Genomic DNA, 72,089 nt, shown 5'->3' with positions numbered 1-72,089 from the left:
ACACTTAAGATAATGTTTGGACAAAGTTTCAAATTTAAATTTCCATGAATTTAAAATAAAACCAATATAGTTTTATACTATGTTTTATCCAAATTCATAGAAATTTGAATCCAAGATCCTAATTCCATGCTCCAAAATGGCTCGTAAGGGAAGAGATGGGGGCAGAGGGCATGGAGACATAACCACCACTTGTCTACATTATTGCAACACTTGAAACAAGCTAATTTTACCACCTAAGCATGCCAAACACACAAGGGCAGTAAGAGGGAGAGTACAAAAACTAACAAGCTTTAAATAGAACCAAACTTGTCCCAAAGAGATTAAAATGGCTATGAAACATGGAAAAAAAAAACAAACTGCAGGCAAATAGTACCATTTTTTATTAGCAGCATGCAAAAACACATGAGAGAACATGAGATCCACCAATGGCGACCATTTTTCCTGGCTCTCAAAATCAAAACAATAAACTTCAAGCAACCTAAACTTTTAAATTTTGAATCAAATATTCAAAATCAAACAAGAAGCTTTTGATTCCCTAAGCGACAAACCTTCACACTTTTGAAAAAGCAAACCGCAGAATGGCAGAAGGTTACTTACTTGCTTGACCCATTGCCGGTGTAGCAACTTTGTCCCTAGAGGGTGGAGGCCACTAGTTTTTGGAAGATGCGGCCTTGCATGTGGTTGGTGGTGGTGGGTGTGGGCAGCGGGTGGCTTGATGAAGGCGAAGTGGCGATTGGAGAACAAATCATGCGAAGCTTGCGACTTGTGACAGTGAAACCCTACAAATCTAATGCTATTTTTGGTACACAAGAATGAATGAGATAATAATGGATTGAAGAATGGAATGAACATTCATATTCTACTATCCAGTGAAAAATATAGAATCACACTAGAATGTAATGGACATTCTGATTCTCTATGGGTCATATGTTTGGTATAAGTAATTAATAATGAAATTGAATACTCATCAATTTTTAAAAATACATTAAAATGTATAATAATTTTTCTAAAGAAATTAGCTTTTTAAATATGACTTTTAACTAAAGAAAAAAAAATAAAGCATTCATTTATAATGCACATGTAGAATCCCAACAGTTATTTTCTATCAATATCACATGTTTTAATTGTAAACTAAAATTAAAAAAAATATATAATAATAGTAATGTTAAAAAAATAATATTCCTTGAACTGCATTATTTATAAAAATAAATTTATAAATATGAATCAAATAACAAAGCACAAAGCATTATTCACATTCACATGGCAAGTCAGACAACTAGAAGCTTAATCATGCAACCCAAATGCAGAATAGTCCAAACAATATTGATACAGATTTGCCACTTGCACTACTATGTTAAAAATCAATTTCAAGATAATGTTAGCTTCCCCAATTGCCATGAAGGTTGAAACCCCTTCCTCACTGCTATTCATTATCTACTCTTTCATAAAAATATGGATACAAATATTCCCTAGAAAAATAAGAATCCCAAGTGATAGAAGAAATCTGTTGGGTTTGTGACTCATATTTTGAGTGGAACGCGTGCACCGAGAAAACATCGTGAAGCGAGGAACAAGAGAGAAGTTTGCAAGATGAAAACCAGCGATGGTTTGCTCGATGATTTCAAAATTGAGGGATAACTATCGACGATTTGAGTGTAACCATCGACGGTTTCAGGAAGAATGCAAGGATTCTTCTCGGCTTCAAATCGTCGATAGTTTGGCCTAAACCGTCGATGTTTTCATTCAGCGCAAGTTATGATTTTTGAATTTGGAGATCAGTAGATTAGGGGGATTGGAGGATTTTCCTCTCAGAATTGCTATAGGGATGATTTAGATAGATTCTAAAGTTCATGTACACTTAGGGTTCGTATTTAATCACTATTTGTAACCCTAGTTGTAAGCTTGATATTATTGTGATAGTGAAAATTCAGTTGCTGCTCCCGTGGACTTAGGCACATCGCTAAACCACGTAAAACTTGTGTCTTTGATTATTACTTTCATTGATTCTATTTGTGAGTGATTGCTTAGTCCATATTGTTCATAATTGAGTGATTGCATTGCTTGCTTCAGATTCAATTGTGTGGCTTCCATTGTGCACTCACACCGATAATTGGTATCAGAGCTATTGGTTGTAATGGCCGGGATCTCTTTGATGAAGTTCGATGTTAATAAGTTCGATGAAAAGGGGAACTTCAGACCTTGGTAGAGGATGTTTAAGGACTTGATGGTTTAGCAAGGTAAGGTGAAGGCACTATACAGAAAGAAGTCGGAAGGCATGGACAACACTAGTTAGAAGGAGTTGGAAGCGAAAGTTGTGTCCACTATCCGACATTATTTGGATGATGACGCGATGTATCACATCATGGATGAGGAATCACCAATAGCGGTTTGGCTAAAACTGGAAAGTCGATACATGTCCAAGTCATTGACAAACAAGCTGTATTTTAAGCAAAAACTATATTGGCTTAAGATGGTATAGGGTTCGGACCTAAATCAGCATATAAACAAATTAAATCAGATCATTAATGATCTAAAGTGAGTTGATGTGAAGTTTGAGGAAGAGGTAAAAACCTTGATGCTGCTTAATTCCCTATCGACGTCTCCTACATACAAGAATATGGTTACGACTCTGACTTGGGGAAAAGAAACCCTTGAGTTGGAGGACATCACGAGTGCATTGTTGGGGTTCCATCAGAGGAAGAAGGCCAACGATGAGGGATCACATGGTGAAGGGCTCATGGAAAAAGGGAATCAAAATCATGGGAGGAGCAACTTCCGGGGTGGATCAAGCAACCATAAGGCTCGGTCCAAATTCAGGAAGAGAAAGGACGTGCAGTATTTTAAGTGCGAGAAAAAAAAAAACACATAAAACCTGAGTGTCCAGAAAGGAACAAGGGGGTTACTGAAACCAAATAAGGTTTTTCAAACAGGAGAATGTAGTAGAATAAGGGAACTTTGGGAGTAGTTACGGTGATATACTCTCGGTTTCATCTCGATCAGATAAGTTCACAGATTCTTGGATCCTAGACTCAACGTGTTCTTAACATATGATGCCCAATAAGGGCTGGTTCACTACTTACAAATTGGTGAGTTTTGGTTCGAATATGATAACGATGTTGCGTGCAAATTTATCAGGATGGGGAATATTAGAATCAAAATGTACGATGGTGTGGTGAGGATGTTATGTGATGTGAGGCACATACCGGAGTTGAGGAAGAATCTGGTTTCGTTAGGCACCATGGATTGTAACGAGTTTTGTTACAAATATGAAGGTAGAGTAATGAAGGTGAGCAAGGGCATTCTGACCGTGATGAATGGAAAAAGAGTGTTAGGGAATATATACACATTGTTGGGTACTACAGTTATAGGTGGAGCTGCAGTTGTAGAGTTTGAGTTTGATAGTACTATTTTTTGGCATATGCATTTAGGGCATATGGGTGAGTGTGTGTTGTGAAAATTTTCAAGTGCATGAAATCGTTACAAGTAATATAGTGATAAAAAAGGATGTCGAACCCACTAGGACTATTTACCTATTAACTATTGAAATTGTTCTAATTCTAAATTATTTGAAAATCAAGAAAAGTGGTGGATTTTGAATCTGAAAAAAATATATAAATAAATCAACTAAATACTTAAGAAGAAGAAGATTTCACCCAAGAAGAAAACACTAAGGCATCTGATTCACTTAACCAATCCAATATGAAATCTGAATCATGCAATCAACTAATTATCATCCTAATTAATGGCAAAATATTCGAACTTATCTAAGACCCACTCTCAAGTATAATTAGAATTACCCAATACACGATAACTTGCGATATGTCTATGTGAATTTAAAAACAATTGAGTACATTTAAGATTAATAATATTTCACATAAAAGTTGCACAAATCACATTGGTACATTCTTGTTATTAGAGTTGAACACGCAGTGGAAGCATACACAACTCAGACCAATCCACACTCAATCCGAAACCAATACAGAACCTTTAGATTAATTCAAAACAATTGATGCAAACACACAATAATGAATATACGAATCAAGCAAGCACGAATTACAATCACACACACAGTAATTGAAGAACAAAAGACAAGAGACACAAGATTTACGTTGTACATAGGGATTATTTATTGTTTCTTTGTAAGTGAATTAACGATTTTAGGTTGTTGGATCGTTGGACCAAGAGTGGGGTATTGCTTGGAGAGGGGGCTCTACCCTTAAGGAGGGATTTGTAAAGGTTTACTCCACCCGGAAAGGAGTGCTCTAGGGGAATCCTTAGGTGCTATTGGCCTAAGGTGAGGACGTAGGCTAGGGATAAGACGAACCTTATAAAAATCTCGGTGGCACTCTTTCCCTTCTTTTTATTTTCAGCCTATATATACATTGTGTTGTGTGTATGCAAAGTGCAGGTTGCTGAAATCAAAATCTGAGATTAAGTAAGACTCTTAATTTAAGAAAGTACGTTTTAATTAAACTTTTGCGGAAACCCAAAAGGGAGTATGTTGCTTAATCGTTTGTCAAAATCTTAGTTAAGAGAGTGCAAACAAATTTCATTAACCACAGGGCTACAAACTTAAGTTCTTACAAAAGCTGAAACTTGCCAAGAAGCTGCATATCATATCTTGGTTGGGTATTTTGTGGCTGTTTACTTTAGTTGTTGATTGGTTGTTTGATTGTTTGAATTTTGTTTTACTTATGTTGTGTTGGTTTGTGGATTGATTAAAAAGCTTTGCTGTGTGTTTGTTAAAGTAACAAGTGGTTAAGAATTCTTGAAAAGAATTAAAAGAAAATTTTAAATAACCCAATTCACCCCCCTCTTGGGACTACACCTTAACTTTCAATTGGTATCAGAGTCGTGTTATAAAAAATCTTAAAAAGTAGTTATATAAAGATCTACATGGCACATGTTGGAGTAGCTCCCTTTGGAGAGGGTCAACTCTCAACTAGACCACCTATCTTTTGTGGACTCAATTAAATCTTTTGGAAACAACAAATAAGATTTTACCTTCAAACTATGGATTGAAAAGCATGAAAGGTTGTCACACATGGTGACTTAATCCCTACCAAACTAGTAGATGGAAAAGAGGTTCCTAAGGAATAAAAAGAGATGACCGAAATAGATCATAAAATGCTGTAAGTTAACTTTAGTGCTATAAACGCCCTATATTGGGCACTTGAAATTAATGAATTGAATAGAGTTATGGCTTGTAAAACAGCAAAGGAAATTTGGGATAAACTTGAAGTAACCTATGAAGGTACCATAGATGTTAGAGACAATAGGATCGATGTGTTGATTAGTGAATACGAAGCCTTTAGGATGAATCCTAATGAAACCATCACAAACATGTACACTAGGTTTACACATATCATAAACTCACTAAATGCTTTGGGGAAAACATATTCCACCTATGAGATGATACGCAAATTCCTTAAAGGACTTCCACACGTTTGGGAACCAAAAGCCACAACCATAATAGAAGGTAGAAATCTCAGGATTACCTCACTAGATGAACTTATAAGATCACTTCTCACTTATGAAATGGCTATGAAAGAAATGAACAATGAAAACAAAAATAAGAAATCAATAGCTCTTAAAGCATCTAAAGAAAGCTCATGTGAAGAAGATGATGAAACAAGTGAATTAGATGATGAAGAACTAGCATTTATCACTAAAAGACTTGGAAAATTCTTTAAATGGAACAAGAAGTTCACTAGAAAATTCAGAGGAACAAAAACTGAAAAAGGTGAAACAAATAAGAAGGAAAACAAAAATAAGAATGACGCACCTACTTGTTCTCATTGTAAATAGGTCAGACACATCAAGTTAGACTGCCCACAGCTCAAGAAAGAAAAGAAGACGAAGAAGAAAATAGCAATGAAAGCAACATGAGACAACACAAACTCAAGTGAGTCGGAGAACGAATCCAGCGAACAAGAGATGATAAACATGTTCTTTATGGCACACAACGCTGAGGTAAAGCTTTGTTGTGTTGGTTTGTGGATTGATTAAAAAGCTTTGTTGTGTGTTGGTTAAAGTAACAAGTGGTCAATAATTCTTGAAAAGAATTAAAATAAAATTTTAAATAACCAAATTCACCCTCCCCCTCTTGGGACTACACCTTAACTTTCATCTTCTTCATCACCTTCCTCACTGCCTTCTCTAATTCTTCATGATCACTCTGATGAGTAGAACTAGTGTCCATAGGATCAACACCATGGGATGAACTAGCCTGATATTTTTCAATACTAGTGAGGCATTGATCAAGTGAGGAACAAGTAGAGTGAAGTGAAGATACATCCTCCTGAAGGGAATGAAGTCCTGATCTCATGTCTCTATTGAAGGTGGAGAATTCATTATGAAAGGGAATGAACCACGAAGGCGTATTAGCAGGAGCTCCTTGGTCTTGAGCTGGAGGAGGAGGAGGAGGAGGAGGAGGAGGTACAACTGCTAGTGCTCTTCGAGGTCTTCATCCTTTCAAGAGCCAACCCTGATTGTGCTTTTCATAGCCCATTTGCTTAAGGGTTATGGAGGTGAAGAGATCATATCGGGTACGTTTTATAAACGGCTCAGAAGGTGTGGTAATGTCAAGATGAGAAAAAAAAAGATTCAATGCACCACCATATGGAAGGGTTACACGAAAGGCTTCCAACTTGGCCCACATCCATTTCAAAATAAGGCTAGAGAAATCAAGCTTCTTTCTCTTCAATAAACACCATAAAACAAAGTAGTCGACATAGGAAAGATGATCAAAAGAACCGGCCTTAGGTAGGATGTTATTGGAGATGATTTTGTGAAGTATTTGGCCTTTAGGTTCAATTGCTTATACATGGATGGATGGCCAAAATATATGGGTTTGTTGACCATAATGAGAGGCAGAAACTCTTCAGGTGTGAAGCCTTGCTTAAGAATCCAAGATTGAGCAAAGGTGGGACATTCGAATTCTCCCGAAGTAATATGAAAAATGGGAGCTAGAATTTGAGGAGTCAAGGCAATTTTCTTTCCTCTTACTTCAATAGTGAGAACACTTTCTCCAGAAGTCATGTTGGCATAAAAGATTTTGACTAAGTTGGGATACATTCCTTTGGCTTAATGTACGATAAAATTTTTCCATCCTATATTCCAAAACATAAGCAGTATTTCAGGGAATTCATAATCAAAGAATGTGGTGTCGATCACCTTACCAAAGATGTAGAATAAAGAGTAGAATGATGTCAGAGCTTAGATTGTGGAGTGACTAGCCATTGCTCGATGTTGTTTTCGTCCCTTCCGGAAGAAGAACCTTGGTTCGCTGTGGTCTTAGTGTGAGGCATCATTGTATTCTTGGAGAATGGAACCCTAGAATACGAGAGAAAGAGATTAGGAGAAGAGGTTTGAGGCTTTGATTTGAAGGGTTTTGAGTGAGGGAGCAAGGAAGACAAAAGGTTGGGGCTTTAGGTGAGTGATGGAGCAAGAGTCAGAAGACTGAAGTTAGGGTTTCGTGCTTCGCGACTTCAGGCGCCTAAATATTAAGTTTAGTCTCCCGAAGATTTACAGAATTGAAATATCAACAAGCAGTAGCACCTCAGTCGCCTGAAGTCTGATGGCTTAGGCGCATGAGCCTTTAGTCTACAGTGCTCAGTCGCCTGAATTCTCTAATTTCTTATATTTTTCATTTTGCTCAATATGAAACCTTCCTAAATCACTTCCCTACTATGTAACAACCTAAGTTCTCTTCTAATGGATATGAATCATTCTTCGAAGATAGGTTTTGTAAAGATATTCGTCCATTGGTCATTTGTGTTTATAAATTAAAGTAAGATGTCTTCTTTTTGAACATATTCTCTTAGAAAGTGGTGTCTCATGTCAATGTGTTTTTTTCTTGAGTCTGATATAGTATTTTTAGAGATGTTTATAGCACTGGTGCTATCACACTTAATTGGAATGGTGGAATATTCTAAATTGTAGTATTTTAATTGTTGTTTCATGTATAAGGTTTGTGCACAACAACTCCTAGCTACTACATACTCAGCTTTAGTCGGGGATAAGGCTACAGAGTTTTGTTTCTTTGAGAACCAAGACACTAGAGATCGTCCTAGAAAATGACAAGTCTCACTTGTACTTTTTCTATCAATTTTACACCCTGCATAATCGGCATCCGAATAGCTAATCATTTTGATTTCGGCGTCCTTAGGATACCAAAGTCCTAAATCGATTGTTCTTATCAAGTACCTTAAGATTCTTTTTATAGCTATTTGATGTGATTTTTAAGGTGCTGATTGAAAACGTGCACACAGGCAAACACTAAACATTATATCGGGCCTACTATTAAGTATAGCAAACTTCCTATCATGCCTCTATAGTATTTCATATCTACTGGTTTCCCTTTTTCATCTTTATCGAGGCTCATTGAAGTACTCATGAGGGTCCCTATGGGCTTACTACTTTCTATATCGAATTTCAAAAGCATATATTTTATATATTGGATTAACTTAAAAAAGTTCCATTTTTAGCTTGTTTGATTTTTAATCCTGGAAAGTAATTCAACTCTCCCATCATGCTCATTTCAAATTCTTCTTGCATACATTTAGCAAATTCTTTACATAGATTATCATTAGTTGCACAAAAAATAATGTCATCTACATAAATTTGGATTATGAGCATGTCATCTTTCTTAGATTTCATAAACAAGGTACTATCAACCTTACCTCTAGAATTTTCTTTATTTAGTAGGAATCCACTAAGTCTTTCATACCAAGCCATTGGGGCTTGTTTCAAACCATTTAAGGTCTTAGTTAGTTTGTACACATATTTAGGTTTTTGTATGTCTTCAAAGCCCAGTGGTTGCTCTACATATACTTCTTCATTAATATAACCATTTAAAAATGCACTCTTTACATCCATTTGATACAATTTAAATTCCTTATGAGATGCATGAGCTAAGAGCGTCCTAATTGCTTCCATTCTAGCTACGGGAGCAAATGTTTCATCATAGTCTATCCCTTCTTCTTGGTTATATCCATTAACTTCAATTCTAACTTTATTTCTAACTACAATTCAATTTTCATCCTTTTTATTTCCAAATACCCATTTAGTTCCTATAATTGAATGATTATCCGGTTTGGGAACTAATTTCCATACTTTACTTCTTTCAAATTGATTTAACTCTTCTTGCATGGTGATTATCCATGAGTCATCACTTAAAGTTTCTTATACATTCTTTGGTTCATCATGAAATAAGAAAGCATAGTGATTGCATAAATTTTTCAAAGAGAATCTTGTAGTTACTCCTCTTGATGGTTCTCCTATAATTTGATCTTTTGGACGATTTCTTATATATTTCCATTCTTTTGGTAGTTCAGTATTTTCAACAGCATTATTTGGTTTTTCTTCATTTTCTTCTTTTTTTGCTTCTACAAACTCATTTTGTTTTTGAGTAGCTTGTACTTCTTCAATTTTTGTTGGTTTATTGAATGGACTTTCTTCATCAAAGGTTACATGAATTGATTCCAAGATTGTAAGAGTTCTTTTATTGTATATTCTATAGGCTTTGCTTTTTAATGAATATCCTAGGAATATCCCTTCATAAGCTTTTGCATCAAATTTGCCTAAGTCATCTTTACCATTTAATGCATAGCATTTACAACAAAAAACATGAAAATAAAAGATGTTAGGCTTTCTTCCTTTCCAAAGTTGATAGGGAGTTTTATTCAAACTAGATCTTATAGAAACTCTATTTTTTACATAGCATGTGGTGTTTACCACTTCAACCCAAAAGTATTTTGGCAGATTATGTTCATTTAACATTGTTCTTGTCATTTCTTGAAGTGTTCTATTCTTTCTTTCAACCACTCCATTTTGTTGTGGAGTTCTAGGTGCTGAAAAATTTTAATTAATTCCATGTTCATTGCAAAATTTATCAAAATCTTTGTTGTTGAATTCTCTTCCTTGGTCACTTCTTATGTTTGAGTCATTAAATCCTTTTTCATTTTCAAGTTTCTTGCATAGATTTATCAACATATTTCAAGCTTCATCTTTGGAGGCTAAAAACAATACCCAAGTAAACCTAGAATAGTCATAAACTATTACAAAGGCATATTGCTTACCTCCTAAGCTTTGAGTTCTAATAGGACCAAATAAGTCCAAATGTATAAGTTCTAAGGGTTTACTAGTTGATATATGTTTCTTCTTTTTAAAACTTGTTTTGATTTGTTTTCCAAGTTGGCAAGCATCACAGATTTTATCTTTTATGAACTTTGTATTTGGTAAACCTTTAACTAAGTTCTTTCTAGATAGGTTTGATAATTGGTCTATGCTTGAGTATCCTAGCCTTCTATACCAAAGCCAACTAGCTTCATTTATCGTAGCCAAGCATGTTACATCTTGAGAACTAAGTTTTCAAGGTTTATACAATATACATTGTTTACTCTACAGGCTGTGAATAGAATTTCATGATTTCTAGGATTTTGAACCAAACACTTATCTTGCTTAAAGATTATATCATGACCTTTGTCACTAAGTTGACTTATACTTAAAATATTATGCTTTAGTCGATCAACTAACAACACATCATCAATAGTAAGTGAGGATTCTTTACAAATTTTACCTATTCCGATGATTTTACCTTTGATGTTGTCACCGAAGGTCACATAGCCTCCATTTTTTGAACTAGGGACGTGAACTTTGTTCTATCTCCCGCCATATGTCTTGAACACCCGCTATCCAAGTACCATTTTTCTTTTGATGGAGTAGTCTTAAAGCATACCTACAAGGAAGGATTCATGGTGTTCCTTTTGGAACCCAAACCTTCGTAGTTCTTTTTAAGTCATGCATAGTTTTAGTGTTTACTTTTCATTCATTCTTGATTTTGACATATTTCTTATTAAGTGGACAATTGAATTTTATGTGTCCCTTATTTCTACACAAGTAGCAAGTAGTGTTTTCATGTATATTTGTAGAAGATGTGCTTGCATAGTATTTTGCTTCTTTTACAAAATATCTCATAAATAATTTTTTCTTCTTTTTGGTTTTCTATTCCATTGTAGTCTATTCCTTCTTTATTACTTATCATCCTTTGTTGCCCAACCATCTTTTCAAAATTCTCTTTACCTTTAGTAAAGTTGTAAATGATTTTATCTTTATCTTCAATTTTGCTTTTAAGTTCATTAATTTCTTCATTTTTCTTGCTTTCATCATTTACTTGTAGTTTTACTATCTCCTGAGACATATTGTTAATTTTCTTCATTAGATTATTAATACGAGAATCCCTTTCTTTTTCAACCAATTTATAACTTTCTAGTTGATTCTTAAGATTTTCATTTTGTTCTTTCAAGGTTATGTTTCTCTTAGATACTTTAATGAACCTATTGTGTAATTTGAATAGTTCAGCTTGGATTTCTTTATAAGAAGGCATACTTTCACATGAATTATTACTATACTCTCCACTAGATTCTTCCGATGGACTATAATAAGAATTTACCTTAGCATTGTGTGCCATAAAGCACATGTTGGCAACTTCTTGTTCACTTGAGTCATCCTCCGATTCGTTTGAGCTTGTGTCATACCATGTAGCTTTCATTGCCTTCTTTTTCTTTTTCTTGTCCACCTTCGATTGTGGACAATCGGGTTTAATGTGTCCAACCTTATTACAATTATAACATGTTGGCGGATCGTTCTTAGTTTTTTTTGTGTTTGTTTCTAATTTTTTTGTTTTTTATCCTTTAAACTTTCGAGGGAATTTTCTATTCTTCCTAAAAAAATTTCCAAGTCTTTTAGTGATAAAAGTTAGTTCTTCACCATCCAATTCATTTTCTTCATCCTCATCACTAGAACTTTCTTTACTAGCCTTAAGGGCTATTGATTTCTTATTTTTATTATTGTTCTTTGAATTTCTTTCATTCATTGCCATATCATATGTGAGTAGAGAACCTATTAATTCATCTAAGGAGGCATTTTTCAAGTTTTTTTCTTCCATAATGCCAGTGGCCTTAGGTTCCCAAATTGATGGTAGTCCTCTAAGGATTTTTCGAATCATTTTATAGGTTGAGTAATTTTTACCTAAGGCATGGAGTTTATTATGTGAGTAAACCTAGTGTATATACTAGCGATGGTTTCATCCGGTTTCATCTTAAAAGCCTCATACTCGCTTGTGAGCATGTCGATTCTACTATCCCTAACATCTATAGTTCCTTCATAGGTTACTTCTAGCTTGTCCCAAATTTCTTTGGATGACTTATATGTCATGATCCTATTAAAATCGTTAACATCTAAAACACAATATTGTGCATTCATGGCACTAGAGTTTACTTGCATAATTTTATAATAATTGCTAGTCAAGTCTTTTTCTTCTTTAGGGACTTCTTTACCATCTATGAGTTTAGTGGGGATGTAGTCACCATGTGTGACAACCTTTCATGCTTTCCAATCCATGGTTTGAATATATGTCCTTATTCTTTGTTTCCAAAATGTATAATTTAAACCACAAAAGATAGGCAGTCTAGTAGATGATTGGTCTTCAGCAAAAGGCGAAACACCTAGGTGTGCCATTTAGACCTTTATATAGCTTCTAATTAGGATTTGCTATAACTAGGCTCTGATACAAATTGAAAGTCAAGGTCTTATCCCAAGAGGGGGGGTGAATTGGGTTTATAAAAATTCTTTCAACTGTTCTTACAAAATTTAAACCTTTGTAAACTTTAAGCAAACACACAAGAATAACTTAATCTTTAAATCAACCATAACCCAAACACAACCCAAGTACCAATCACAAACCAATAGCAATCAATCAATCACAATACTTAACCAAATTTGTGAAAGCTTGCAGCATTTTCTTATTTTAGCGTTTTAGTTTGTAGCCCTGTATCAATGATTTTTAAGCGCTCTTTTTAATTAAGATTTCTGCAAGTGGTTAATCAACATGCTCCCTTTAATGTTTCCGCAAAGTATTAACCAACGTACTTTCTTAGATTAAAAGGTTTTCTCAATCTCAGTTTCAGCAACCCTGCACTTTGAAAACACAATTTGTATATGTTCAAATTTAAATAGATAAGGGTAGAGAGAGTGAGATCGAGATTTTTTACGAGGTTCGGCTTATCCCCAGCCTACGTTCTCGCCTTAGGTAAGACCACCTAAGGATTCCACTAACTTGCTCCTTTCCGGACTGAACAAACCGATTACAACCCTCCTTTAGGGTGGAGCCCCCTTTCCAAGCGATAACCCACGCTCGGTTACAACAATCCAAATACCTGAACCATCAAAGAAACAAGAAACAAGAAAACAATTTATTTTGTACAAATAATGCTCTCAGATAGAGCTAGTTAGTACAATTGAAATCTATATGCTTCAACAACAAATACCAAATGAAATAAAGTTGAAACTCAAGAATAATTAACTAGAATACTTTTCTTGACAAGAAATCAGCAATTCAGATTATTAAAGCGTAGAGAAGAGTGATTAGTGCTTCAGAATATCTCAGCAATTTAGAATAAATGATTGAGCAAGAGAGAGCTTTTAGAGAATAAGTGAACTTTCAGCTTAAGAGCAGATTTTTCAATTTCTTGGTATAATTTGATTCATGAAAACATGTATTTGTAGGCTCACAAAGGCTAATTCATGTTGCCCAAGTATACTTGGAGTATTTCCCAAGTTTTTACAAAATTTGGGGTACAAGAAACTTAATTTTCAGTTTTAAAACTTTTTAAAAAATATAGCTATTAACAGTATTCAATCGCCTAAGGAGTCGAGGTCAGTCGCCTGAGGTTCTTTAAAACTAAAATTTTTGAACTAAAAACAGGGTCAGGCGCCTGAGGTGACAAAGGTCAGTCGCCTGAGGGTACATTGCCTCTTCAAGAAAATATCATGAAATTCTTAACGCAGTTGAACTTATTCTTTAGTCGCTTGGGGAAAATCTTCAGGCGCCTTAGGTTACACTTTAGTTGCCTAAACAGACAAATTTTCTATTTTTCAGGTTATTTTTAAAAAATACTTTGCTCTCTTGCTTTGTTACTTTAGAAGGACATATTCCAGGGTTTTTAAAACAAGGTCTCTAAGTCCAAGACAAACACTAAAGAGCATCAAACCATTTCACATGATATTTGAATATGAAGTACTTACAAAGTTCATCCTAAAGCCTTAAACACTCTAGGCTTTGAAGCCTTCTCATGAGTTTTTGCTTTGAGTCCTGTAAGACTTTGAGCTTGAAACAACTTTAGGTTTCCAAATCATTTTGGTCCTCTTGAGCTTCCTTTGGATCACTTTGAAGATAAATGTGACTTTGTGGTTCTTGGTGAACTTGAACTTGCTTTTCTTTTGGTATTTTGAACTTTGTCTTTTAAGCATTCCCGAAACATCATCACTTAACAATACATGTTAAATTAACCTTCATTTGTTATCATCAAAACGATATTCGAAAGCCATGTTAAGCCAACAATCTCTCCCTTTTTTATGATGACAAATAAGGAGTAAAGATGAGAGATTCTTTGAAGAAAAGCTCCCCCTTTTAATAAGCATGTTTTTAAAACAAATATGAAAAATGATGATTTTGAGTGAGTTCAAAATTAAAGCATATATGAGTAAGTTCAAAAATAAGTCACAATTTCATTATAGCTAATGTCATGTCCATATTTGCATTATAGTTTTCATGTTTATTCTAGCTTTTACTCACCCTTGCTATATGCCAAGATTTTATATGCTTTGCATATTCATATTCTTATTTTTCATTATAGCACATGTTTGTTGTTTGCTCATGTTTGCTCTCAAAATTTCTCCCCCTTTGACATCATTCAAAAAGAATTAAGGGGCATAGTCACAAAGTGGTTTAGCATATTGAAAGTGTAGTCATATTACAAAAAGTCACAAGTAATAGAGGGTACAAGCCAAAATAAAAATAAAAAACAAATAAAGCAACATAAAACATAAATACATAGAAAATGCTTAATACATCCCAAAATGACAAACTAAATCAATTATCAGCATCATCATCTTCCTCTTCAGCTTCTTCTTCATCGCCTTCCTCTTTATCACCCTCTTCTATTGGCCTAACATGACTTTAAAATCTTACTTTGATGATAACAAATGAATGATGATTTAACATGTGTTTGTTAGAGTGATGATGTTTCAGGAAAGACAAAGTTCAAAAGAAAAGCAATGGAAAGCTCAACGATCACTAAGGACTCAAAAGCCACATTCATATGTAGAGTGATCCAAAGGAAGCTCAAGCAACACCAACATGAGTATAGTGTATGTGGAAACTTAAAGCTAACTCAAGCTCAAGTCAAAAGGGACAAAAAAGCAAAATACCCTAGAAGACTTGAAGAACAGAGTTTTAGGCTTAAAGATCAATGATGTAAGTACTTCGTATCAAAATATCTCATGAAATATTTTGATACTCTTTAGGAATAATTATGGACTTAGAGAACTTTATTTTAAGTCCTAAAAAATGTTTTATAAGTAATCAAAGCAAGAGAGCATAAAGGTTTTTGAAAACTAATATGAAAAAACTACAATTTGGTTTGCCCAGACAACTAACGTTTATCTTCAAAAGATTGAAAAATTTCTTCAGAAGACTGAAGAATAAGTTCAATCTGCTGAAGAATTTCCTATTGACATTCTGAAGAGGTAGTACACCCTTAGAAGACTGAACTGGTCAGCCTAGTTGACTGACCTGTTTTCCAGTTCAAATTTTTCGTGTTTTAAAAAACTTCGGAAGACTAAACCAGACACTTCATTCTACTAAAAAATATTAATGGCTAAATTTTTTAAATGTTTTAAAATTCAGACTAAGGTTTCTTCTGGCCCAAGTTTTATGAAAACTGGGGAAATACTCCAAGTAATCTTAGGCAACACGGAAATATTTTTAAGAGCCTATAAATACATGCTTTTAGCAAATCAAACACACCACGAAATTCAAAATATGTTCATAAGTTGAAAGTTTTCCTGCTCTCTCAAAAACTCTCTTGCTCACTTATTGCAAAATCTGATTTGCTGAGAATACTGAAGTACTGAATCATCCTACTCTGAGTTCTAATTGCTGATTCTCATCTGGAGAAGGAACTTGGTGAAATCATTCTTTGAGCTTCAATCTATTTTAGTTTGATATTTTGATATTGAAGTATATAGTGCTTTAAATTGTACTAATATGCTCTTGTGAGAGTGTTATTGTACACAGGGATTATTTCTTGTTTCCTTGTAAGTGAATTGGCGATTCTAGGTTGTTGGATCATTGAACCAAGCATGGGGTATCGCTTGGAGAGGGGGCTCTACCCTTAAGGAGGGATTTGTAATGATTTTCTCTTCCCGTAAAGGAGTGCTTTAGTGGAATCCTTAGGTGGTATTGGCCTAAGGCGAGGACGTAGGCTGGGGATAAGCTGAATCCTTAGATTTGCTGTGTGTTTGTTAATAACAAAGGGTTAAGAATTCTTGAAAAGAATTAAAAGAAAATTTAAATAACCTAATTCACCCCCCCCTCTTGGGACTACACCTTAACTTTCAATTGGTATCAGAGTCGTGTTATAAAAAATCTTAAAAAGTAGTTATATAAAGATCTACATGGCACATGTTGGAGTAGCTCCCTTTGGAGAGGGTCAATCCTCAACTAGACCACCTATCTTTTGTGGACTCAATTACACCTTTTGGAAACAACAAATGAGAATTTACCTTCAAACTATGGATTGGAAAGCATGGAAGGTTGTCACACATGGTGACTTAATCCCTACCAAACTAGTAGACAGAAAAGAGGTTCCTAAGGAAAAAAAAGAGATGACCGAAATAGATTATAAAATGCTGCAAGTTAACTCTAGTGCTATAAACGCCTTATATTGTGTACTTGACATTAATGAATTCAATTGAGTTATGGCTTTTAAAGCAAAAAAAAGGAAATTTGGGATAAACTTGAAGTAACCTACGAAGGTACCGTAGATGTTAGAGACAATAAGATCGATATGTTGACTAGTGAATATGAAGTCTTTAGGATGAATCCTGATGAAACCATCACAAACATGTACACTATGTTTACACATATCATAAACTCACTAAATGCTTTGGGGAAAGCATATTCCACCTATGAGATGATATGCAAAATTCTTCAGGGTTCTGGGAGATTACAAATATACATAAAATAAAATTCTCCCACAATCAAAATACTATCTACTATCAAAAAAACTATTACATGCACTGACTAACCTGCAAAAGAAACATCACATATCTACTTGTATTTCTTCCTGATTATTGCTATTCCTCACTAAAAAAATGTGGGTATTTCTGTTGTATCTCTTCCTCGAGTTCCCAAGAAGCTTCTTCCACCGCATGATTTCTCCACAGGACTTTTAGTAATGGAATCCTCTTACTGCGCAATTCTTGTTCCTTCCTGTCTAGAATCTACACTGGAGTTTCCTCAGATGCCAAAGTATCATTGAGTTCTAACTTGGCATAAATGATGGCATGGGGGGAATCTGGGATGTATTTTCTTAACATAGAAGTATGAAATACATCGTGAATTCTAAATAAAGTTGGTCGTAAAGCTAGCTGGTAGGCAACTGACCCTACTCTTTCAAGAATCTCGAAAGGGCCAATGAACCTAGGGCTTAACTTACCCTTCCTCCCAAACCTCATAACTCCGTTCAATGGTGCTATATTCAAAAACACATGGTTCCCAACTTTAAATTCCAACTCCCGACAGCGCATATTGACGTAGCTTTTCTGCCGATTCTGAGCTACACTAATTCTTTCTTTAATGAGCCGGACTTTATCGTACGCCTACTGCACAATTTCTGGTCCCAACACTCGCCTCTCACCCATCTCATCCCAATATAGAGGAGAACGACACCACCTACCATAGAGCGCCTCATAAGGTACCATGCCAATGCTGGCTTGATAGCTGTTATTGTATACAAATTCTACTAGCGGCATATACTGGGTCCAACTACCCCCAAAATCCAGCACGCTCACCCGCAGAATGTCTTCTAATTTCTAAATCACCCTCTCAATTTGGTCGTTCGTCTGAGGATGAAATGATGTGCTGAAAGATAACTGAGACCCCAGAGCCTCCTAAAAGCTCACTGTGATGTGAAAAGTGGGTCTCGGTCTGATACTATAGACACTGGCACACCATGTGATCGTATTATCTCTTGAATATATAATTTCGCCAATCTGTCCACGGAGTATTTGATTTTAATATGAATGAAGTGAGTTGTCTTCGTCAATCTATCAACGACCACCCAAATAGCATTCTGACCATACGGTGCTGGGGGTAAACCTATCACGAAATCCATAGATACATGATCCCTCTCGGATGTAAAGAGGTTGCAATTGGCCCGCTGGCCTTTGGTGCTCAGCTTTTACCAACTAGCACGTCAGACACAGCTGCACAAATTTAGTAATTTCCCTCTTCATGCCGCTCCAACAAAAAGACTCCTGCAAATCCCAATACATTTTAGTGCTATCGAGATGTACCATGCACAGGGACTTGTGAGCCTCCTCTAAAATTGTCCTTCTAATATCAACATCTATAGGCACACATAACCTGGAACAGTACCTCAAAGCCCCATCATTAGAAATACTTAATTCCTCTCCCTGTCCGTCCTGCACCTTAGCTATCAGCTCTACTAATTCTGCGTCATCTCTCTGAGCTGTCTTAATCCTTTCCTATAGAGTAAGCTGCACCACCATATTGGAAATAAATGCCTGAGGATCACTCTCTACCAACTCTATACCAAGTCTCTCCAGATCCATCTAGATCAGATGCTGAACCTCCATAGCTGCCAGTGCTGGTCCCACTGATTTCCTGCTAAGAGCATCAGCTACCACATTTGCTTTACTTGGGTGGTTACCGATAGTGCAGTCATAGTATTTAATAAGTTCCAACCACCTTCTCTGTCTCATGTTCAGCTCCTTTTGAGTGAAAAAGTACTTCAAACTTTTGTGATTGGAGAATATCTCACGTCTCTTACCATACAAATAATGCCTCCAAATCTTTAATGCGTGTACCACTGCAACCAATTCCAGATCGTGGGTAGGGTAGTTCTTTTCATACTCTTTCAACTGTTGGGAGGCATAAGCTACAACCCTACCATGCTGCATCAATACACAGTCGAGCCCTTTCGAAGATCCGTCATTGTAAATTACATAACCATCACCCCCTGACGGGATGATCAACATCGGTGTGGTGACAAGCCTCTATTTCAGTTCCTGGAAACTTTGTTCACAACTGTCATCCCATTCAAACTTGACATTCTTCCTAGTCAAATGCGTTAGAGGCCCTGACAATGCTAAGAATCCTTCAACAAACCGACAGTAATAACTTGTCAGCCCCATGAAACTCCTGATTTTGCCTAATTCATTACTGCTTCAATCTTACTAACATCCACAGAAATCCCATCCCCTAATATAACATGCCCTATAAATGCCACTTTCTCCAACCAAAATTCACATTTACTAAACTTGGCATACAATCTCTTTCCCTTAAGCGTCTGAAGTACTAGCCATAAGTGTGTCTCATGCTCCTCAAAACTCCTCGAATAAACAAGTATATCATCAATGAAAACCTCAACAAACCGATCTAAATACTGATGGAAGATTCTATTCATCAAATCCATGAATACGGCAGGAGCATTTGTCAAACCAAAAGGCATAACGAGGAATTCATAATGCCCATATCTGGTCTTGAAGGTTGTCTTTGAAATGTCTTCTACTTTTACTTTTACTTGGTGGTAGCCTGATCTGAGGTCAATCTCGGAATAGACCCGCGTACCCTGAAGCTAGTCAAATAGATCATCTATACGGGGGAAAGGATACATGTTCTTGATTTTCACCTTATTAATTTCTTTGTAATCAATACACATCCTCGTAGACACGTCTTTCTTCTTTACAAATAACACCGGAGCTCCCCAAAATGATACACTGGGCCGAATAAATCCTTTATTCAATAGATCTTGCAGCTGGTCCTTTAATTCCTCTAATTCTGCTGGAGCCAGCTAGTAAAGAGCTTTAGAGATCGATGCTGTCCTAGGAAATAAATCGATAGTGAAATTTACCTCGCAGTTAGGAGGCAAACCTGACAATTCTTTTGGGAAAACATCTGAAAACTCCTTAACCACTGGTGTATTGTCAAACTTCAATTCATTTTTTGACACCTCCTTTACAAAAGTCATAAACCCCTGACAACCATCCAGGAGTAGCCTTCTCACTTGCATAACTGACACTAATTGATGTGGGGAACACACCTACAATCCCACAAACCTGAATTCTTGCTTGCCTGGTGGTTTGAAGATCACCTCTTTCAAATGACAGTCAGTATTAGCATAGTTAGCTAAAAGCCAATCCATACCTAGTATTGCATTAAACACATGCATGTCAAGTACAATTAGATCAGCAAGTAGTACTTTCCCCTGAATTTCTATCGGATAACCCCTAAGCACCCTACGACACTTTACCACTGAACCAGCCGGTGAAGCTACTAACATTTTTACATCTAATAATTGGGTCTCGCCTCTAGACAATTTAATGAAATTCGTAGACCCAAAAGAATGAGTAGCACCCGAATCAAATAAAATAATATTGTGGCATGACAAAATAGTAAGAGTACCTGTCGTGATGTCTGCGACAGTCTCAGCATCTTTTGGCGTCAGAGTATAAACCCTTGCTGGGGCTGCATTCCTCTACTGACCTCCATGAGGCGTCTGGTAACCTCCCCTGAACTGATTGGGAGTAGGAGCAGTACCAATAGGTGTAGGACAATCTCGTGCCAGATGCCCCGATCCTCCACAAAGATAACATATACCCCTCCCTACTCGGCACTCCCCCAGATGCCTCTTTCCACATATCTGACATACAGGGTAGGTTTGAGCACCCTAAACCTCATAACCCCCAGTCTCCTACCTTTGACCCATGCCGTAGTTTTCTCTCCTCCACTAACCCTGACCAAAGCCCTGTTGAAAGTCTGAAGGTGTGGACCTCTTCTTTTGTCCTTGCTCCTCTACACCCAACCACTCACCAGCCTCAGCCAAAGCTACTCTATCAACTAACTCAGCAAAGTCCTTTATTTTCAACACCATAACTTGCATGTAAATCTCATACCTCAAACTCCTTTCAAACTATCTTGCTTTCTTTGCTTCGTCGGGTATGATAAACCGGGTGAAGCGGGATAACTTGATAAACCTCGTCGTGTACTACTGGACCGACTGTTGTCCCTACTTCAAATTCAGGAACTCTTCCACTTTAGCTTCCCTGACAGTGGCTGGAAAATATCTGTCAAAGAATAATTTTTTAAATCGGTCCCATGTCATAACTATCGGTGTCATCCTCTGCTGCTCCAAAAGTTTCACCGCAGTCCACCACCTTTCGGCCTCCCCGGTTAGTTTATAGGTGGTGAAAAGGACCCTTTACTCCTCCGTGTACTGCAATACTGCCAAAACTTTCTCAATCTCCTGCATCCAATTCTCGGCAGCTGCAGGATCAAATCCTCCTGAAAATGCCGAAGAATTCATCTTGGTAAATTTCTTTATTGTGCACCTATGGCCTGCAGACGGTCCTCCCTGCTCTCTATAGCTCCTAGCGATCTTAGCCATAACCTATTGTGCCACACTGCGTAACACCGCATCAGAATCAGCCCTGCTTGCACTCAAGGCCCTACACCTTCACTACCGCTCCATAGGCTCTACCTCCTTCAGGGTCCATCCTGAAAAAAATAAAATAAACATGACTTAGGGACCCTTATCCTTGTAACTTACGTATCCAACTCAAAAACTCATATCATCCCTCTATCTTGACATCCTTATCTTATTTCAAGATCTAGTCCTACACTTTAGAAACATAACCCAGTAATAGTTTACTATGGCTTTTTCCTAAAATCGTCATCCTAGGAAAAACACAGAAACCACCACGGAAGTCCTATCTCTAACCTTCAGAACAAAACCTCCAATCCTTTTCCTAAACTCTAGTATTATTTCCGCTACACTTTAAAGTCTATAGAACCTAACAACCTAGCACTGATACCAAACTGTAATGACCAGCCTATCCTACCATAATAATAATTAAAAAAAAATTCTTTCCATAATATCATTTAATATAATAATCCAATTATCCGGTTCAGTTGTTAAAACAAAATCAACCTAGACCCATGGGTACCAGCGATATACCTGAAATACAACTTTGATACCTAAGCATCGGGAAATGTAATTTACGAACATATCATACAACCAACCACAATACCAAAGTTCTACTAAAACTTTTATATTTATATATATACAATCATCCATAAAAAGATCAAAAGTAACCTAGGGTCACTTCCCAAAAATAAATCTAACCCTAACTCAATAACTCACCCTTCTGACTGGGTAGCTCAATCAAACTCTACTGTTGTGGAGCTTTATCTGCTCCTCTACCTGGATTTCCTGAAATATTTATATAGCTAGGGTGAGACACCTCTCAGTAAGGGAAATAAACTAACATTAGTGTGTGGCGTTATGAGCATTTTTGTATTATACGTATAAACAATATAATAAGCATATTTGATAAAAGTTGTCTATAGTTGAATTGAGTAAAACCTGATTTGTCATATCATAATAAAGCATACTAGATTTCTATACACGAAAATCATCTTATTTAATTGTACAATACTAAATTAACACCAAGGATGGATAGTTAGCTGATGTCATGTCTTACCCCCACATGACTAGATTGTGCAGCCCAAATACGAGACCTAGCAACGGCTTGCCGATCATGCTAGATCAATCATAAGTTTGTAAGTACGATGGGCCTGTCCCACCTGGTTCCGGATTGTCAGGGGAACAACTCCACTCTACACTAAAGCCACATCGACTATCATCTCCCACGCTACTAGTCGTGTGGTAGCCCTATCATAATTCTGAACATATAGCAACGGTATTGTGCTCCTGAAAACTGAACTAAACCATCTGGGTTCTGATATCATATAATAAGTTTCATATACTGAACCTAGTTGTTTTATATTCCATAGCAATAACTGGCATATTATTGTTTTCATAAATCCTGTCATATCATGCATGATTATGGCATCTGTGCCAACATGAATCACGACATCTGCACCTGCATAACATATCATGTAAATTACGACATCTGCATCGGCATATCATAACATAATGAATCATGAAATCTCTGTACTGTTTAACATAATATTTTAGAACATAGTTCCTACACTATTTTATGGTTTTTCCTGAAAACTGGAAGTACATGATTATTCTGGGAAAACATAATATTCCATTAACTTAATTTACGTGGTAAATATTACTCATGCCACACAATAAGGGTAATACTCAAAACATAAAATCTGCTCTAAAATCATATTTCTGGTAAAATACATTAAAATCATATCCCTAATCAATAGCAGTATTCCCAAACATAATTCTACAATATACATATTTACCTAAAATTAAATGCTCTAAAATAATAAATATATTTTCATAAAAAGGTTGACTTAGTTTATCTCCTTACCTGGCTTACTGAGAAGCCCCCAAAAGACCCAATCCTACACTTGCAGTGTTCCCAACACAACACCCTGAAATTAACATTTTCCCCAACAAAACTTCAATATAAACCTATCTAATACCTTTCCTCGGCCCAGAAATATCAAATACCTTAATAAATATTAAAATAATCAACTTACCCAAATGTTGGGATAGTGGACAAGTAGGCCTAACCAACGATCCACTCTAGTAGATATGGAGAGAATCTTCCCAAGAGTAGCGTGGCAGCTTCAAATCATCGAACTGGCAAAGAAGAAAGCTGAAATCGAAGAGAGAAGGAGTGGAGGACGATTTTTGGGTGAGAGAGAAAAGTTGCATGCAGAAATCTCGCTGAAAACCTGAGCTTGAGCTATTTATACACTTTCCTTCGTCGACGAGACACTCACTTCATCAACGAGGCCAAGTAGAGAGTTCGTCAATGAACACTTATTCATCGTCAATGAATTTCAAGCCCTAAAATAATCCTCTCGGTAATTCCTCGTCGACGAGACACATGTCCCCGTCGACGATCCCATTTGCGATCGTCGACAAGATCCTACTATGACTCCCTTAAAAATTTCCTTTTTCTCTCCTTCCTTTTATTATTTAATTGTTATAATTCACTAGGTCTCTACAAAACACACATAGGATAAAATTGCAAATTAATACAACAAGCCAAGTGAATTCTTCCTTTAGTGAGAGGCAACTATTATCCACTTTGCTCCATTCTATAAATTCAAGTACAAGGTTTATTCATTAAAGGGGAGGGATTTTGCATTCTTCTCCTTATATACATCACTAGAATTTTGGAAATAGTCTAGAACAGAGTCATTACATCATACAAATTAGAAGACTTGGCAGAAACCATCTGATCAACTGCATCTCTAGCCATAAGGTATAACATTTGAGATGATCTGCCTACCTACTAAAGAATAGGGTCTAAGGCTAGAAGCCTCTTCTACATGACATGAAAAACTGGTATTATGATCTATAGCTTATCCAAAACTTCTCCTCAGATGCCAACAATTGTGAGAACTACTTCACTTTGTGCATTATAATCCACTATGGCTCTTAATTGTGCATCTACTAAGCAACCATTTCTTCTTGTTGCCCATGTACATGTGCATTGGACTCCCAAAACTTGTCTCCTAGCTCTTGGTTTATGGCTAAGAGATCGCGAATCTACCTCTCTAAATTTTTCAGCTTTCCTACTTTCTCTGTTTAGCTTTCTCTACTTCCCATTTAGTATTTTTCCTTTTCAATTCTTGGTTTGCCTTTGTTAGCTCATTCACTTTGGCTTGAAGCTTCCTCTTGGTTGCTTTATACTTCATCTTCTTCCCCACGACGTCTTCCTGATATTTCTATAAGCCATCAACTAACATGTCCAACTAGATGAAGCTTTGAATGCTTCTCCTTCCTCTACTCCCTTCCTCAACATATTAGCTATCTACCTTTTTTTATTCTTTCATATAAGTCTTCCACTTTTGATTGTAGAATTTTTATTTAGCCTAGAATTCTTCATAGTAGTCCGCTAACTCATTAGGGTGCGACATAGGTCTATTTGGTTTGTGAATAGGTGGAACCTTATAACCCTTCCCTCTACATTTCAGATGCCCCAGTGGAAAATGAATGGTACTTCCTTCCCTTTCTAAGATCCAAGGACTCAACCAAGCTCTCTTAGTCTACTCAATAAGTTGAATATTGCGCCATCTCTATATTGATATTGAAATTAGTGAAGTCCCATAGTTTGAGGTATGTATTGAAAGTGGCCAAGTGACGAGCCCCTAAAATACATGATTTTAGACCCTCATTTACCTTTGTTTATCCTCATTTTATTATGTATTTACCCAGAGTTATCATTGTTCAGAGCCATGCAATGTTTGTTTGTCTTTTTTAGGAAAAATAAGTTAAAACCATGGACTTAGGCATTATAAGAATTGAAGGAGGATTTGGAGGATTCAAAGCTCGAATTCAGACGTTCAGCCAAGCTTCATATCATAAATAAAGAAGAAGATGATGCTCGACTATGTGGCGCGACCTGCAAACCACAGGAGTGACTTAGTCTCAACGAAGTGTTTGACCAAGATACCTTTAGGGGCAACCATGTCGAGATACTGAGATTTCCTAAAGATCGAAATATTGCAAGTCTTGGCCATCAGCTCGACCATCAAAACCCTGAGGCGCGACAAAGTTGAAGATATTGAAGATTTGAATCCCTAAGTTCTCGCGAGATCCGACTAGGGCACGCACAAGAATGCCAGAGGAGCGACTTGGTTGACAACGACGATCTGCAAGATTTGCTGTAAACTTTCTTAACTTGTAAAACAACTAAACCCTAGAGCCTATAAGTATTTGTTAGGAACACAAGCTCTGGGTTTCTATTTGGCCTCTCTTAGGTTAGTGACAGACCTAGGAAGTCATTGAGAGCCAAGTTAGAATAGGAATAGAGTAGTTTCGGTTCGTGTATGGAGTGTCTGATAGCCTGTGACAATCAGAGGCGTTCATAGAACAGTCGTGTATATGAGATGATCTCCTCTTGTACTTATGGCATTAGTGACAGATGTTTTGAATGATAAAGGGATGATCTTTCTACTCATGCTTTCATTTACTGCTTTCAATTTACTTGTTGTGTGTTTGATGAAAGATTGCAGATAAGGATGAGCACTGCTACGTATCATTCAGAGGGAAATAGTCGGCTACAGAACCGTGGAGGTGTTCATTATCGTTGAGACAGGGTATACTCCGGTTCCTGACCGTACTCTAGACGGTTGGTGCACCCTTGCTACCCTTTGCCCTTGATCGCCCCTCTCCCATGTTGGCCCGCAAAGGTTAATACTTCTATGGAAGTCTAAATGAGCGTAGTTAGAAGCATGGTGTCCAGCGTCTGAACCATAGTATTGCTTTGTAAGAGTAGGATAACTTAGAAATTTACTTGCTTTCCAGTAGTTTGGATTTATTTGGTTTCAGTTACATGCTTTCCAGTAGTTGTTAGATAATCACCATTGCAAAATACCATATTTCACTTCTTTTTCATAACAAAGCTTTAGCAAACTAAATTGGAAGTGGTTTAATAACTGTGCTTCAAGTCTCCGTGGATCGATACTTGACTTACCCACTTTCTACATAACTTGGGATAGTTTGGTTTTATAAATATTATATTTGGTAGTTAAGGACCCAAACCTTGGCAAGCCTACCAAATTTTGGCGTCGTTGCCGAGGACTTGGTTACGGTTATAAGCCAACATCCACTTTAGAGTATTATTGCCTTGTTCTTTTGATTTGATCTCCTTTTATTTTTCTCTTTCTTTGTTAATTTCCATTTCCTTTATTTTTTTTCTATTTTTGAAGTCTAAATTTGTGTGCTTACAAGTGTGTATGTTTGGTCTGATACTTCCTATAAATATTGAGATTGAAAAATCTTGTAGGTCCCTTAGGAAACCTATCGCTAATCCATGGAAGGCTGAGTCATCGGAACTAAAAGCTAGGTCCCTTAGGGACTACTTTGTCCCTAATGCATACACATCACCATCTTGCATCTAATTCGCGGATGTTCAAGTGACACAATTTGAGATTAAGACTTCAATCATTTCGATACTGCCAAACTTTCATGGGAATTCTACTGAAAATCCTTATCAACATCTAGATGAGTTCTTGGAAATTTTTTCCACCATCCGCATACCTAATTTCAGTGATGATGCTCTTCCTCTTAGGCTTTTCCTATTCCCTCTGAAGGATAAGGCCAAATATTGGCTGACATCCTTAGAACCGAACTCGATGACCAACTGGGCCACCATACAACATGAATTTCATAAAAAGTACTTCCCAATTGGGAAGACTAACCAGCTTTGGAGAGCCATCAAAAGTTTTTCATAGATCGATGGGGAACTCTTTTTTAAGACTTAAGAACGCTTTAGGGACCCGCTCCGTAAATGCCCACACCACCAGGTCCTCAAGTGGCAATTAGTCCAAACTTTTTACGAAGGGTTAGCTAAGAGAGATAGGTCCACGGTTGATGCATCATGTGGAGGTACTTTCCTTACTAAGCACGAGAACGAGACCTGGATTCTCTTTGAAAATCTGGCAGAAAATTCTCAGCAGCACATGGCTGCCACCTGTAGACTACCCAATCCAACAACTTCTAAACCAAAGGGAATTTATAAGTTGGCCACAAGCCAGGACCTAGCCCCTACCCTGCATGTCATATAAAAAAAAATTAGACCAATGCTTGTCCTTAGGACCACAAACAATGGCATGTGCAGAGGTGTGTGCAATCTGCTCCAACCCTTCCCATACATGTTACAGTTGCCCTCATGCGCATTCCTAACCTGAACTTGTGCACAAGGAAGTAAAGGCCACCCACAATTAGTATGATAAGCCCTATAATAACCCTTATTCCAACACATACAACGCTAGGTAGAGACAGCATCATAACTTCTCGTGGAGGTCGCAAGCTCCGGGTTTTGAATCTCAAAGACCTCCACAAGCCCCGAATGTTACCTCCATGCCAATTCCAAAATTTCCAAAGTCATCCTGATTCAGCCCCCAGATCTTCAGCCACTCAGCAGTTGTCTCTTTTGTAGCCCAATTACGTCACATTTCAAGAGACGGTGCTGAGATCCGTTAAAAATATTGATGCTGATTTCCAAGCAGATCAGCAACTCCTTCACTCTCACTGTCAATCCATCGCGAAGCTAGAAGCCGCCTTGGGGCAACTAGCTACCACCTTGAGTCGAAGAGATGAAGGCAAGCTGCCAAGTCAGCCTATGGTAAATCCTAGGGGAAAATATGGGGTAGAATGTGAACCGGACACTGGCCCCTTATCATATTTTGAGCAGGCCCAGTCGATAACCACATTTCAAAATGGCAGGCTAATAGCTGAATAAGGCAAGGAGCAGTTGAGCACGAGGGAGACCCAAGACGAAAAACTGGAAATACCCAACGCTGATTCATGCACTCTTTCTTCCTCTAGTTGGGTACAAAGACCATTGAGTCTCACGCCTATCACCAGAAGGACCACACCTCACTTCGCCCCCTATAGGGCTTTTCATGGCTACCCAGTGACACATCTGGCAGCCCCACATGCACCCTCTATATTTAGGAAAGAGGCTTCCACTAAGTCCATCTGGGACATGTTTAAACAAGTGAGAATGGATTAGTCTCTCCTCGATGATATTAAGCAATCACTTGCATTCATAAAATTTCTTAGGGACTTGTCAACACAGAGGATAGAATCAAAGGAGCACATGGATGGTTTGGTTAGGCAGACTGAGCGTAAGAGTTCCATAATACTAAAACACCTTGTTCCTATACTAAAAGACCCCGGATTACCTACTACTTCATGTGTAATTGGAGATTACACCATTGATGGGGCCCTTCTAGATTTAGGAGCAAGTGTGAACATCCTTTCATACTCGGCCTATCAAAACTTAACCCATGAGTGTTGCGACCCACCTCAGTTTCTTTATACCTTAGTGATCAATCTCTTAAGAAACCCCGGGGTGTGGTAGAAGACGTGGTAATCAAGGTGGGAGATTTCCATTATCCTATTGATTTAATTATTTTAGACATGGAGACTTCCACAAACTCGATCTCTGTCCTTTTGGGACGACCATTCCTAGCCACTATTAATGCTTGCATTCAATGTAGGACAAGAATTATGGACATCTCATGGGGCCATAAGCAATGTAGGCTGAACATATTTAACGCTTCCCAACATCCTCTGAACACCACCCAAGCTATGGATGAAGACGTGATTGAAAAAATTGTTAGGGAATAACTCCTTCAATGTTATGGCAATACCCTTGGGAAAGTATGCTTCGACTTGATATCCCTACCACTGCTAAATTTGTGGACCCTTTTGAGCAATTTATAATAAAATATGAGTGGGTCTCCAATTCTGAACATAAGTTGGGGGTATGCAACTTCGGGTGTGAGGAAGAAAAGAGAGACGCCAATGCTACTTGGGAACCAAGATGAGTCCAAATTGAGCTTCAATACATCTGACTGAAGACAGTAGACTTAACACTTCCGGGAGGCAACCCAATAGTTTTCCTTTTCCTTTTAGGTTCTTATAGTATTTAGAATAGATTAATTAGAAGTCATAGTCCATAGAGTAGATTTTAGGATAAGTTGGGGATGCGGCTAATGCGGCGACCATCATATACTTGGGCGACTAGGTCCAACCCTTGCATTGTGCTGAATTTCAGTATTTTCTAATAGGGTCAACCATGTCCACGACTAGCACCAAATTGTGTGCACCCTAGTCGATGACTCAGCAACGCCATTTAAAACAAGCTTTCACGCTTGCCTTTTTTCCTGCTTTGTCGTTCTCCTTTCGACTGTGTCACTAGTATCAGTCCACACTCACCATAATGTATTCTCCACCATTGTACTAACTTTTGATACTAATGACATATACATGGTGCTTTTGGCTGGCATTGGTCTTTTGTGCTACAGGGTATCTCTGCATGCATCTTATTCTAGTTATTGTATTTTGAAGGTACACTCTTTGTTCTTACTAGCACATTGCACTATCCTATCTCTTGCCCGGGTTCTATTTTTCTTTCAACAATTCAGTGAGGACACTAAAGTTCTAAGTTGGAGTAGGGGGTGGCACATTGCAAGGCACATTCATGCACAAAAATAGCACAATTTTAATTTTTTGAAAACATTCTAGTGAACCATGCTTACATATTTTATACCCTCTACATAAACCTATATAACCTAATGTTACATGCATAAGCTTTTCAGTTATATGATTTCATTATGCTCACTAACAATGTAGTAAATTAGTTGTGTAAAGATCACATAACATGGCCGACAACTTGATATTACTCTAGGTCGTTAACTAGTGGTTTGTTTGGGTTAATACTACAATTTAAACTCTAGTATTTACATGGTACTTCACGTGGCTAAAAACACATTTACACATGATTTGTAACACTTAGGGTTCTTTGAGAGCATTGAGAGAACAACCGTGGCGACTATGACACCGTGTGAGGTACTATTGAGTCATTCATTCATTGCTTGAGTTTTTGATGTCAAACTCTAAGTTTGTAAAACTTAACTTTCCTTCTTTTGCTAGTTTCCTTTGTCAACTAGTCTTTGCTCTTGTATTTGCTAGCCTAGAGGTGACATCAAATGGGGAGATATAAATATAGGTCTTGTAGCTTACTCAAGACATAAAGGTTAACCCCCCCCCCCTTTAGAGACTGACTTTTTCCATGGACTCCTGTTCGAACTACGTTCTCATTGGAAATATGAAGACAATATAAAAGGTGATGATTGTTTTAGCTAACCATGCAAATAAGGAAAATGAAAAAGAAAGAGAAAATTGAGCAAATAAAAATGAAAACAAAAGTATACACCTGCTCTCAAAAAAGATAAAAAGGTCAAGCTGAGGACACACACTACGAATCTGCATGTATGAAGGATCTTTCGACCAATGCATTTTCTGAATTCACGCAAGTCTGGGAATAAGTTCCTCTAGGGCAGTCTTGATTAAATGTGGCAAGTGAGTGAGAAGATGCTAGGGTGAAGGACCTGACACCTCAGTAAGGGCTGGATTCCTTTCTTATAAGACTAGTTCACTCCACACTTCCAGCGTTAGTTCTTCAAATATATAGGATGCTTGATAATGACACTCTTCCTCGCGTATGAGAGTGAACCCATTCTCTTGAGTAAATTTTAAGGGAATAAACTAGTGAGGATGAGTCAATATGATCGTTCTGTAGGTGCCTCCGAGCATTCTGAGTGAGACAAATCACATCCTTTACACATGCCCTATGACGTGGTCTATCTTTACTTGGATTTACATGCTAATATTAACTTTGAATTATAATCATAGGTTGATTCCTTATGAGTGGTGTCTTGAGAGAGCTGTATTGTGTTGAGTTTTGCATGATTGAAATGCTACAAAGTGTGTATAATGGAGTTGTGTATGAAGGAATCTGTATGTAATAAGGTTATATCTCTGTATGTAAAATGTTATGATTATGTTGCATGTGTTTTTATATTTTGTTTACTGCACTAGTGTTTATGGGTATCGGCTTGGAAACCCTCACGAGACTAGAACTCATCCACTAGGATCAACTTAGGGGTTTAAAGCCTTGTTGCATATGGTAAATGCAACTATGTTTCTCGCGAAAGAGGATATAGGTAGGATTTGGTAGTTTTCTTAGATTTTTCTTTACTCGAGGACTAGCAAAGTGTAAGTTGGGGGTTGTGATGAGTCCCAAAAATACATGATTTTAGACCCTCATTTACCTTTTTTTATCCTCATTTTATTATGTAGTTACCCAGAGTTGTCGTTGTTCAGAGTTATGCAAGGTTTGTTTGTCTTTTCAGGAAAAACAAGTTAAACTATGGAATTAGGCATTACAAGAAGTCAAGGAGGATTTGAATGATTCAAAGCTCGAATTCATACGTTCAGCCAAGCTCTAGAAGCTTCAGATCATAAATATACAAGAAGATGGTGCTCAACCATGTGACGCAACCAACAAACCACAGGGGCGACTTAGTTTTCCACTGCAAACTCCAAGGTTCAGACTGAGATCATAATGCTACAAGGTTCGACCAAGTGCACAACCAAGTGACACTCTGGAGCGACCACGTCGAGATATTGAGGCAGAACTAAAATTCAGAAGTACCGAGAGTCTCGACAAAGTGTTCAATTAAGAGACCTTTAGGGGCGACCACATTGAGATACTGAGATTTCCTAAAGATCGAGATACTGCAAGTCTCAACCATTAGATCGACCATCAAGACCCTAAGGCAAGATGAAGTCGAAGATATTGAAGATTTGAATCCCCGAATTCCTGCGAGATCCTACTAGGGTGCGCACAAGAATGCTAGAGGAGCGACTCGGTCGACAGCGACGATCTGCTACGCGAGATTTGCTACAAATTTTCCTAACTTGTAAAACAACCCTTGTAAACCCTAAAGCCTATAAGTATTCGCTACGAACACAAGCTTTGGGTTCCTCTTTGGCCTCTCTTAGGTTAGTGACAGACCTGGGAAGTCATTAAGAGCCAATTTAGAATAGAAATAGAGTAGTTTTAGTTCCTGTATGGAGTGTTCGATAGCCTGTGACAACCGGCAGTGTTCATACAACAACCGTGTATGTTAGATGATCTCCTCTTATACTTCTAGCATTAGTGACAAACGTTTTGAATGATAAAGGGATGATCTTTTTACTCATGCTTTCATTTACTTCTTTCCATTTACTTGATGTGTGTTTGATGAAAAATTGCAGATAAGGATAAGCACTACTACGTATCAGTCAGAGAAAAATAGTCGGCTACAAAACCGCGGAGGTGTTCATTATCGTTGAGACAAGGTATACTCTGGTTCCTGACCATACTCCGGACAGTTGGTGCACCTTTGCTACCCTGTGCCCTCGATCGCCCCTCTCTCGCTTTGGCCCACTCGGGTTAGTACTTCTACGGAAGTCTGGATGAGTGTAGTTAGAAGCATGGCATCCAACGTTTGATTTGAACCACGGTATCACTTTGTAGGAGTAGGGTAACTTAGAAATTTACTTGCTTTCCTGTAGTTTAGATTTATTTGATTTTAGTTACATGTTTTCCAGTAGTTGTTAGATAATCACCATTGCAAAATACCATCTTTCACTTCTTTTTCATAACAAGCTTTAGTGAACTAAATTGGAAGTGGTTTAATAACTGCACTTCAAGTCTTCGTGGTTCAATACCCAACTTACCCACTTTCTACTAAACTTGGGATAGTTAGGTTGGTAGTTAACAACCCAAGCCTTGGTGAGCCTACCACCAAGTTAACATAGAGCTAAGGTGAGTGTGTAGTTATTACACCCCCTAGCTCCAAAGAATGAAAACAAGGCAAGCCTCCATATGTCAATAACATGGATTAGATAGGCATCCATTTGGCCAACTACTTGATCATCTTTCCCTCTAGGCTTTCAAGAACAACTATTGTATTAACTTTTTGAAGTCCCTTTGCACAATCCAACAAAGGCTTCCTTCCTCCCATGAAAGCACTTCTAAATAGATGAGGTTCTATATGCCCAAGGGACCAAACATACAGTAATTGGGTACCACATGGTATAGATTCTTCCCCCTTCTCTTGGAAAAATTTGAGAGATAAAAGATTCTTAGCAATGATGGAAGGGATTGATGCTTGTCCCTTATGCTCCATTTTTTAAAACACCATAACAACTTTGAAGTCATGAAGGAAGTAGAACAAGGCCATAATTTGCTAATGCCAACAACTAGAGTCTAAGCTTGAAGTATGGATCATTAAGGTGCCTTTTGAAAAGGTTCTCTAGCTTATTTCAATCTCATCCCTCGATCTCACCCTTCTTTTGAATCATCCCCTCTAACTCTTTTGCTTTGTTCCCATGGGTCGAATCAAAGCTCCAATCAGATTAGTGTTATGATAAAAAATGAAAACCTGATCATAAGCTAACTTTGGCAATTGCAACAATTCTTCATACTCTTTAATAAGTTGAACCATGTTGATTGGTCCAAAAGTGAAGCATCGATAAATTAAATCCCAATGTTGGATCATGAAGTTGAGGACCTTCTAATCAACCTCAACTCTAAGTATATCCATGATATGACCATATATTGATGTGCATTTCCTTTAGTCATCCTCCGATAAACAATTCCAACAACCCAAGATGCCAATTATATCTTGTTTCTTGATCCAAAGACTCATTCTCCCTGGCAAGGTACTTTGAAAATATGGTGGAATGACATATCTCTCAATTGCATGTTGCTTCTCCAAAAGATACACCTCTTCTATTACATTAATTGGTCTCACCGACATGTTTATACCTATGCAATTCAATTCTAACTAGAGTAATACAAATACAATCTCATGACATGTTAGCATGCCCTTAAGGATCATGTCTATGACTCCTTGAGTTTTAACATGTTGTTTTCTTCCAAAGATTGGATAAAGTTCTATCTTAAAATATAAGATAATGTTCTCTAGTGCATGGGTAGGCTCTATACAAAACAAATTCTAAAGGCTCCCAGATTGTCTTCTAAGAGAACAACCCAAGTGAAAGAATTTTCATAAGACCCATACAGAGGATAAAGCCCTTTGAAAGTCGCATTATTCGTTTCTTCTCCTCTAACCTAAAGGAACAGGAGTTTATGTATAGGACTCATACAATATAGTGTAGGTGTGTGAATTGGAGCACTTATGAAATGCAAAACATGCATGAACATGGCAATACATACATATCATCTCTTTTCAACATACATGCATAACATATACACAAGGAAGATCACAAATAACTATAAACATAAACAAGATACACACAATCCCACAAGAGGCGGCTCAACTCTCAAATTCCCCAGTGAAGTTACCAAAGCTATCAATACCAAACTTAAATGACTTGTTTTGGTTGCCAACATATTGGTGACTAGATAAAAATCAAGTAAAGAGAAACCAAGCCATCAGTTCCTTAGTTAGCTTTTGTGTTTATCAAAATGGAGTTGCCACGTTATTTTAGTTTTTGAAAAAGTAAAACAAAGTTTTTAAAAATAGATTTGATCTCGGATTACGGTTGTGAATAAGGGAAGGTAGACTTTTAAACCTTCTTTGAATAAGGTTTAAAAGACCTAACTTGTAGAACAATCACTCCAAGAATGGTAATTGAACTTACCTTATGTAAGTGTGTCTCTCTCATTTTGAAATTCATATTTTGAGGAAAAATATTAAAGATAAGGAAAAAAATCACTTTTCGTTGTTTTCGTTCGATCGCCTATAGAAAGCTAATAAATAACCTACTGCAATTTTCCCTTCGTTGTTGATTTGTTTTTTTCCTTCTTTTGTTTGCAAAAGAACTTCTAACCCTTTAATCCTTTTTGAAAATGCTTTCATAGAGTTTATATAGAGGATAGGCCCCATAGGAACTCTACTACATTTATGCCCTTTCAAAAACTTCAAATATTTACGCAAAAAAAGAAAACTAAGAAGAGAAAAGAAGAAAGAAGTTAAGTTTTTTAAAGTTATGGCTGAGTATACATATGTAGATTACCTACATATCTTCTATGAAAGAATTAAAACCATTTGCGGTTCATCAAAACATTTTCAAAAAGCGGTTATCGAAAACATTTTGATGAAATTTTGAAAAAATCACTTGAAGTCACTCAAATTACTTTTCATAAATTCAGCTTGATCTTTTCAATTTATTGGGTAAAAAAAGACTATTGACAATGATCAAATAATTGTATATATATGTAATTTTAAATTACTTGTATTTGACAGATAACATTTTAGCAATAAAGTAGACTTTCATGTTATCATCACCATGGGGTGTTAAAAGGTCGAATTTTGAAAATAGCGTCCGTAGTAGTTTGATGGTTTTGAAAATTATATTTATAATTTCAATATCAATAAGTTATGTTATAATTTAGCTATTTTTAAATTGACTAAGATTTCAATATATATATATATATATATATTGTTAATGTATATTATTATTTCAATATCAATACCAATCTCCAATTAATTTTATTGTAAATACCATTGAAATCTTAGTCAATTTAAAACTAACACTCACTCAATGTGCACTTTTCTCCTATGACTACAATTGATGTTTTAGGTTCAGCAAATAAATATGTCATATTCCAACAACATCTGATAAGAATTCTTTGGCAGGTTAACCGTGAAGATGATTGATAATTTCAATTTAAGCCTATTTAAGTTTAGCGTATGATGCGAATTTTGAAAGTGGAAATTAGGTGTCTATGTTAAGTTCATTAGTATCTACCAAAAATTTTGAAATTCAAAATTATTGAGAAAAGGAACAAAGGACACTTAACTATGTTTGCACTTTGACAAAATGATGCAAATTTTCTTTCAAATTTAAAGAATTATACTAACTTTTAACTTGTGATTTAACAAAAAAATATGTACCTCCCTTTAGCTTTCAAAAATATCATATACTTCCATTGAGATAGGCTTGATAAAAAAGATGCAAACTTTTCTCGATAGTTGATAAAAATAGAAGACAGAAAGAAATATAATCATCCAAAAAATAATTATAGAAGGAATTCCAAAGTATTTCTAAAATTTTAGGCAAGGTCCACACGTATTTTTGCAAAACCTTGAAGGAGGTATACAAGATTTTTAAAACCTTAAGACCCCATTTGAAACTTGGAAAACATCTAACAAAGTAAAATATAAAAGAATTAACTTTTTCCTATATGGTAAGAAAGAAAATAAAAATATATGTCAAATCAATGAGAGAAAAAATTTGAGTTGTCTTACTCTTTAATCATATTAGAATAAAGTTTTATTTTTGATAGTGATTGCTATAGAGAACAATACAATAAAAAGTGAATTTCCCTTCTTCTTTTTTTCTCAAACAAAATCTCTGATTTGAATAGAAAAAGAAAAATAAGATCGCAATTCACTTTTTATTGTATTCGCTCTCAATATTAAATATTATTTTTAAAAATTATCTAATATGATTAAAAAATAAAAAATAAAATGTTTTTAATGTGTATAATTATTCATTTATTTGATATAATTTTTTTTATTTTCTTGTCACTTTCTTTGATAACGAAACATCAAAAAGTGAATTCTTTCTTATTTTTTCTTCCTTTTCTTAATATTGTTCAAGTTCCAAACACGCCATAAAAGAAGTGCATCGTCAAACTTTCATGAGAAAAATTTTCTTTGCCATTGTACTATAAGATAATTCTCACATTTATTGTCATTAAATTATGTAATGTGTTTGTGTGTATATATATATTCTAAATTTCATGTTAATGCATTGCGCAACACATGGGGTTAAATAGTTTTGCAATTAGGAAGAAATTTATTAAAATTGAATAGCTTAAATATATTATATTTCATCTTTAACTAATTTTGATCTGCACTCCCTTTTGCATCAGCATATATATTATTAGGAAGAGAACAGTCAGAATAAAAATTTCATACTGTACAAAATAAAATGTGCTGCCAATGTCATCGTAAAAAATTATTAATTCTTAAACATAAAATGACAAAAAGGGGGTGGGGACTTCAAATTTCATTTTACAATGTATCTTATCCTTACAAAGCATGAAATGACGCAAACTTTTATGGATAATTTTTAACAATTATTAAACTATCATGTGCCTTTTTATTACATTCTCATTTTATTTCATTTCGACTTGATCTAACAATCATAATTCAATCGATTTATAATGATTTGGCAAAAAAATGCGAACATGTACCTTCAAGATGGTTCAAGAACCACCATAAAAGATGGACCAAACCTTGACCCTCATTGATTCGTAAAAGGAGCATGTCCCTCGGCGAGCATCGCACAGAGGCTCGCTAGGCATGAAAATTGCAAGATTACCCAATAATGTATACCAAGCTTTAACAAAAATACAAAATAAAACAAAAGCAAAATCCACCATAAAACAATTTGGATGTGGATGCACCAAAATCAGCTTTATGTACTTTATTAATTTTGCAAGGAATTCAGTACAAGTTCCAACACATTTTCCAACAATCCAACGCAAACGAAAAATGAAATGACAATAGTAATATAAATAGAATATATTTTCAATGCATTTACCTTTTTCATCTAATGATCTAAATTCTAATTCTTGGGAAAATCTTCTGACATCTTTAATGCTCCAAGTGGAAGACGCACTCTGTTAGGCGCTGCAATTTGCTGGGATCCAATTTCTGCTCCGTCACAATAGGCTGCTTCTTTATGGTCAGCATTCTGGAAGATGGCTCCACAATCCATCCTTGCTGCACCGCATCTGCATGCGCCAAAAGATGAGAAAGAAGCTGCATTATGAGCGACTACAGGTGTATGAGCGAAAGCAGAATTCTTACAGTTTGTGGCATCATCCTCCTCCATTCCTAGAAAGAGAGCTGCGTCTTGGACGCTTATTGTAGAATACGCAGACATGAGCAGCTGAAACATCCTCTCAGTGTAGAGTTCTGCAACATGCTCCAAACACAAAACACCCTGTGAGTGTAAAGTTCTGCAAATGCTCCAAACACAACTAATGTTATAAAGTTCTTCAAAGTGTTTAACACGTGACACAACATCAAGTAACATGGAACCAAACATCTTTTGCAGGGTGTAGATTAGCGTTCAACCAAATCTCTCCCTCTCTCCCTCTCCCTCTCCCTCTCCCTCTCTCCTTCTCTATCACACACCGAGAACAAGCGATTGGTTGGTACAATTAATTCATTTATATTTCTGAGTTCACTAAAATATTAGTTAAAACTTTGGATAATTCAGTTCACCAAATTAACATTTTTTATTAGGCCAACTACAATTACATTGAGTTCTAAAACAAAATATTTGATAATAAACCTAAAAATTGGGGTCCAACTTTCTTGAGAGGCTTTGTAAAGACATGGAATGGGACAAAATCCATGACGCACTGCACCCCAGGGAGGTCTGGTCCCCATCCCCTCACTCCATTCCAGTCTCACCCTTTCTTCAAAAATAAAGAACTAAATAACTTAATAATATTAAAAAAATAAAATAACTGCAGCTATAAAAAATAAATACAAGATGTTGTAGAATTCACAGAAACTAATAAAAGTTTGTGTATAAATTCAAACATTTTGGTTAACTGCTAAGAAGCACTGGTATCAACATGTGATATACAGACCCGACAATATTGGTGTGCCTAGAATTTTCCAAAAAAAAACCTGACAGGGATACATCAATTAATTATTTTTAAAATATATATATTTAAGTATATTTACTATTAGTTTATTTTGCCCCTTTTAGATGTGATCGCGGTACAATAAATTTATGATGAATTATGGGCATTATTAATGCACATTCTACAAATAACTTCATCAACATTCATTGCCTGCTTTTGATATTTCATAATTTGACACTACATCTATAAAAGTGCTAGAAGGTTTTTACAACATAATGATAGAAGCATCATCAATAATGGAAAATCACCCAATAACTCACAAGAAGCAACTAGCAATAAGAATAAGAAAATAGAGGACTCTAGATAAAACATATACAAGAAAAATATGAAAGGCCTATCAGGCCATCTCAAGAACTATAACGGACGTGCATGAAATTAAATTAACCAATTTAATTTCTGGTAAGTGTTAGAGAAGTGTTGGACCACGTCAAACAAGTGCTGGAGTCCAACAAATGTCAGACACCGACCTTTGGAGATTGTTGGATTAATGGATTGTTGATGCTTCCAAGGTTAATTGAGCAATCACTAAAAAATTTTCCCCCACACGAAACCAGAAACCAATAATTCAAATAATTTGCACTAAACTGAACCAAGTTAACCAATGGAATCAATCAAACTGACTTCTTAAAAGTTCAGTCCCTTAATTTGGTTTAAACTAAATAGGGCTGCATCCTACACACTAGTAAATTTGCTTGATTTAGTAAATGAATAATCTAACTTTATAAATAGGTATATTTTGTTACATCATAGGAACCAAGGGTCATATTAAAAGCATAATGTAGAAAAACAACATTAAATATTGAGCACAATATTAAAGGGTAATAATTTATTTTCATATTTGCTAAGTATTAACTGACAGCATGTTAAAATTAAGCCCTTGCTAGACAGAATTTTTTTATTGAATTGTTTGTTTTGTTTAACATTTAGAATTTTAATGTGTTTCTGCATAACTATATGAATTGTATATTACTATTTTACCTTTTATTAAAGCACAAAGGCAATACTGTTTTTGAGGTCTTATAAGATGGCCAGTAAAATAGCATCCACAATCTGCCTCCCCCCCCCCCCCCCCCAAAAAAATAGAAAACCACAAAAGCATTTTCTGAGCTAGAAAAACAGTCTCACTAAGGATGGAACCCAACCTGTTAACAGGTACCCTATCTATCATCTTATTGACATTCGACACCAAACTAATAGGGAAAAAAATCAGACACCTTAGTCGACCTACTTTTCTTAGGCCCAAGTTTATGTTTGCTTCGTGGAATCTCTATTCCTTGGAATTGAGTGGTTATAATAGAAGAGTTCGACAGTCTACAAAAAAAAAAGTGTTATTACAATAAAACTACAACAGAACTTTTAATGAATCTGTAAAAGGAATAGACAGGGAATAACTATTCCCAAATTTCACCATCGAAATTTCTATTCATTTCCCATTCCATGTCAGATGGAATAACATACACTTTCAAATGAGTGACTTCTTTCTAAATTATTCCATCCTAGGGGTAGGTATTTTGTGAACCAAATATAACTGAAGGTGATAAATTGAGATTCCATTACCATGAAACTCATAAAAACACCCTCAGGCTTTGTTTAGAACTTGGAAAATATTACATAAAAGAAAGGAAAATATCAAGGAATCCACATTTTAATGTTTGGTTATCAAGGAAATTGAGAAAGAAAATAAAAAATATACCAAATCTACAAATAAAAATTTGATTTTACACAATACACATCATTAATATTTAGTTTTTCTTAATTTTTGGTTATATTAAAATAAATTTTTATTTTCAATAGTAATTAAAAGAGAAGGAAAATATAAGGGAAAATGAATTTCTTCCTTATTTTCCTTTCCTTTCATTTTTCCTAGCTTGATCCATACGGATCATCAGTAAATCCTACCTCGCACATTCCAACACTCCCAAGGAAAAAAAAATGCTAAAACCATCAGACCAGGAGCCTTATCCCTATGTAATCTAAAAATCACAACCCTGACTTCCACCTCAAGAGGCCTCTCCAACCAATACATTTGAGCCTTCAAATTAGGACATCATTCCTACCCTCAATCGTTGGCCTTCAGAAGTCCTCCTCAGTGTACAAAACTTTAAAAATAAATAAAAAATAAAAAAAGCCCCGTAGCTTCTTGTGCTATCAACCAAACATCACTCACTACCTCCTCACTTTTCAACTCCACTTCTTTTATAGAAGTAAGTCTCATTTTCCCATTAGTTATTGCTGTAAAAGCAGGGGAAAAGAATGAGGTGGCAATTTCTGGAGACTTGTGTACGACTCCATATCTGCCCTCTTGTATTTTAATGAAAATAAAATTCTTATGGACAAAAATACCCCCATTTGCACAACCTAACTGCTGAAATAACCTATTCTCTTCTAGCACCCCCTCTTTCACAAAACTCAGGCTGGAGGGGTATAAATATCGCCCAACTTTAGCTTGTTACAACCATTAGATAAGACGAGCTTAAATAAAGGCTTTGTGAAAACATCAACTAACTGAGCTGCAGATTTCACAAAGGATTTTTCATAACCTTCTTTAATACAACATCCCTCACAAAATGACAATCAACTTCAATGTGCTTTGTCCTCTCATGGAATATTGGATTGCTAGTGACATAAAAGGCAATTTGATTATCACAAACATATCCATTGACTTCGTTATCGAAAACCCCACCTCTAATATAAGAGATTTTAGCCAAATAAGCTCACCCACAGTATAAGCCATAGCTCAGCATTCTGCTTCAGCACTAGATCTTACTACAATAGTTTCTTGATATGCGAGGTAACAAGATTCCATCCCACGAAAGCATGGTATCCAGTAGTCGACCTTCAACCATCAACAGAGCCAGCCCAATCTGCATCGGAGTATCCCATGATCTCACTATTTTTATTACATTAAACCTTTTCCGGGGGAGCCTTTAAGATACCACAAAATCCAACAAACGACATCCCAATGTGGTTGTTTGGGATTTTCCATAAATTGACTCACCACCCCTATTGCAAAAGATATGTCAGGTTTAGTGATAGTTAAGTAGATCAGCTTGCCAACTAATTGCCTATATCGAATCTTTGTCTTCAAATTTTGGTCCAACCTCTCTAGACAACTTCAAGTTAGGTTCCATAGGAGTATTAGTTGGTTTAGCTCCTAACAAACCGGTCTCACTTAGCAAGTCCAAAGTATATTTTCACTAAAAATTCAACCATTTCCTACACAATACCATCCCAAATCCAAGAAAGTAACAGAGAGTACCAAAGTCCTTGATTTGAAATTTAGCTTGAAGCCACTGCTTAACATTTGCAATCTCACTCCGGTCACTGCTTGTGATGATGATATCATCAACATAAACTACTAGAGGTACCACATTTGCCTCTATTTTGTGGACAAAGACTGAATGATTAGAATAGCACTGGATGAAGCCAAATGTAGAGACCACCACACTAAATTTGTCAAACTAGGCTTGAGGAGACTGCTTAAGACCATAAATGGCCTTATGCAACCTACATACTTTACCATCCTCCCCTTGAGCAACATATCTAGGAGGTTGCTCCATGTATACCTCTTCCTGCAAATCTCCATATAAAAAGACATTCTTCACATCCAATTGGTATAAGGGTCAATCAAAATTAACTAGCAATGAGATCAACACGTGAACAGAATATAGTCAAACAATAGGAGAGAAGGTCTCAAAATAATCAATACCATACGTATGGGAGTACCCCTTGGCAACCAATCGAGCCTTTAGCCATTCAATAGAGCCGTCAAGAAGATATTTAATAGTGTAAACCTGATGACATCCTACCAATTCCCTACTGTGAGGAAGATCCACCAAGTTCCATGTCCCTCATGTGGTCAAAGCATTCATTTCCACATCCATTGCATGCTTCCACTCATGGTTGGCAAGCACTTCAACATGCGAGGAAGGAACAGAAACTGAAGAAATAGACAAGGCAAAAGAATACATAGGACTAAGAAGGAGAAGAATTGAAACATAATAAGCAATAGGATAAGTAACTAAGGACCACATAAATATCCAAGTACCTTTCGGATGAGCAATGGGCAAATCCAAGTCACATTACAATGGTTCTCCAAAACTAGAAGTCGAAGTAGTGATGGGCAAAAGAGGAAGCTACATGGTTGTAGTGATGTCTGTGCTTACTTTTTGTCATTTATAAACCCCTCAAATGTTTATCTTTGTCTATATCTCATGGATTTGGTAAAGGAGCAGAAGATTTTTGGACAGGGATAACAAAAGCAATCAGAAGATCAGCATGTGGAGGGGAATCAAAAAGCATTAAAGGACTCAAAATAAATTCATCCAAGGAGGACTCTGCACTAGAGAAATAAGGTGTGTCCCTTAAAAAAAGGTGACATCTGCACTCACATATTTCCTGTGTGGGGATCATAACATCTATAACCTTTCTAAGTTCTCAAATACTTGACAAACACACAAGGGCAACACTTGTCTTCTCCAGTATGAGGAACATAAACAAAACATGTGCAACCAAAGGCACGGGGCACAATAGAGAATATGGATATTTCTAGATACACGATGAAGAAGGGTATTTGTCCCCATAGAATGCTGGAGGGCATCCTATTGAGCAAAAAACAAGTTGTAAGAACAGCATCGGTCCAAAAAGTTTTAGGAACATGCATATGAAGGATGAGAGACTGATATGTCGAGTAAATGTCTATTTTTCTTTCATCTACTCCATTCTATTGAGGGGTATGTATACACGATGTTTGAAGAATAATCCCTTTGGCGAAGCAAAAGGATTGAAGCTCACTTTGAACAAATTCAAATGCATTATCAGATTTGAAAATTTGAATACCAATGCCAAATAGAACTTTTGTTTCTTGGTAGAATTTAGTAAAAACATTCAAAATTCAGACCATCTTTTAACAAAAAATTCATCCACAAACAAAATATTGATGACCAATCAATTCTTGACTCTACAGACACCCAAATAACTAAAAGAATAAAAGAAAATAATGATTTACTACGAGGCTCAATTGTAGGCGAAAAGATGTGCTAGCATGCTATCCCAACTTACAAAATGTAGTACACTCAAAATGAGAAACAAACTTGAACATGGGAAAAAATTGTAGTTTTTGAAGGGATGGATGACCCAAACGAGTGTGCCATTGATCAAGAGAAACACCAAGAGTAGAAATTGAGGAAGCGGGTAGGACACGAACTAGATCGACCACCACCACCATCAAAATAGTACAAGTTGCCCTTCTCAAGCCCCCCACCAATCGTCTTCATCTGGAGATCTTGAATAACACAATTAGTAGGGAAGAAGGTCACAGAACAATTACAAGATTTTGTTAGTTGACTAACTAATAATACGTTCAAGGGAAATTTAGGCATATATAAAATAGAGGAAAGAAACATAGAAGGAAATGAGAGAATATCGCCACAACCAGAAACCAATGTCACTAACCATCAACTAGAGTAGTAACCTTAAGAATGTAAAATAGTGGGTTTCAAGGACTTAAATAAATTAGTACTGCCTATCATATGGGAAAAGGCATAAGAATCAATAACCCAAGGTGAAGAGAATAAAGAGGGAAGAAGCCCCATTTTACCTGAATGCGCCACGATAGCATCAAATGTAGAAGAATAAGTTTGGAGTTGTTGAACCATGCAAACAAGATTGTTACTCTCTTCTTAAGACACGGTAGATGATGTACCCAACTCCCCAGTGGAGTGGTTAGGAGCAATTAAACTTTCAATAATGAAGTCACTTTAGCAACAGACTTGTTAGCCCAAGTTGGTTTCCTGTGGAGATCCTAGCAATTGATCAATAGTACAGCTTTGCTAGCCACAATGTGAGCAAATACAAGAATTACCACAATGAGACCTCTGCCTTCCAAACCCCATCCTCCTCCAACACTTCCTTTACTATGGTTGCAGGCGATGCTAAACATGACTGAACTATCAGGGGAAGAAGTTTGAGGAGAAGATTGAGAGCCATACTTGGTGATCCATTGGATTTTAACGTATGCTTCATTCATGGATGGCATGGATTCACTAGCAAGAATATGGTCGTAGATTGATTGAAGCTCAAAGCACGACCCAAAAAAGTTCTCAATGTCGGAACTAATTGGTCGATAGATTTTTAGTTCCTCCCACACACCCTTCAAAGTGCTATTATACTCACTAATGGACCTTCCTTCTCGGCCATATTTGAAAAACTTCTCACACAAGTCAAAAGTACGAGTTTGATTTCATCTTAAGAGAAGCTTTCACCAAGATCATCCCATACAGCCTTGGCTGTTCTATGAAACATCACTCGTGGCTACATGCTATTCCACAATCACAGCAGCAATACTTGGACTTCCCTTTCACATTAACATACATGCGCATCACCTAAGACCATAAGAAGTGGTTGGAGGATCCAACCAATTCAATGGGTGTGATCTGAATGTTAACAGTATAAGGCAAAGCTCTCTTTGCAGACGCAATCAAAACCACCCCCTACACACTACACACACTAGCGTTGGGAATGAATAATGCAGCAACTATGGAGAAGCAGGCAGCACACACAAGAACAACGGGCACTTAATAAACTACATGGTAGCACAGCAGCCGCATGAACTGTTGCTCGCAGCAACTAGAAGAAGGTGCAAAGTCATTGAACACCAATTGAAACCATCAGACACTGAAACAAGATTGCGAGCAAGCAAGCAATCACATATATGTGAAATTAAAACGGCTTTGTGATGCCAACACCAACCAGAACAGCAGAACAGCACAGGCAGCATACCCAAAACAGAGCATAACTGCTTCACATCAGCAAAACACCACACACAGACCGCAGCCTATCAAGGTGCAGCAAAGCCAAACCACGATTAAAAGGGGCCCCTAGGTGACTCTCAAAGCAATCAGATAATCAGGTTTGAGAATTAATTGGGGGAAGATAAGAGAAAAAAAATAAAAAACAGAGTATCTAAAGAAACAGCTGTGATAAATCAGATTTAGAGGTGATTAATTCTCTGATACCATGTTGTAAAGTTAGAGATGGATGAGAGAAGAATAGAAGAAAAAAGAAGAAGAAAGCAGGGTAAAAGAATGAGGCAGCAGTTTCAGGAGACTTACGTACAACTCCAGGTCTGCCCTCTTATATATTAATAATAATAAAAGTATTATGGACAAAAACACCCACGCACACACAAACCTAATTGCTGAAATAACCTATTCTCTCCTAACAGTTACCTTATGAAAAAATTTGGAATTACAAACCCCCCCCCCCCCCTTTCACTAACCCACTTAAAATTATTTTTCACTGGCAACTCCTAACCTCCTTCGCAATTACACTTTCTATCTCATTCTTCAAACTCATTCACTTAATACCCTCCTCTACTAAAAGTCCTTCCTCAAATATCTTTCATATCTCAAACATTCAAATCACTCCAAATACTAACTTTTTTTAACTCTAATGTCTCCAAACACCTCTAAATTCCAATTCTATAGCTCTTCTTTAATACTCTCAGCTTCTTCAAGAAGCCAAAACCCTCCCAACCTACACCATCAAACTGCTCTAATTCTCCCTAATTAAATGGCAAGAGGCCATGATGATCCATCCACACTTTCAAACTGAAGAGGAAGGTCCCCACTTCACCTTTCTAGACTCTGGCCAAACAGGATAAAGATCTGAGACAGGTCTAGCTTGTATATCTAGAGAGAGACCAGGAAACAAATCCTACTACATATCAATAAAAAGAAAGCGAGCTAGCGTCCTAGCCACCGCCCTTTAGCCCCCAACGGACCAACAGTCCAAGTGAACATCGCATTCCGTAGACAAATATCTCAGTCCACACTCACTAATGACCTATCGAAAAATTGCATGCTAGAAGAAAAATTCCCACTACCTTATTTTTTCTATCAGAAGTGTAACCAAAAAAAAAAAAAATACTAAGACCTAAAGGTAGGTCTAGTAGGACAATAGAAAGAGGAGAACCACCACTGTCTCTCCCCCCCCCCCCTTCCAAACTTCCAACAGTAGTGACAATGAACCCAAAGAAAAACAAAAAAACAAAAAAAAAAAAACAAATAAAAAATAAAAACAAAACTTATGTTTCCCACTTAAGTAGCCATCTTGAGTGCCCCACGCCAAAAAAATTCCCCTGGAAGCTCCTTGGGAAGAAAGAATGGCCCAATCTATCCTTCAAATTTCCCTAACAATTCCCCCATCTACACATTCTAGCTGAGTTTTTTGTATGAACAAAATATCAGTAGTAGTGAGAGAACCCAGGCCCCAATTCCTGAACCAAACCACTTCAGTTAAAGTCTCTTAACCCTAACATTCCAACTCTCAAAAGGCGTATGCTTTTTTGTTGAGGAGCACATTTTTTGCTCATTACAATTTACGAGGGACTTGGCTTTCAAGAATCATTTTTCTTAAAAATTAATGAAAAAAAAGTACGGCATAAAATGTAAAAGGATCAAAGAATCATCAAAAGATCTCTTAACCTCCCTCTCCTCCAACAACCTCGTCACTGACTCGCATCAGCAGTTGCCCTTTTCTTGCTGACCAATCCCCTCAAACAACCCTAGTGACCTCCGACAGCATCTACAAAGCCCTTCCATTATGCGACAGTTTGGAATTGCTTGGATCAAGAGCTGATTGTTCATGCAAAGAAATTGTCCAGATCCAGTAGAAGGCGAGGATCTTCAATATCTACTAGGAGCTTCCTGATTCTTTCAAGCAATCAACGCTCACCAGACTAGCAACTAGTGATTGATTCACTTTGATATGCCACTGATTCATATGCAAAGATTTAGGAGAGAATCAAGACTCAAGAGAGATGAGGCGTGAGGGAAAACATGTTTTGGTTCTTTTGCACTGGATTGGAAGGGACCAACCAAGCATTTTATATATCTTGGATTGGCATGTGACGTGGTTGCAAATACATATGGTAATGCGACTTAGAAACACCTCTGTTGCACTGCAAAATTTTCTCAAGATAAGCTCATGATAGATGGTTTTTTTTTCCTAAGAAAAAACAAAGTGGCTGGTTCGCGCACTATTGTGTTCGCTGTTTGGTGAATCTTCGGGAACTGATTCAGAGCTGAACAATTTTGAACCTACAAAAGATGGTTTGCGCACTATGGTGTATCCTCCTGCATATATTTTCAGATTATGTGAAGAGAAATGGGAAGATTCACTTGTTGGCCAATTCTATGGTCAACCTCCAGCCTATGCGCATTTGAAGAATGCTATAGAACATATTTGGAAAAAAGCTGATCAGGTGGACATTTTCTCTGCTGCAAATCGAGTTTTCTTATTCAAGTTTAAAAATCAAGAGGATAAAAAATTGATTCAAGAAAATGGACGTGGTTTATCGGTAATTCTCCAGTTTTTCTAACTGGGAATCCGGCATTGAGAGACAACCATTACAAATTGAAAAAGTCCCTATTTGGGTAAAATTCCTAAACATTCCTTTAGTTCTCTGGACTTCTTTGGGAGTCAATAATATTGCTAGTTCGGTTGGTAATCCACTTTATATGGTTTCATGCACTAAAATGATGAAAAATCTCACTAGTGCTAGAATTTATATTGAAGTCAATATTAATGAGGATCTGCCTGACTCTGTTGAAGTAATGACAGCTGAGGGAGATTTTGTTATTATTGATGTTGAATATGCTACCTCAGAACTGCTCTATTTGTCATAATACTAAACAATGCAGAGATTAACAGAGATGGGTAAAAAAGTCTGAAGTAAACAATGCCAATGATTCAATTCATCTTGAAAACTCTCTCTGTTCTGTTAGATAATAATGCTAATATTCAAGATTCAAAAACTGATGACATTATAAAGAAGAAAGAAGTTCCTGCAGCTCGTAATGAAATTCTGGCATTATTGGGAATTTTACTCTTTGCCATAAACATGAAGGTCAGAATGATAATTAGATCGGTGATGACAAGCTGACTTTAAATCAAGATCCAATTCTATCAGTATGACCTCTGGACACTCCTTCAGCTTCTACAATAAATGAAGTTGAATGAAAATCTGTTGTTTTCGGTGATAGTTCTGTTTCAACCTCAAACAAAGTCTGTTAGTTACAAAAAAGGACAAGATTGAAATTCAAAAAGATTGTTCTGGTGGGCAGAAAGGTAAAAGGAAGGGCAGACCACCAAAAAATAAGCTAAACTTGATCAACCAAGGCTTTGATTATTAAATGATAGCTCCAAAAATTGCTAGCTGGAAAGTTAGGGGATTAAATTGTCCTCTAAAGCAAAAAGAGGTTAGCAATTTCATCAGCTCAAATAACATCAAGATGATTCGCATTTTGGAAACTAAAGTGAAATCTGTTAATTTTAGTTCTATCTCTATCAGAATTCACAACAGATGGCCATTCCTTCCTAATTACAGTTCTGTCTGCTCCTCCGGGTAGAATCTGGATTTGTTATGATCCAGTTCTTTTTTATATCAAGGAGGTTATTCCTCATCCCCAAACTATTTCCTTAAAGGTATGCTGCTCAGACCTTCAAGGGTTCTGGATTATCTTTGTCTATGCTTCCAATTCTACCTCAGATGGAAGACAGCTTTGGAATTATCTTTTAAAGTTCTCCTCAAGTTTGGGTCATATTCCTTGGATTTTGATGGGTGATTTTAACTCAATTAAAGACATCTCAGAGAGTAATACTCCTGTTTCTCTTTCTTACTATGTTGGTTTGGAGGATTTTAGAAACTTTCTGTTTCAGGCTGCCCTTGATGATTATCCATTTGCTGGTCCTCTTTTCACTTAGAATAGTAAAAGAGAAGAAGATCTGATAGCTAGAAAGCTGGATCGAGTGCTTACTAATAAAGGCTGTTTGCTGAAACAACTAATATTGGAGTGGAATTTCTTCCTCTTATTTCTGATCACTTTCCTGCAGTGTTGAGTTTTCCATCTTCATCCAATATGAGAAATAAATACTCTTTTAAATTGTTGAACTGCTGGACTTCTCATCCCAGGTTTCTTTAATGTGGTTAGTTCCTATTGGCCTTCTACAACTGTTATTGGATCTCCAATGTATGTCTCCTGCATGAAATTGAAAGTTCTTAAGAAGGTTTAGAGAGAGTTTCACAAAGATTTTTCCTCAAATATGGGGAACAGAATTTATCAAGCTAAAGGGGGATCTTATTAAAGCTCAAACTGCTCTCGCTTGTTGTCCTTGTCCTGCAAATGTGAAGTTGGCTGCTACAAAGGAAGAGACTTAACTGAATTTACTGAAAGCTGAGGAGGATTTTCTTAAGCAAAAATCAAAAATTGATTGGCTCAAGCTTGGGGACATAAATAATAGATTTTTCTCTCTATCTGTTAATGCAAAGAAAGTAAAAAACCAAATAATATTTCTTCCATATCGAATATGAGACTTTGGTTCTTCCCAGAATTTGGGCTACTTTATAATGGATATAAGATTAAACCATGGGTTATACCAATCAAAGTACTTCTTTTAAATTTTAATGAAAATGTTAGGGAAAATAAAAACATCAATGGAAAACAAAAGAAAAAGATCTTTTCATATCATCGAATGAAAAGAAATCTTTTATATTAAAGAATCGAAATCAAGACAAAAAAAATGAATTCAAAAGGTAAAAAAGTTGAACAGTTTGAAGGTGTCAAAAAGCTACTTATTGACTTCTACCAAAAATTTTTGGGTAAAAGTAGCAGCAATATCACTTCTTGCAAACAATTCTTAAGGGATCTAATTAATCTCAGTTGGGATTAGGAGAAAAAGACACTTATTCAGGTTCTGTAAGTAAGTAAAGCAGAAATTAAGAAAGTTTTCTTCTCCTTGCCAAGTGATAAAAGTCCTGGGCCTGATGGTTATAATGCAAAGTTTTACAAGACTTGTTGGCCTATTATTGAAGATGATCTGCACAAAGCTATTCTGTTTTTTTTTCTCTGATTCTATAAGGCAGATCAATGCTACAAACCTGGTCCTTGTTCCTGAAGTTAAAAATCCTTCAAACCCAGCTGATTTCAGACCTATAACTTGCTGTAAAGATCTGTAAAAATGTGTTACAAAGCTTTTAGCGAACAAACTTCAGTCTTGCTTGAGCTATTTTATTTCTCCTAATTAAACACCTTTCATTAAAGGAAGAGTTATTCAAGATATCATTCTTCTAGCTCAAGATCTGCTTCTTAATTATCTTAACAAAAATCCTCCAAGGATGACTCTGAAGGTGGACTTAAGGAAAGCTTTTGATTATGTGGACTGGAACTTCATTCTGGAGATTCTTAAAGGAATCGCTACTCCTGATATTTTCATTGGCTGGATAAAAGAATGCATTACCTCTCCTCATGATTCTATATGCATAAATGGGTCTCCTCAAAGGTATTTGCAAGGAAAGAAAGGGATTAGGCAACAAGATTCCTTATCTCCTTACATTCTTGTTATGGTCATGGAGGTCCTTACTAAAACCCTTGCTAAAACAACTACTCATGGTGAATTTAATTATCACAAGGATTGTAGCAAGATAGGAATCACAGGCCTTAGCTTTGCAGATGATCTATTGATTTTTGCCCAAGGAGATTACAGCTCTGCTAGAAGTATAAAGAATGCTTTGATTCTTTTCTCTTCTCTTTCTGGGCTCCATTGTAATCCTGAAAAATCTAGTATTTTCTTCTCTGGTGTTCCAAATACAGAGAAGAAGAAAGCTCTCTTCCTGTGAAGTACTTCGGTCTTCTCCTGGTTACTAAAAAGCTTAGCAAGCTGGATTGTCTCCTGCTCACTGAAAAAATTGCTTCAAGAATTTTCAGCTGGACTCATAAGCATCTGTGTTTTTTCTGAAAGACTCCAGCTTATAAAATATGTTCTTTCAAACACTGAGAATCACTGGGGCTCAGCTCTGTTTATCCCAGCTTCAGTTATAAAGGACACTGAAAGTTTGTTCAAAGTTTTTCTTTGGAAGGGGAATGACTGGAACTCGAAAGGTTGTAAGTTAAAGCCGTCTCAAGTTTGTAAACCTATTTAGGAAGGAGGTCTGGGTCTAAGAATTTTTTCAGAATGGAATGAAACCACAGCTCGTAAGCTTTTATGTTATATTTGCTCTTCTGCTTCTCTTCTTTGGCTTAAATGGATCACATTTTGCAAGCTCAAAGATAAGTCTATCTGGGCTATAAAGCCTCCACCAACCTGCTCTTGGACTTGGAAGAAAATTCTGAAGTGTAGAGATAAAGTTTATTGTTCCTTCAAGCATATTATTGGTGATGGTAAGAATATTTTCTTCAGTATGATAATTGATCTCCTCCAAGCACTTTGGCTAATACATTTAGGAATAGTCTAGCTATGGATTATAGAAGAAGGTAATTGGAGATGGCCTCCCACTCTCCCAGACATTCTGCTAGGGTGACTGACCTCATCAGAAAACATAGTTTGATCCAATTCCTGGGACTGAAGATCAGATTATAAGGATATCAAACAAATCTGGCAAATTTGCATCTAACATTGCTTGGTATCATATCAGGGGAAAAGATGATCCTGTAAGTTGGTATTAGGCTACCTGGTTTAACCAGAATATGCCCCAGGCATGCCTTCATCTGTTGGTCGTGCATTCCTAACAGATTGGGCACACTTGACAGAATATCAAAATGGAATCAAACTATCAGCCCTAGCTGTGTTCTTTGTAATGATTCAGAGGAGAGTAGAAATCACTTATGTTTTCAATGTTAGTTTTCAGAAGACACTCTTCACGAGGTTCTGGCTTCTCTCAGTATTCAGAGAACCTTTCATGGTTGGGAAGCTGATCTATGGATTTCATCTCTTCACAAATCACATCTCTTGAATAAAATAAAGACTGCCTGGGCTGCGACAATTTATCAGCCTTGGAGAGCAAGAAATTTGGAAATTTTTTAACATAATGTCATAAATCAGCATTTGGTTGTTAGCTGCATTCTGCAAGCTGCGAAAGACAGGATTTCTTAAAGCTGCCTTCTGGTTTTGATTTTTTCTTTGCAATTGTTCTTCTGTTTCTTGTACTCAGTTCTTTTCCCCTTGAGCTAATATATTCGCTTGCCTTTTTCTAAAAATAAAAGCAATAATATTAACACAAATAAATTAGTACACTTTTAAAAATGTAAAGAAATATTAATAAATATCTTTATACATTACAAAAAATATGATTGTTATTCATACTGTTACATAAACAGGTCCACGGGTATTCTGGTAAATCTTACTCAATTGTAGAGCAAGACTCCTATGTTGAATCAAACACATGCATAGGCATCATCTCTAGATTCTCAGGAATCAAAATGCGAACAAATAAAAATAGTACAATAAAACAGGTATTCCACCTTTTTCGAAGGGGCACATGAGATTCTGTGAACCCAAGTATCAAACACCTACTTACTAACGACCTCTTCCAGTTTAATGTCTTAATATGTAAGATGTTCTTAATTTGGTTGAACCAATCAAACAACACTTTTGGATTCCCTTCACAAATAAATTCAAGCAAAGAAATTTTGGTTCCATAATCCGACTCGCTAGAAGAGTTCATGGTGGGGCAATGGGAATTGCAATTGGCTGTACTAGCAGAGGGAGCAGCTTCAATATCCACATTTTCCTTTCAGATTTCTATCTGGACCAAGCACAGATTCAATGACATTAATCTTTAAACTGAATTGATCTTGCAAAGATTTTGAGAAGAGCAACTACCAAGTTTAACTCATTCACTCTTCTTTTCAGTTCTTCCTTCACTCTTGTTTATCTACACTCTCTAAGCAACAAAGTCACTGGTTTTCCATCACTTTTACTTCAAGGGTAGTTGGACAGCCTATAGAAAGAGTAGGTCTCCTTTTGTATTTATATTGAACTCTATGTACAATAAATAATGTTTATACATTAGGTGCTTTTAAAGGCATTTCTGAGGTGCACCTGTTTTGGGGCTAAAACACACTGAGGCATAGTTCAAAAGGCAAAAGCCCTCAAATGCATATGCTTCCTGGGCAGGGAAGTACGCCTCAACTGAAAAACAAAATGCGCTTTTTACGCCTCGAAAAGGAAGGCGCACACATTTTGGAATCGACCATTAACTTGTTTTAATAATATAAAAAACAAAACTGCAAAATACGGCAGAATGCCCTTTCATTCGTCCTTTTGTCAATGAAGAAACAAACGATTGAAGACTCCTCTCTTCAACCAGTACTCCACCACTTCGACAATATCAATCTTCTTCAATGAGCTCCTCTGGCGAGACAACTGCACTGCCATCTCTCCAACTGTTCGTCTCTATCCGCCTCTTCGTCCTTCTCTCAATGGGACAATTGGGTTGCCTTTGATTTTACTCGCTCTCATCTCAAGTTTCTCTCTTTCTTGGCTGGTTTTTTATGGAAGTAATCGACTGGAGAGAAAATTACGAGAGAGAGGCAAGACTTTCATTCTTACTGGGTGGGAAAGCAACCTGAGGACAGGCATGTGGCTGTAGAAAACCATTTGGCAATGAAGACAAGCTTGGTAAATGAAAGCAACCTGTAGAAGACCACGTGGCAAAACAAGATAGCTTGTTTTAATTTTTTTTTTCTAAACCATTTTTATAAATTTAAATTCAGACAACCAAATTCATAAGTTACTTTAATTAATTTCATATTATTTTTTGTATATATAATTTATTTTATATTTTTAAATAAAAAAATTAAAGACTCGAAAGGCTTATGCCTCAACGCCTCGGGGATTATTTCTCGCTTCCTCAGGGGTAAAACAACTTGTCTTACACTTTCACCTTTTAAAACACTGAATTAAATTATACCCTAACAAATATGTGGACTTAAAATATTCTCCCTTCATATGCTTCTAGCTTGTTACAACTGAACTGAACCCGAGAATCCCCAAATACTTAGCAAACAAAACAGCTAATTAATAAAACTTCACGAGTGGTTGTAGTGAGCATGATCACCAGCTAGTCTCTCTTAGAAATCATTTACATGACAAAAATCAACAATCAAAAGCACTTTGCCCATCCATCCGTCCTTGTCCACTTTAAAAGATGTAAGCAACTAAGCACATAGAATTACTTTGAGTGAAGATACATCAACTAGACAAAAAATATGGAGAAGGATAAAAGAAACGACTTTCTTCCTTTCTGTATCGCATGAACATCCTTCCAAGCCTGAAGCTCACCTATGGCAGATCCTGCAGCAGCCTAACAATTTCTGTGGCTAAACAAGCCATATCCCCAAAAATGTTTAGTACAAAACACCACAGCAAAAAGTGTAGCACTGTTTCAGCTAAAGTTCAACACCACCAAATCAATTAACCATATCCACACCCTCTTTCAAAGATTGTCCATCATCAAAACTTTCCCAGCAGTGTCCCAAACTTAAAAATAAAATAAAAAAATAAAGCCACGTTGATCTAAAGTTCTACACCACCATCAATTAACCATATCCACACCCTCCTTCAAAGATTGTCTATCATCAAAATCTTTCCCAGCAGTCTCCCAGACTTAAAAATAAAATAAAAAAAATAAAGACACTTTGATGGGAGCACAAATGTTAGCATGCCCATCAAAAGTTCATCACATCTTTTCTAGCGACCGTATAATTTTTGTTTAGATATTAAAATATCATTCATTATAAAAGAAACTAAACAACACAAACTATGAAGGAAAAGGCATCCTCCAGTAAACAGCCAAAAAACAACTACAAAAATGCTGCTCTCCAGTCCCTTTGGAGGTCAGACAACAAAATTCCCCCAAATATTCCCAGTGTGAACCCAAAAATAAGTTTAAAAAACTACTCTATCCCAGAACAGGAGCAAAGATTTAGCTTTAATAGCCCTGTAATTAGACTACATATCAAAACTGCAATTATTTCTTCCAAAAAAAAAAATCTACCATTGTATTGCAACATTATAAAAAGCAAAATGCAGCAAGCAAAAAAGCATCATCTTATCCTCCTCCATAAATGAGTACATGGACCATCATCTACTTTGAATTTGACCATATAAAAGGAAAACCACATGAACAACCTGCGAAATGAGCTTTCAGGGACTTGCATGGTTCACATAAATGTTCAAACATCCATCCCTTCTGCTGAAGACAATTATACTTGCTCAATATATGCCAAAGGGGGACTGGTTCTGAAGAAAAACAGCACACCATCGCGACCATTTTTCGCCAGAAGAACAACACTTTAGATAATTACGTTACTAAGACCTGAGGCCCTTCAGGTTTAGTCCCACAAAGCACCTCTCACCTGAACAAGTGATATCTCTTATCCCACACCCCACCAGATGAAGGAAAATCCCTCATTCTCTCCAACCTATAAGTCCCTGCCCCAACAGGAAAAAAGGAATCTTAACCAAAGACAGGAAATAAGGAACAGATGATGAAGAAATTGAGAAAAGAAAGTCCCTTCCAAGTTTCAACCATCAGGATGCTTAGCAATCTCAGTAACAAAAAAAGGCACTAACCAAGGATTGCCACCAAAGGCCAACTAAGAAATGCGCAACTTGAGAAAGAAAGGAAGTCAGACACCACTCAAGGGATTAAATTAGCTGGAGCTAATACACTCTCTCACATAGAAACGCTAATTCTTAGACCAGAGACTCCCATGACTTGCAACAAGGTAATTACATTTAAAAAGGAATCTAAGATGAAAAAAAAAAAAAAGTAGAAATCTAGCTTCTCTTACAATATTTTCCGAATCTTGACACACTGCCATCTACAACACCAATCCATGCCACCAGCCCATTGTAAGATAATACGGCTATAAGGTCAGCTATGCTTTATGGTTTAAAATGTTGGGCAACTAAGAAACAATATGTACAAAAAGTATAAATTGTCGAAATGCAAATGCTAAGGTGGATGAGTGGTATAACATTAAAAGTTAAACTAAGGAACGAGCATATAACATAGTTTTAAATAACAGCCGCAACCATTACATAACAGCATTGCAATATGGTTTTTTGGGTTACCGACACCATTACACACCGCGAAATCGGTGGGAAGAAAAATCACAGCCGTAGTGGCTGTTACAGATCGCGATTGTTATGTAAAAGTTGTAGTTACGTTACCGCTACAAGACTACTATGCCAAAAAAATTATTTTATTTTTTACCTTTTCTTGTCATTTTTTTTCTCCCCCTTTCATAAATCATTCTCAATATACTATGTGGCAAGAGAGGGAAAGATTATAATAAGGATGATAATGATACAAAATTTACTATTTTTTTAAATAATCACAAGAGATGCATTAGTTAACAATTTGAAAATACTAACTTGTTAGGAAAATATTTTATTTTGATAATATTAATAATTCGATATTTATGTTCTATATTTTTCAACTTCGACCTTCTTTCTTTACTAGCTATTTTATATTTGTATTATTCATATGTTTTATGTGTCTAATAGATTAATGGAGTGTATAATGTTTTCTTATTAATTAATTTAGCACACATAAGATTTTATCAACATGAGAACAATGAGAAGTATAAATACGCACACATACATAATTCTTCTGTCAATAGTGGTTTAAAACAAATGTAAACTTCTTGCCCTTGCCAAACAACTTAGTTGAATTAAATGATCCAAAATACACTAAAACTCCTTCTAAGAAGGGTTAAAATCTTAAAACATGCAAGTACACTAATATGCACAAGGTTGTGCATGCTTGAAAAAAATTCACAGTCGTTACACCCACTTCCTGTCATGTAACATCCGCTACTCCTGCTTCCCATTACACCTATTACCTTTGCGTTACACTACCCGCTACCGTAACTCAAAACCATGGCATATACGCAATAATTTTGGCATAGCGCCAGTGAAAGACAAGATAAAGGAGGGGTGACTTAGATGGTTTTGGCATTTGGAACGCAGAACTAGTAGAGAACCTGTGAGGAGGAGTAAGCTATTGTTTCTAGCATGAAAAGGGGTAGGAATAGGCCTAAAATAACTTGGAATGATGTAGTGAATAAGGATTTAATAGCCCTTATCTAGTAAAGGAAAATGCTCTCGATCAGGTGAATTGGAGGAAAAGAATCCATGTAGTCGGCCCCACGTAGTGGGACTTAAGGTTTCTTCTTCTTCTTGTTATTTTATTTAGATATTTGGGGTCCATTTAGAATCTAGAATTTGACTAGTTATCAATATTTTGTATCCTTTGTGGATTATTTTTTGAGTATAACCTGGATCTATTTGAAAAAGACACATTTGCATTTTCTTTTAATGTATTTACTCAATTCTTAGTTTGACATTGGTATTCAAATTTTTTTTTATCTCATAATACACTTAAATTTGTTCAAAATGCGCGTCAATATTTTTGCTTGGCCAAAAGGGGTTATTCATCAAACATATTTTCTACATACAATGGAGTAGCTAAAAAAAACATTTACTTGGCATAGCAAGGTCTCTACTCCTTCCTAAGCATGTTCCTAAAACCTTTTGAGCAGATGCTCCTCTTATAGCTCGTCTTTTGATCAACATGATGCCCTCAATGTCCTAGGGGACAAATTCCCTTCTCCATCATGTACCTAGAAACATACACGTCATCTTTTATGCCTCGTGCCTTTGGTGCACATGTTTTCTCTCAAAAATTCTAAGCAACACAAAAATATTACAAAATTTTGTAGTATCATTCTCATGAAAAAATGAGGTATAGTCTGCAAACTGAAGATGAGACACCCCCACTTCCTCTCTTCCTCGATGGAAAGACCTCTAATATTCCTACATCCTGAGCATGGGATACCAACCTACTCAAGAGCTCCACAATCAAAATGAACAAAATACTAACTTTCCTTCCACTCTAACATCTCCAACCACCCCTAGAATCCATGTCTATAACTCCTCTTTAGATCCTTTAAGCTTCTTTATAAAGCTAAAATTCTCCCAACCTAAGACATCAAAACTACTCCCATTACCTTAATTAAATGTCGAAAGGCCATGATAATCCATCCACGCATTCTCAAACCAAAAAGGGAAGGTCCCTCATCCCCCACTTCACCTTTGTAGACTCTAATCCAATTGGATAATGATCTGACACAGGCCTAGCTAGAACTTCTAGAGTGATATCAAGAAACTTATCGTCCCGAACATCACTAAAGAAAGCGACGTATCCTCCTAGCCAACCCCCTTTACCCCCAACTGACCAAGTGTAAAATGGATACTACAAAGGAATATCTTGCAGCCCACACTCCCTTGTGAACCTATAAAAAATATCGCATGCTAGAAGAACAACTCCCACCACCTCATTTTTTTCCCCACCAGAAATGTCACTAGATCAAAATCACCCCAAACTACCTACCTAGGACAACACAGCCATACACAAACCCCAACCTTTCTCCTAAAATTGGGCCTAAAGGTAGGTCTAAAAAGACCATAAAGCTGAGGAGAACCACCACTACCACCACCCCCACCTACAGTGTGATAATGAGAAAAAACCCTAATATAATCCACTAAGGGGGCATTTGCTAAAATTAATGGTCAAGTGCTCAACAAGGAATTCAAATATGATTTTGTGAAGAATAATTCTAAATTTAACTTGAACCACTATCTAAATTTTGAATTAACTTAATCGCTTGGTATCTAATATCCGAATATGTGTTGTTTTTCAATTTTAACCTTCTCAACTATCAAGAGCATGAATACATAAATTAAAATTTTTAATTTAATATATATAATATTTTCTTGTCATATATTTAATCAATAATTAAAAATTAAAAATACTATGATTTATTGTTAGACCCAAAAAAATTGTTATTTTGATTTTAACCACTTAGGCGTTGGGTTTTTTGTTATTTCATTTTTCATTAGGGATAAAATTGGAAAAGAAACCTCTAAGCTTCCCACTTACCGAATCAGACATGTTTGGTCAAACAAATTCTACTTCACTCTGAATTTACATGTCTAACAAATCCCACTGATATTAGGCCCAAACTTCCTTCTCCTGAGACCAATATTATATTTGCAAGCAATTTTAAATTTTGGACTAGGTAGGGAAATTAGAGAACTTTTCCTAAAATCATAGGCGGTGAACTTAATGCAATCAAGTTCCCTCAAGAGAAGAAGGGGGATGCATGCAAGGTTAATGCATCTATGCAGAAATTTGATTTGGTTATTAGGGAGTATGGGTTGAGGGATCTTCACTTGGGCAATGCCAATTTATGTGGTCAATGGATGGGGTTAGGGAGGTGGCTAGTAGAGTCAATAGGTTCTTGTTTTCAAACAAGTGGGAGGAGGAGTTTCCTAATCTTTCTCAAATAGTATTACCTACACCCACTTCGGATCATTTTCCTATCTTATTGGAATCTAGGAAAGTGCCTTGGGGTCCCACCCCTTCTGGGTTCAAGAATATGCGGTTAGATCATGGTTCCTTCTAGACCTTGGTTAGGGATTCTTGGAGTGAGGATGTGGAAAGGGATTGGGAGGGGTTTAGATTTATGAAGAAGTTGAAGAGGTTGAAAAAAAAACTAAAAGTGTGGAATAGGAAGGTGTTTGGAGATATTAGGTTTAAAAAGTCTATTATTCTAGGAGATTTGGAAGAGTTAGATAGAAAGGAAGAAGGCGTGACCCTTTTCAAGGGAGGAAGAGGATGAAAGGGTTTCTCTAAAAAAAGAATCGGAAGAGCTCATCTTTAAGGAAATGAGAAGTTGGAGGCAGAATATGAAGTTTAAATGGGTTAGAGATGGCGATTGTAAGTCCTAATTTTTTCATAAGATAGCCAATGGAAAAATGAGAAAGAATTTGATCACAGAGATGGAGGTGGATAGGGGGGTTATTATCTCAAATTAACTAATTTTTATTATGATTTTTATACTAAGGAGGATGAGAGTAGACTGATGGTGGAAGGATTAGAGTGGGATCCTTTGTCTATTCATTGGATAGCCTAGTTAGAGAGACCTTTTATGAGAAAGGAAGTTAGGTCCACAATTTTTGGGATGGAGAGGGATAAAGCCCTTAAGTCGGATGGTTTTAATTTTAGCATTTTATTAAGATTATTGGGCGGTAATGAAAAATGACCTAATGAAGGTTTTAAATGAATTCAATTGGAATGGGGTTTTAAGTAAGAGTACAATTTCTACTTATATCACTTTGGTGCCAAAGAAAAGTAGGTCTGTCAAGATTTACGATTATAGACCGATTAGCCTAGTTTCTAGTGTTTATAAAATAATCACTAAAGTTCTAGCTAATAGGTTAAGTATGGTGCTTGATAAGACTATTTCTAAGGCCTAGAATGCATTTTAGGGGGGAAGACAGATTGTGGATTCAATCTTGATTGCAAATGAAACCATTGAACATATTAGGAGGGGGAGGAAGAAGGGTTTGTTTTTAAGCTAGATTTTGGAAAAACTTACAATTGAATGAGCTAGAACTTTATGGATAAGATTTTTGTGAGGAAGGGTTTTAGAGAGAGATGGCGTAGATGGGTGAAAGGTTGTATGTCTAATGTGAATTTTGCAGTGATAGTAATGGTGAGCCTAAATCTTGGTTTAGGGCCACAAGGGGGATTAGAAAAGGAGATCCTCTTTCTCTAGTTTTGTTTGTGTTAGTGGTTGATGTTTTGAGTTGGATGGAAGACAGGGTGGTGGATAGAGGTTTAGTGAAAGGTCTAGGAGTGGGTAGAGATGAGATCATGGTGTCACACCTTTAGTTTGCGAATGATACTATATTTTCCTTGGAGGATCACAAGCCTTCTTTCTTAAATACATTGGGACTTCTTCAAATTTTTGAAAGCGTATCACGGCTTGAGGTTAATTTAGGAAAGAGTGGTATCACGGCTATTAATGTGCTTGCAGAGAGTGCCAGAGAATTAGCTTTGGAAGTTGGGCGTGCTGAGTTGGGGTGGTTGTTGTCCTATCTAGGGGTTCCTTTGGAGGGAACAAACTCGTGTATATTTTCAAGGAAGAAGATGCCATGTTGGTTGGTGCAGGAAAAAAGTTCATTTTATGGCTACTTTATGGTGTGTGGACAATGGAAATTTCAAGGGGATGTGTACTTCAAATGTTTAGCATGATTGCCAATCTCTTCTTAGGGTGTGCTGATATTCTTTTGCTCTCTTTTACATTTTGTGTTCTTCTTATTTCATTCCCATGAATTCCTCTTTCTATCAAAAAAAGAGTTTCCATCGAAAGCTATAAGTGCCAGTTCAAACATAACCTTTATGGTCATTTAGATCCAACAAATGCCCCCCTTAAGTAGCCACCCAAGTGCCCCAAATCAACAAAATTCCCCAAAATCCCATGAAGAAAAGAATAGACCAATCTTTCCCTCTACCTAGCCAAATTTCCCTAACAATTCCCATGTACACATTCTAGCTTAGTTTCTTGTAAGAATAAAATTTCAAGAGTACCTTGACTCCAATTCCCAAACCAAACCAAACTTATTTCTTAAAAATTTCTCACCCTCTAATGTTCCAACTCTCAAAAGGCATACCCTTTTTGTTAAGGCACGCTTCTAACACATTCACAAGTAAGGGACGTGCCTTTCAAGAATCATCAACGATTTACAACAGTAGCTACCCCTTATCTTCCTGAAAAATTGCCTCAAACAACCCATGTGACCTCTGACAATCAAATGAATCCCTTCCATTATAAATTGGTCAAAATTATCCAGATCCATTAGAAGGTGACGATCTTTGGTCTCTACAACAAGCTTCCAGATTCCCCAAAGCAACCAACACTCAACTAGCAACTAGCTTTTGATTCACTTTAAAATGTCACTAATGCATAAGCAAAGCTTCAGGAGAGAATTGAAAGAAGTAAGAAATGGGGACGAATGCATTTTGGTTCTTTTGTATTGAATAGGAAGAGAGCCAACCAAGCTTCACATATCTCTTGGATGGGCACATGATATGGGACTGCAAATACATATGAATAATGTGGAACATCACTGCTGCACTGCACTATTTTTCCAAGATAGAGTTTATGTGACAGTTTTTTTTTCTTTTTTGAAAAATCATATAACGATTTTATAATTTATGTTAGTAAATTCATATTGTTTTTAATATACATTCTACGAAAGATGCTTAATGCTCCAACCATCTCTCTCTCTCTCTCTCTCTCTCTCTCTCATTTACATGACAAAAATCAACAAAATCAAAAGCATTTTGCCAATCCATCCCGCCTTGTCCACTTTAAAATCTATAAGCAACTAAGCACCTATTTTTCCAAGATAGAGTTTATGTGACAGTTTTTTTTTTTCTTTTTTGAAAAATCATATAACGATTTTATAATTTATGTTAGTAAATTCATATTGTTTTTAATATACATTCTACGAAAGATGCTTAATGCTCCAACCATCTCTCTCTCTTTCTCTCACTCTCATTTACATGAAAAAAATCAACAAAATCAAAAGCATTTTGCCAATCCATCCCGCCTTGTCCACTTTAAAATCTATAAGCAACTAAGCACCTATTGTCCACTTTAAAAGCTATAAGCAACTACACACCTATTTTTCTTTAAAGTACTTGAATGAAGACTCATCAACTTGACAAAAAATAGGGAGAAGGATAAAGGAGATGACTTTCTTCCTTTCTGTACTGTATGAACACCCTTCCAAGCGTGAAGCTCACCTATGACAGGTCCTGCAGCAGCCTACTGAGTTCCTTGACTGAACAAGCCAAATCCCCAAAGGTCTTGCACTGGTTCAGCTGAATTTCTACATCACAATCAATTAACCATATTCACAACCCCTTTTGAAGATTGTCTATCATCAAAATCTTTCCTCAGCACTGCCTCCCAAACCAAAAAATAAAAATAGAAGAAAAAAGCCACTTTGGTGGGAGCACAGATATTTCCTTCCAAGAATTTTCACATGCCCACCATAACGATATCTTTTTTAATAGCCCCATAATTTTTTTGAGATAAGAAAAAACCATTTATTATATTAAAGAAGCTAAAACACACAAACTGTGGAGGACAAATCATCCTCCAGTAAACAACTAAAACACAACTACAAAGGAGCTGCTCTCCAGTCCCTTTGGAGGACAGACAACAAAATTCCCCAAAAAATTCCCAAAGAGTGAGCCCAAAAAGAAGCGAAGAACTCTAGTCTACCTCATTGCTAGAGCAAAGTTGTAGCTTTAATAGCCCTGTAATCGGATTACATATCAAAACAACCTCAATTATTCCTTCCCAAAACAAAAAGAAGAAAATTCTAACACTGCATTGCAACATTATAACTAGAAAAATGCAGCAAGCAAAAGAAAATCCCTTTATCATCCAAAAATGAACACGGGAACAATCACCTACTTTGAATTTGACCATATAAAAGAAATAAAAAATGAATAACCTGTGAAATGAACTTTCAGCGACTTGCATGGTTAACATGCATGTTCAAACATCCATCCATTCTTCTGAAGACTAATTCTTCTGAAGACTAAACTTAATCACTATATGTCAAGGGGTGAGTGATTCTGAAGAAATACAGCACACCATCAGAACAATTTTTCGCCAGTAGAACAACACTTTTAGACACTTTAGTTACAGAGACCAGAGGCCCTTCAGGTTTAGACCCACAAAACACCTCTCACCTGAACAAGTGGTACCTCTTATCTCCCCATCAGATCAAGGAAAATCCCTCATTCTCTGCAACTTATCAGCCCCCAGCCCCAACAGGGAAAAAAAGGAATCTTAACTACTAAAGACAAAAAATAAGGAATAGAAGATGAAGAAATTGAGAAAAGAACGCCCCTCCAAGTTTAACCCATCATGATGCTAAGCAATCTCAATAATAAAAAATCCCAAAAAGCAATTAACCACAGATTGCCACCAAACAAGAAACCTTAATTTAAAGGCCAATTGAGAAACGCACAATCTGATGAAGGAAAGTCAGACACCACCCAAGGGATTAAATTAATGGGATCTAATCCAGTCTTACTCTCATAGACACGTTTAATTTAGACCGGAGCCCCCATGATTTTCAACAAGATAATCACATTTAAAAAGAAAGCTATACCATGTCTAATCCACTCAAACTCTCGTAGAAACGTTTAATTTAGAACGGAGCCCCCATGATTTGCAACAAGATAATCACATTTAAAAAGAAAGCTATATTGTAAAAAAAAAAAAAAAAGGATAGCTCCTTCTGTCACAATATTTTCCAAATCTTGACATTCTACAACACTAATCCATGCCAATACCCCATAGGAGACAATCACAATTGGCAGCTCTAGTACATCTCAGATTCATCCCAAAGAAAAATCAGTCAGATTTAATCAAAACAGGAAAACATCAAAATAATATATGTTTCAAATATTGCAATACTAGGTCATGTTTTATATATATATGTGCATTGAGTGGTAGCTAGAATGAAGTTTTAGAAACAAAGGCTAGTTTTCAATTTTGAGTAACATATATTAGTTTTCCTCGACAAAGCACAGTCATTAAATTTGAATTACAAGAGCCATATATACCCCTAGTGCATGGACCGGGGAAGTACATAGTAACCTATTTGTTGAAGCATCATAATTCATCTTATACCTCATAATCATTAAAAATTTAATGCATTTGTAATCTCCTCAAGAACAAAAATGCTACCATGATTATCTATTTTTAAGTTGTAAGTATATCCATCTATAAAAAAAAACCATCCAAGCATCCATCAAATGCTATGCTCACATAAGGACGCTGCAAAATTTCTTCAAGCAACTTCAGTGCATTGCTTTGATCTCTGATTGTTCAATCAGTGTTATATTATAAAATCTAAAGCAGTCAAGTGTTTGATTTGGGAACTGAACATTCACTTGAAACCGCACTGATGCAAAGGGGCTTCCTATATTCATCATAAACATAGAGATATGTCATTGAGTAGTAGTACTAGAACTTCATTCCATACGTTAGGACTACTAAAAGTTGAAATTTGGTGGAACAGGGAAGCATTCCATTTTGGGCATCAAATTCTATCAAAAATTATAACTGCACATGATGTTGCAGGATTGGGTCCTAACTCCTGAATTAGGCTATCCAAACACCTAAGCCTCATTTGGAATGCAAGAATTAAACCACAAAAAATGAGACGAGACCTTGAATGAGAATGATACAGTGTCTGGAACTTACATGATCATCTGCAGTGGACCTCACCACTAAACTCAGATAGCCGTTCAAAAATAAAGATTGGGAAAACCAACGGAGGTGAAGGAATGCCAACCCAAGTGAGAGGAATATCATTTTTATAACTCAAAGTAGCAATATATCCTTTTATTACAATAACAACAAAATAAAAATATCTTATGTCTTAATAATTCTGATTCTTAAACAATCCAAACAGGTGAATAGGAGCTAACAGACAAGGCACTCATTCTCATTCTGAGCGAAGGACATGGCAAATAAGAAAGAGGAGAGAGAAACTGGGTGAGTGGGCTGCAGCATCAGCACCTCTATCCCCGCAATTTTTATACCATCTGTAGTGCAATGAGTAGATTTTGTAGCCTATGCATCACATAAAATATCTAAAAATAACTATTAATTCATCGTCGTCACATCAAAGATAATCCCCAAGCTGAAAAATAAATAATTTGGGCACATAAAAACTTTAATTTCTTCAAGTCTCTAAACTGAGTGCCACGCAATCACAGAGAGAGAGAGAGAGAGACTGTTTAGATCCAAGTTACAGAAACTTGCCTGAGAATGACGCAACAAGACCTTGAGGTTCTTGACTCCAATCAAACCCTCGAATCGCCTCATGCACACCCGCATAGTCCCGCGTCCACAGCCTCTGCCCGATCTTCCATGCAGCAACCACTTCCGCTCGGCCCTCCTTGACAGCCGAAGGTATCGATTTCCACAAAAAACGAGCACTATTACTAAAATAAGATCACCACAGACATCAAAACCGGAACACTCCTAAAACCCTAACTCCCAGAACCAAATGTCTGAGACTCCAAACACTAAAAGCAGCAAAACAACATTTCAAACTCTTACACGTCGTCAACGTATATGTGCCCTAGAAGATGAATAGCGTAGGGCCATTCATCTTGAAAAGCAATGCCCTCAGCAGCAACCTGCAGAGAGAGAGAGAGAGAGAGAGAGAGAGAGAGAGAGGGGGAGAGAGAGACACTGGATTAGAAGGATAAAGAAAGGTGAAAAAGGCAAAAGCAGAGAAGGAAGGTTTGAGGTATGGGTGCCTGGAGCATGAGTTCGTCGCAGATGTCTGCGATGTTCGTGTAGGATTTGGAGGCCAGGGCGTCCTGCAGGAGTGAGAAGTCCATGGTTTGCCTTCGCTCCGATTCTCGGGACTGGAAAGCCTGCTTAACGGTAAGTTTGGAGAGCGTAGTCGGAAAATAGGAGAGCAGTGCCGCTAGTTAACCGTCACGTGCGTGGCACATGGAATCAAATATTGCGCTATAAGGCACATCAAAAGTGACGTTTCTTCCACCTAAGAACTAAGAGCTTTTCCTATTTTTGATTTTTTATTTAATAAAATATTAAATAATGGTTTGATAGGACCATTTTTTCTTATTTAATAAATTAATAATTATTGTGTCCAACTAAGTTACGCCAAAATTGCTTTTTACTAATTTACTGTTATTAATTTTTATTTTTTCGTATAAATTATTTTATTGTTCCTAGTCGATTTTTCGAGTTGTGATTATCTTCTAATTTGTATTCCTTCTTAATGTTATTTTGCTATCTTTCATTTTTACTAATTTTATATGTTCAAATTTAATATAAGAAAGCACATAACATGTTTACTTTTGTGTATGTGATTCATTAGTTTTTGTGGATTATATGTATGATGAAATTAACTCGTTGTGTTTAATAATTGAATATTTTTTTCTTATTTTGTGTACACTAATAAGGCTTACTTTGAGAGAATATTTGAAAAAAAAAATTATAATTTTGAGCATAATTAATTATTCAAGATTGAGATACATAATATACTTTTATTTTTCTTTTGCAAAAAAAAAATGAATAAGGGGCAATCTAAAATTGGTGGTTGTTTTATGTTCAAAATATTCATCTATGACCATCTTGTTCATTAGAGATGGTTATTGACTTGTTTCCGAAATAATAGACAATTTTTATAGTGAAACTCGTGTTATTTTTAAACAAGACTATAATTTTCCTTATTTTTGGTTTTGATATCATAAAAACATGACTTTTATGCAAATTTGATGTTAATAAATCATGAGCTCAGAAATGGAGTTTGGATCCTAGTTCATGCTTAGCCAACATGACGCAAAAAACATTTTATTTGTTCTTCTTTTTTAATCATTTGGAGTTTAATATTTTGTTGACTTTTTGAATCTAATCCCTAGTTTTGATAATGACAAACTGCAAATTTCTTATATGCGTATCCAGTGTTTGAGCAGACTTAGTATGTTAGCGCACACATAAGGAAAAGGATAATGGAAACCAGAAGACCTTAAAGCTCACATCCACTGACGTTTTCCACGGAAGATAGAAGAACAAAGAAGAAGATATTTATTTTGATTGTAATTGCATTTTGTTTTAATTTGGTCAGTAATAAATACATGGCATACATGATGTAAATATAAGCTCAAGACCATAGAATAACCTTAGGGATCACCCTTTAATTGATCGAAGGTCGATTGATGCCGAATTTTTTAGGGTATATGCTCAAAGACCTTAGACTGACCATAGGTCCAAATATATTACATGAAAAAATTCTCATATATCTTAGAAGTGATAATCATATGAACAGGGGTGACTTCAAATAAAATTAGAACTTAAATGCACAAAGTTAGTGTGTTCGGTCAACTGAACCCTAACATACAGAACAACTTCGGTCGATTGAACCTCCCCAGGTCAACAGTTGACCATTTGGTCGACTGAACCAAAACATACTAAAAATTTCGATCAACCGAACCTCTCCAGGGTAAAAAAGTTGACTAGTCAGTCGACCATTTCTAAAATGAACTACAATGCCCTAATCGACCGAATCGGCACTTGGGAAATCCCAACATCTGGTCGATTAAACCTCTTAGTTGAAATATAGTCTAGTCGACTGAACGTGCAAATTCGGTCAACCGAACTTAGCCAGTCGACCGAACCTCGGAGGTTCAAAATCACCTCAAGAATGGTCGACCAAAACATCAGTTCAAAAATGCCCTGGTCGACCAAAATGAGTAATCTGGTCGACCGAACCTCTCGGGTTGATCAATTTTTACCGAGGTTAAACTAGGTTATTTTTAATTAAACTCATTTAATTTTTTTCCAAAATACCCACCGTGTCCCCAGCGGTTATATTTTTCCTTAAGTTTATAAATACCCCTTCATTTGTCTTAAGTAGAGAGAGATTAGCAAAATCATTAAGAAAAATTCTCTTAAATTTTTATACTCATTTTTTCATCTTCTCTTAGTTGTTTATTTGGAAAATCATTTTCAAAAAGAGTGTTTTATTTATCTTGGACATTTTGTTTTACTCTCATCTTGCTTTCATTTTTCAAATCATATATTTTGAGAGCAAATCCATAGTTTCTTCCACATATTTTATTTGATAAATATCCTTGGCAGTAAATCATTCTTGGCTTGTGAATTTTGCACATCCATTGCAAGATTTAAAGGCTCGCGTGCTTATGCTTGCAAAAATATTTTGAGCCATAACCCTAGACTCTTCAGCACTTCATTTGGAAAAATATTTTTGGAGAAAAAGTTTTATTTGGGCATAAAATCTTTGAACACTCATTATACACATTTTTATTCAAAGATTATTTTTGGAAAAATCACATTATCACATTGAGCTTATTTTCATATCATGCGTGAGTATATTTTGAGTTGTATTATTGTACACATCTGCTTGTATTATAAGCATACTTTGTTGTACAAAATATTTTATTTGATTATCTGTTGTATTCTCGACGTATGATCAGAAGAGGGAGACTAGCCCTGTGAATAGTCCCGAACTGGTTCAGACACGATTAAGAGAACTAAATGCACAATCCTGGTAAGGTGTTGTAAACGATGTCGCTACACTCATGAGTGAGCATCTAGTGGAATCCTCTTACTTGTGAGTTTGAGGCGGGGACGTAAGCAGTATTGGCCGAACCTCGATAACATATCGTGTGTCTGATTTTAATTTCCTACACTTTATATTCCTGTGCATGTATGTTATATTTTATATATGATGAATTTTGTGCATGATTTAATTTCCGCATATTATTTTCATCTGTGCAGTTGGTATATGCTTAGAAATACCCTAGGTTGTGTATTACTGCTGTTAGTTTAGTTGAACCTAGAAGATAAAGTTTTAAATACCCAAATCACCCCCCCCCCCCTTTTGGAAATATACCAATTCCAACATGTTTGGTTCAAAGCTTACACAAACTACAAAATTTCAAATAATTTCATAATTTAATGTTTTTTCTTGTTTAAAGCTACAAAATAGTGAATAAATAATAAACAATCTCGATCGCTCCCTCTCTATTTATGTGTCTGGCTATCAAGAAATATGGTAAACTTTAAAATAATTTGTGTTCTTTTGTCTTTTTTCAAATGATGTTTGTAGCACATAACTCAATCCCCTCTCTATAGATGGTTCTCATTCATCTACTACTTCTTCCATGGCTTTTTATTCTATAATTTTTTTTTTTCATTTTAATTTTGAGTGATCACTATTAGTGGTGCTTATTACTCTAATTTCTCTTATTCTATTTTATGTTTAATTTGAACGATTTTTCCACTAGCTTTGCCCGTTCGCTAATAAGGGCTTCAATTTATGAGAATAGTTCTTTTGTGAAAAAAATTCCTAAACTTAAGCTAAACTAGCTTTTTCAAAATTGGTGGTAGTTTTATACTTACGACATTCATTTATAAGTTATTCATTAATGATTGTTATTCCCAAAATACTGTGTTAATTTATGCTTTTGAAATATCTTGTTTTTGTAAGTGTCTTTTATTGTCTCCACTTTTTTGGTCATTAGTTTTGAATAGAGGAAGCAAAACGGGTCGGAACCCGACGTGTGACCCGTGACCTATCAATTTAAATCGGATTTAGGTTTAGTAGAAGATGACCCGTTTAAAAATGGGTCAACCCAAACCCGACCCATTTAATAAATGGGTTAGGCGAGCTTGGGTTGGGTACTCGCCAGGTGGTCCGTTTAATTTGATATATATATATATATATATATATGTATATGTATATGTATTGTTGGCCTAACATGGCTTACTAATTTTGTTTTGATGATAACAAATCAAAGGTTGTTTAACATGTTTTATTGTGAGTAAAAATACTTCAGGAAACAGGTGTTTCAAGTTCAAGTTCAAGTATAAGCTCATTGCAAAACTTCATGTGAAAGGAATATGAAAGCTCAAAGAATATGAGAGCATGAATACCAAAGAGGAATTGATGAAAGTTTAGAGATTTGAAGCTCAAAGAAAAAAATGACTCAACAAATAACAAGCATGAAGACTCCAAAGCTTAGAATGTGTTTAAAGTCTTAAGAGAGTTTCTATGCAAGTATTTCATTCAAATAATGATTTGATTGGGTTTGAAGCTCATTAGGAAATTTATTGACTTAGAGACCATGTTTTGAAAAACCCTAGATAATTCTTTTCAAAAGTCTTAAAATATTTTGGGGAAAGTAAAAGAGCAAAATAAATTTGAAAATAAGTTGAAAAATCAGTTGTTTGTCTTTCCAGGTGACTGACAAGAACTTCCCAGGCGACTGACAAATAAAATACCTGATTTTGAAACAACCCGAGAGGACCCAGGTGACTAACTCATGATTTCCTAGTCGACTGAATCCTTCTTTATTTGAAAATCTCTATGTTTTAATGTTTCTAGACGACTGACTCCTACTTTCCCAACCGACTGACTCTTTGAGATTTTAAATTTTAAACATAACGAGAACTTTCCAAATTCGACTTTTTGAATTCTAAACGTTGTGTAAATTTGGGAAACACTCTAAGTCACTTGGCAAACACGAAATATTCTTGAATAAACATCTATAAATACCTCCCTAAGGCTAAGGATTCAAAAACACCAAGCAAATACAACATTCAAGCTCTCTTGTTCTCAAAACTCTCAAAGCTCTATTGTGCAATCAAATTCTGAATTTC

General features: G+C 36.3%; 1 protein-coding gene across 3 annotated transcripts; it reads right to left on the bottom strand.

Moving 5' to 3' along the window:
* Positions 1 to 37,866: 37,866 nt before the first annotated feature.
* LOC131163918 (COP9 signalosome complex subunit 8) lies at positions 37,867 to 67,418 on the bottom strand. 3 transcript variants are annotated; one of them, XM_058120743.1, is made up of 5 exons: positions 67,193 to 67,418; positions 66,990 to 67,069; positions 66,690 to 66,871; positions 38,282 to 38,389; positions 37,867 to 38,205 (listed from the first exon to the last, which is right to left on the bottom strand). In XM_058120743.1, exons 1-5 carry the CDS (start codon positions 67,274 to 67,276, stop codon positions 38,066 to 38,068), a joined length of 594 nt encoding a protein of 197 aa, XP_057976726.1. In that variant the 5' UTR covers positions 67,277 to 67,418; the 3' UTR covers positions 37,867 to 38,065. The 3 variants fall into 3 exon arrangements, with proteins under 3 accessions (XP_057976726.1, XP_057976727.1, XP_057976725.1); XM_058120744.1 differs by having other exon boundaries at positions 66,690 to 66,865; positions 67,193 to 67,349; XM_058120742.1 differs by having other exon boundaries at positions 37,867 to 38,389; positions 66,690 to 66,865; positions 67,193 to 67,415.
* Between the last annotated feature and the right edge of the window lie 4,671 nt (positions 67,419 to 72,089).

The sequence above is a fragment of the Malania oleifera genome, chromosome 9 (assembly GCF_029873635.1).
Source record: "Malania oleifera isolate guangnan ecotype guangnan chromosome 9, ASM2987363v1, whole genome shotgun sequence".
Classification (NCBI taxonomy): domain Eukaryota; kingdom Viridiplantae; phylum Streptophyta; class Magnoliopsida; order Santalales; family Ximeniaceae; genus Malania; species Malania oleifera.
This window is presented reverse-complemented; position numbering and strand designations above follow the sequence as displayed.

Bases quoted from the DNA above. Each gene is read 5' to 3' on its own strand.
- LOC131163918 (XM_058120742.1), bottom strand. From the start codon at position 67,276: ATGGACTTCTCACTCCTGCAGGACGCCCTGGCCTCCAAATCCTACACG. The intron at 67,070-67,192 runs GCACCCATACCT...CTCTCTCTGCAG, and splicing joins GCGACGAACTCATGCTCCAG to GTTGCTGCTGAGGGCATTGC. The intron at 66,866-66,989 runs GTAAGAGTTTGA...TTTTAGTAATAG, and splicing joins CACATATACGTTGACGACGT to TGCTCGTTTTTTGTGGAAAT.